Here is a 72,089-nt window from a genome sequence, read left to right as displayed (position 1 = left end):
TAGTCCCAACAATTCAGAATTATTGGAGATACTCTTTATCGCCGTGGGGCGGACTCTGTTTTTCAACGTTGCTTAACTCACGAGGAAGCTGAAAGGGTTCTAAATGATTGCCACTCTGGAGCGTGTGGCGGTCATATGTCTGGGTATGCCACAGCCCAAAAGATATTGCGCGCTGGCTACTTCTGGCCATCCTTATTTAAAGATTGTATTACGGCGGTCCGAAAATGCCACAACTGCCAGATTTTTTATCGTAAGATGCGTGCTCCACCTGCTCCTCTCCACCCTATAATTGCCGTTGGTCCTTTTGCCAAATGGGGTATCGATTTTATTACATGTAACCCTCACTCGGCCGGGGGGCATGCGTATATCATCCTTGCAGTAGATTATTTTACTAAGTGGGCCGAGGCGATGCCTACATTCGAGGCAGACGACAAAACAGCTGCAATTTTCGTGTTCAATCATATAATTGCTAGGTTTTGTGTCTCGCAAGCGATAATCACTGATCATGGGCATCATTTTCGAAACATTATGATGACCGAACTTACAAGCCAGCTTGGTTTACGTCACGATAGTTCAACCCCTTATTATCCACAAGTGAATGGTCTGGTTGAGTCCATCAACAAAGTTTTAGTTATCATGATCTGACGAATCATTGGGATTCATCGGTCGAATTGGCACAACATGCTGTTTTCAGCGCTTTGGGCGTACCGAACTTCAGTAAAAACATCAACAGGGTTCACTCCTTTCCAACCAGTTTATGGTTTGGAAGCCGTGTTACCAATTGAATGCGAATTCCCGTCACTGCAAATGGCCATCGAGTTACTTCCAGCCACTTCCGAAGAGGAAAAGTGTTTGTTATACTTGGCTCAATTAGATGAGAATCGACGTGATGCTGCATTGGCGATCGAGACTCACGCAAAATGGATAAAAGCTCAGTATGATCGAAATGTGACCCCACGAAATTTTTCGGAAGGAGATCTAGTCTTAGTTTATGATCAAGCTAATGATAAATTAGGCGTTGGAAAATTCGTTCCTATGTGGCATGGTCCCTATGTTGTCAAGCGAAAGCTAGCCAAAGGGGATTATGAATTGGTAGACTTTGATGGGGACTCTTTGGGTAAACCCAGAAATGGCCTTTACTTGAAGAGGTATTATGCTTAAAAGAATGGGTATGGAGATATTTTTTAGTTAGGATAGTTTTTTCTTTCTAGCTGGTGTGTTTTAGTTTAAACAATGTGCTTAGCTTAGAGAGTGTTTTTCGTCATTATTCCTGCTTATCTTGGTTTTACTCTTGATATTGCAGATGTCGATGCCTCTCCAAACATACATTGGTTTTGCTGATGGTGCTTGTCGTAATACACGGAACGTCTCTTCCGCAGCTTGGGTTATCTATTCGCCCTCTGACGAGTTGGTATCTATGCATGGGGTAAACCTCAGTCAAACAACGAACAACATTGCTGAGTATAGTGCAGTGATTGAGTTATTGTCTGAATCTATTTCATTTGGGATTCGGCGTTTGATAGTGAGGTTAGATTCTGAAATCGTTGTATTACAGCTTAATAGAGTGTATGCCATTAGAAATCCAGTGTTATTAAGATTATTTTTGAGAGTGAGTCTCTTGGAACGTGAATTTGATTATATTGAATATCAGCATATTCCAAGGTCTTTAAATACATTAGCAGATGCAATTGCTTCTCGAATGTTAAACAAACATTTGCAATAATCATACATGTGAATTTAAAATCATTCCATAACATGATTTACAGGATAAGCCGATAATAGTGATATATATATATATAGGAGTGTGTAAAAAAATACATCGTCCTCGATCATAGGTTGAAAAACACCTTATGATCGGCAAAAATGATAAGTACAAAAAACAAAAATGTCACATGTGCCCACAATAGGCGATCATCCTATCACTGGTGATGATCTCTATTAAGAAACCACTGCACGGGCCACCTTGCAAAGGAGCCTCCTAAAAGGTCTCGGGACTCCAATCACATAGCGCTGAAGTCGACGAGGAATGTCGTCTATAGTAGTCTCAGGAATATCTCCTGTCAAGCGCTCGAGATGACCCTCCAACTCGGCCAAAACCTCTGCTGATTCATCCTGTGGGGCTGGCATGGGTGCAACTGGTTGCCCCCTCTCGAAAGGCCGGAGAGCGGCTGGTCACTGTGGACCCACATCTGCATTTGAAATTTTTACTATCAGTTTTGAGACGATGGAAAAATAAAAAAAAAATTAAAATAGGAAAAAGTTGAAAAGGATTTTACCTGACTCGTCCCACTGCTCTCCTGGTGGAAGAGCCATGTCTGGGTCACCACGAAAATCTATCCCAGCATAAGGGAAGTCCTGAATGGAAAAGACCTGGTTTTCCAACCATTGGAAATACTCAGGTTTGAACCAAGCAACCTCTGTCCTCTCGTCCAGGTGACGGGCCATGACTGCGACCCATCGCATCAGTTTGGGCTCTCGAGGAAGCCCAGCTCCAATAGTAAGGTGCTGTGGGATCAGCATAGGAACCCTCTCCAGGCCAAAACTCATGACCAAAGACCCATAACGAAAGGTCTTTAGTCGTCCGTTCTTGGCCCTGGTCAGTTGGCCTTTCACATTAGCCAACACGGCATCGCACCAGTTGAGGATGGTGCCTCGAAAGCAATCAACTGCCATACGCATCTGGGATCCGGTGGCAATATGTAATGCGGTAGCTCCGCAAAGTCTGGTGATAGTAAACGCAATCACCATGAGTTCAGGAAGGGATATGGTCTTTATGTCTATCCCTTTCTCTCTAGCTAGGCTGTTACAGTACTCTAGCCGAAGGCTATCGACAGACTGGCCACCTGGCCTAGTCCCGTGCAGAGTCAATTCTTCGCCTCTCTTAGGCAAACCAGTCAAGAAATATATGTCCGCCGGCTCGATTTCGAGCTGGTGATCACCAATGAAGAAGCACTGGTCCTGTATGCTCCATCTGTCAACCAGCCACTGTAAGAAATCCACCTGAGCCCTCATGCCAGGAATGGCCCAGAATTTGTACAGTCCACACGCCCTCAAAGCATCAAGTGAAGGCTGATGATTCCATGCGGCAGCATCCACGTCCTCATGCTCTCATTCACGCCAATCTAGCATGATGTACCCTCTGCATTAAGTATAAAGATTAATTAAATTGCTAAAAAATATTTTGATTGGTCCATTTTTGAGAATCTTTGGGTTCAAAACCCTTCGGCGGGGTACGCACCCTCCGGGTTAGACACAGTGCGTGGGACCGCACTTTGTCTACATGTAAGGTGCGGACCCCGAGCATTTTCCCAATGGAGAAAAAGTCGGGGTCCGCGGGTCCGCAATGGTAAACCTGCGAGCCCCCGCGCGCGGGTTTTGCCCCTAAAAACCCTCCCAAAAAATAAAATGAAGGACTAAAAAAAAAACTAAACGGTTGAAAATGAAGAGTAGGATGATGTGGATTACCTGGAGAAGATGGCGCTCGATTCTGACGGTTGGATTTTCTGCAATCTTCACGGGAAGTTTTCTAAGCAAAAGCACTATTTTCTCACCCAAACTCAAACGGTAAAAATGAATCGACAAAGGCCCTTTTTATAAGTTTTTTGAGTAAATAAATTGCAAATTTGTTTATGTTTCACTTTGAAAAGGTATTTTGCGATGTTTTTATCCATTTCAAACAGGTATGAGTAATGTTTGTGTTTTTGTGCAGAATAAAGGATTATTCAGGCGAAATCTACCATTTTTCGACAGAAAAACATGTAGAGTCATCTTTAAGCTCTTTTCTGACTCCTAAAACATGAAAAGATTGCCGAGTGTTTCTTTTAAACTCGTTAAAATGGAATTAAAAGACGGTCCCCTTACAGCTCTTTTCCAACCGTAAAAATATGAAAAGATTGTCGGATTTTTGTCATTTCAAATTTGATACTGGTTATAAAACGACGTGTCATTGATCACTTTTTTACTTTTTCGAGTCAAAGGCGCTAATGATGAAAAGTACTCCTTGGTTGTAAAAGATCAAGCGGTTCTCTCAAGTATTATTTTATACTTTTTCGAGCTTGAGAGACACAAATTTACGAAAAAGGTCAACCCTGGAGTCTTCTTAAGTTTTTTCAGACACTCTAAAATTGAAAAAAAGCCGAGTTTCTCCTATACTAGACTCGTTAAAATTTCACAGTAAAGGACTTGTTCAATTACAAACAAGAACGAACCACTCCTTCTTAGGGTTCGAATTTAAACTAAGTTGGACTCATCCGAAGGATGATTTTATAATCAAGCAAGTGTTATCTTCCTCAAGCTTGTCAAAAATAAAGAGGTACTTGCCAGAAATGGTGGGGGAAAAGAGAGGAAAATGAGCCTGTTTGTCATACTTTGTAACCACTCTTGAACACGACACTTTTATTCACCTGGGTTGGGAAATCCTTTGCCTAACAGTTGATCAAACCACATTGAAAGTCTTCAGCCAGTTTCTGGGTATTAACTTTGGGTCAATTGTCACCAAACCATTTGTTGTGTCATTATGTGTTCAAGAGGTCACTGCCAATAAGCCATTCATCTGCAAAATATCTGTCATCCATCTTGACCATCCCTGAGTCAGTTCTTGCAACTAAATTTCTTCAACTTGATCTATGATTTCGTGTTGTGGGCTTGCCTACGACGGATCACTTTCTATCGACATCAACCCATTATCTAGAAAGGTGATCTAGGAATCGTCAGTACCTTGAGATCTGCATGCATCAATGGCAGGTTTCTCGCCTTTGACGACAGTTTACATTATTGACTTTCGATCAAAGGATTCCGTGACATGCTCGACATCGACACATTTATTCGCATCTCATGGATTGTACTGGGTACTTTGAGAGCCATTGACATCACTGGTGGTTTCTCTCACACTTGTTAACGGTTTACATCATTGACTGGTAATCAAGTGGTTTCTACCATGTTCAACATCAACACATTCATTCGCATGGATATAATCGTACTGTTTCGGGAAGTAGAAATGAAGACCCTGGATCTAGTTTCCACAATCCAGGCTGCGAGGAATTTTGTATTCATTATATAATGGACTATTCATAAACAGATGGCTACGTCCATACTGTGTCCACATGAGTCTATACTTGTGATGTTTTACAAGATCATTCCTGTATCAGAGCAGTAGTTAGTTTTTCTAGTCAATTTTGATCTGAACATGGGAATGCCTACCTCAGCGATGATATGATATCAGATATATATTTTTCATTGAATGTTTTTACAGGTTCCAACCGGGTTCTCCACAAGATGATCCTTGAAATGATAAAGTACTTCACTCTTCCTAAATGATAAGAAATCCTCATCTACTACAGACTTCGCACTTTATGGGGCAATCTGTTACACAAAAATATCATCATCATGATTATTTGCAGTCAGTATGGGTCTATCATTACTTATACTATCTTCCTAAGCAAGTCTCAGACCTCAGCTCTTCAAATCAAGTTTTGGAAATGAGAGAAAGACATTAAAAATCAATGTAACTCTCGTTCCGCACTTTCTCTCATGGTCACCTGCGGTCCCGCACCTTCTGTGTATAAAAGTTGCGTACCTACCCGCTCTGTCCCTAATGGTGTAGGTGCGGACCCCTGTGAAAGTCAAAAGGCGCAAGTTTTTTCTTAAAAAACTCACTTTGGGTTAATTCTAGAGGTTTCTAGAAGGAATTTTGACGTGGATTGTTCGCTCTGAGGTGGTTCATGCATCCCAAAAGAGAAGGAGCTAATCCCTTGAGGAGAGGAGTTATCCCTTTGAAGGAGGGCTTTATCCCTTTGAAGGAGGACCTAGTAACCTGCCTCCATTGCACTATAAATACAGGCATTGGGCTGGTTGCTAAGGAGGTTAGAAGCTGAACATTTTTTAGGGCAAATGCTGGTGAAATCAAGACTTCCTAGTTAAGCCTAAAGAGGAGAGATCACATACCTTTTTGGTTTCATTGGGGAGTGAGTGAAACTTGTCAAAGTAGAGGAGACTTCTTGCTGGACCCTGGGAGGAGCTTGTACAACGTCAAGGCAAAGGTTGTAAGGTTCTTCTTCTTTTGAATTAATACAATCAAACTCATTTTTCTCAACAAGTATCTTATGTTATTTGTTTCATGGACTCCTTGACTTTCATGTTAAATATGTTTTATGCAATTGGCTTTTCAGGTGCTATTTAATTCGTTTGCCTTGTTTGTGTTTGCAGATCTGCGAAAAGGAGCTCATTTGGATCGAAGGAGCGAGGGCATCCACAAGCTAGCGTTGGACCTAAGGTAGGCCCTAAAAACACTTGTTTGCTATTGTTTATTAAAGCATATTTAGAGAAAGATAGTGTCTGGTTGGTTTGCTTGTCATTAGGTCTTCTTTTAGATTCTAGGAAGGTCTATCTTGTCCGTAAGATCGACTTATTCCGTGTGACACTCCTACTCCTCCAAGTTCATCTCAAACGTAAGTGAATCTAGATAGGTACTATGGAATGGTTTCATTTTTCTACATTCGAATGCTCTTGAGTTTATCTCTCAATGCCAATTTCCTGCCATCACTTCTGCTCTAGAATAGATATGTGATAGTTTTCCACATTGCAAAAGGAGTCTTGTTTTCATGCAATTTCGAAACCACATGATCCCTGACAACCTCCAGAATAATCCTCCTAGCTTTTGTTGTGTCTTTCTTCCACTGAGAAAGTGCTTGTGCATTTGATGCTGCTAGTTTTTGAATATTTGTTTGTGTTTTCCCATACTCCATTTTCATCCATGACGACTTCCATTCTATCTTTCCAACCACAGAAATTCGATGTTCCCTCCAAATTATGCATACTCAAGCCACAATCCATTGAAAAACATTTTTCTTGCACTGAAGAACATCTGCACAAAAAAACATGCAAATCGAATTTTTTCTGAGAGAATATCTAGGACAAGGTTTCTATGTAGTCTTCTTTGGCTCAGATCCCATGTAGAACTTTCAAGAAATTTCTACTACTAATTAAATTTAATTAAAATCAAGAGACACAAATTTATTCTACTATTCCATGGAAATAAAAACACATGATAGAAACGCATGTAATAACATGCAACCATTAAATCACAAGAAACACAATTATTTCACGTGGGAACCCAACTGGGAAAAACCCCTCCACTTATTTTCATTAATTTAGATGAGAATATGAATCAATTACAATGTCTTGCTTCAATCTCAAAGCACACCCTGCATTGCAATTCTGATCTCCTTCTCACTGACTTGCTCTGACCAAATCTTAGCCAAAATAGGCCTCAACATTCCTCCTATTTCCTTGTGCAATCCTTGAGGAAATTAACCCCTAAAAAATAGGAGAATTCCATATTTCCTTGCGCAAATCCTAAAGAAATTGATCACCTGATGTGATGCAAATCTTGTACACTCAACTAGTACATAATTGAGAATTAAAATGTGTCTTTTCCTCCACTCAACTTAGGAAATTTGAATTCTATGCATGAATAGGACTATTTGATCTAGGTGGATGTTGGTGGCCACCTGCCTATCCCACTTGGACCCCCACAACTGTCTCTTTCAGTTTTTCAGTTTCCTTAATTGTAGCATAGTTTACTATTTTTAGCAGTTTTTTGGGTCCTAAACTTCTGGAGCTGTTTAGAGGCCCTAAATGACCTCTTTTTGGGAAAATTGGGAGCAACATGGGTCCATGGATTGATGTTGCTCATCCCAAATTTGTAGTCCTCAGATAGATCTTTCTAACAAGGTATTTTTCTCTTCAAACGAAGATCGTATGCCAAAGTTACGACCCTGGGAAGTTGATGTACCAAGTTACCCAAACAGGGCCCACAATTTTGGCGCTTCATCTCCTAGGGTTAGGTTTTTGGATGTTTAGGGTTTTCCATTGTTTCTCAATAATAAATAGGCCTTTGTGCCTCATTGTAACACAGTTCAGAGGCATGTAGCCGCCACATCTCTCCTCAGAGATAAGCTACCATCGCCCGAGCCAGTTTATTTCCATTTCTGTTTGTAAGCATATTTCAGTATTTTACATTAATGAAATGAAGTATTATTTCTACTGCATATCTTTATTTATGGTTATCTCTGTAATTTGTTACATTCCCATTTAAGTCCAGATCAGTGGTATCAAAGCGGTCTGCTCTTTCTCTGTTTTTCTTTCTATGTCCCCAATGAGGTTGGGATATAAGGAGTTAGGGCTTGAACTGGTCGAACCTTTGCAAGACCAACCTCGCAAATCCCGATGGCTTCCCATGGCAAATGAAAAGAAAGACAAGGGTTTAGGAGATCCTATCAAAATATTCCTCGAAGAAGCTCTTGAGCGACAGAGGAACACGATGATGGAAAACTTTGCCCAGATCCTTTAGCGGCTACCTAGGGGCAATGCATTTGCTTCCAATAGCTACTCTGGAAACACCACATCGTTTCTGGTACAAGTTAACTTTGAAATCCCCATATTCAAGGGTCAGATAGATGCAGATGTTGTAGATAAATGGTAAATCTGCTAGATGGTTATTTTTTTGTTCATGATTTTTCCAGTCAGGAAAAGATCACTTTTTCACTTCTCAAAGCAGCCCCCCACATGAAGGACTGGTGGGAAACCTACTGCGAGCAGAAGGATGAAAGTATACACTCACTATTTTTAGTTTCTTCCACTTGGAATTCATTCTGGGATGCTATCAAGAAGAAGTACTACCATGTCAAGAACTATGAGGACAATACATAAAGTGGGCCACGTTGCAGCAAGGAAGGGACCAGATGTGTTGGAGTTCACAAATATTTTTCATACCCTTAGCATAAAGTTGGGTATAAAGGGTTCTGAGCTACATTTGGTACTCAAATACCACAGCTACCTACATAGGTACATCGAGGATGAGATGGAGTTCCTGAACATCTCCTTGCTTGGCACGACATACCGATATGATGTCAAGATCGAGAGAAGTTTAAACAGAAGAAGCGAGACTTTGGATCTACAAATCCAAAGAACAAAGGGCAAAGCCAAGGCAGGATGACCCAAGACAACCCATCGAAGCCACAAGAAAAGAACAACACCACGAAGTTAAAGAAGGACACAGGAAATTCGTGTGAGTTCCACAAGAGTCCCACTCATAACACAAGTGAGCGTCGGACCAAGTAGTCACTGGTGGCCAAGCTGAAGGCTTCAGAATTAGATGCATGTTCCAACCCTGACTCAGAAATCGACAAGGGGAATGACAAATGGAAGAAAATCATTGATGCAGAGCCCAACACTAATGTTTCCACCACTAAGGTATAGAAGAATGAGCCCGAAGATCCAAAGGAGGGGAAGCGTCTTTTCCACTCATAGATGTGGTTAAAGGGTTCGCTGCTGCAATTCATCGTTGACAGTGGGAGCCAAAAGAACCTCATTTCAGCAAAGGTCATGGAGCAGCTAGGAATACCAACCATACCACACCCGCAACAATACAACGTCAGATGGCTTCACCAAGGACAAGATCTTCGAGTTCGCCAGCAATGTCGCCTTCCCTACAACATCAAGCCCTTCACAGATGAGGTATTGTGTAATGTTGCACCACTTGATGTTTGTGATGTATTATTAGGCCAACCATACCTGCAGAAGTGACATGCTGTGTATGAATCAAGGCCTCGCACTTTTATTATTTCTTTGTGTAACACATTATACAGGATACCAGAGGTAGCCCCACCTACTTCCATTTCTTTGATCTCTGCTAAGAACGGTAGTAAGATCATCTCCTAGACTACGAAATCTATTTTCTATTTGATTCGCCCTCAAAGTAAGGGGAAGATCTTAACGACATCCATGGCCCCCGAGAAGGTTTCCTCCATGCTGTAGAAACAGGTGGATACGGTCATGAAATAAGACAGGTACATCTTTTCCTCACCCACAGGGGTACCATTGCACTATCAGGTCAAGCATTCGTTTGACTTGACTTCTAGAGCACCTCTACCCAACAGGCTGATCTATCACCACTCCATTTTGAAAAATTCTGTGTACAAGCAGTGATATGATCAGCATCAGGTACCACAAAGTTTCAAGTGGGCGACAAAGTTTGGTTGCATCTACAGAAAGAATGCTTTACAGGAGCCCATCAGAAGCTCAGACCACTCCGATATGGTCCTTACACCATTACCAAGGCTGTGGGAAACAATGCTTTGGAGCACAACATTCCCCCATTCCTTTGCTTGCACCGATTTTTCGATGTGGACCGCCCTCGACCATGCTTCCCACCATTACTGGACACATCAGATATTGCAGAACAACTCACTAGGGACCCAGTTTAGCAGAAGTTTCCTCATCTCATGGAGAAACTCAACGTAATGGGGACCATTTCTTCCTAAGGGGGGAGGAATGATCCAGGTGGATGTTGGTGGACACCCACCCATCCCACTTGGACCCCCACAATTGTCCCTTTCAAATTTTCAGTTTCTTTAATTGTAGCACAATTTACTATTTTTAGAAGTTGTTTGGCTTCTGAACTTCTGTAGTCGTTTTGAGGCCCTAAACAATGTTTTTTGGGGAAACTGGGAACAACATGGGTTGATGAATTGATGTTTCTCATCCCAAAGTTGTAGTCGTCGGATAGATCTTTCTAACAAGGTATTGTGCACGTAAAACGAAGATCGTATGCCAAAGTTACGACCCTGAGAAGGTGATGTACCAATTTACCCAAACGAGGCCCACATGTTTAGCACTTCATCTCCTAAGGTTAGGTTTTTGGATGTTTAGTGTTTTCCATTGTTTCTCAATAATAAATAAGCCTTTGAGGCTCATTGTAGGATAGTTTAGAGGCATGTAGCCACCACATCTCTCCTCAGATATAAGCTACCATCGCCAGAGCTAGTTTATTTCCATTTCTGTTTGTAAGCATATTTCAGTATTTTACATTAATGAAATGAAGTATTATTTCTACTGCATCTCTGTATTTATGGTTACCTCCATAATTTGTTGTGTTCCTATTTAAATCCAAATCACTATTTTTATTAAATTTATCAGTTAACTGAGAGATCAATGAGCTAACAATAGTTATTACTACTCCACTAAACTCCTACTAACTCTACTAATGAATAGAGCTCAAATAACTAAGTTTAACTAACAATAACTCCACTAGATTGCTATATTTTAGCAATCAACACATGCACAACTCTACATCTAGCCTACAAACTTGAGTTTACTAATTTAACTAGGAGACAAGGCTATGTCACTCTAGCTAACTACAATCCAAGTCATCCTACTGATGTGGAAAATCAAATTTCTCCATTTGACTCAGGCACAAGTGTTGGCTTAGGGGGTCTTGACCCAGGTTCAGAGTTAGTTGCACCAATAAACAAAACCCTACACTACTGGCCCTTTCAGCAATAACTTGCGCAACACAAGTTATAGTCTCACCCGAAGTAGTATGGGGGGATGCTGGAACCAAGTTTCCGCATCCAGATATCGTTGTGATGTATTTTAGTGCCCTAGATATGCCTTTGTGTAGATCTATAAGCCCTTAGGGCTCAGTGCAGCAACTCTATTAAAACAACCTTCAAACCTTCGTGAAGGTCCACAACCGGTCTTGGTAGACCCTTAACAGTCTATTCATCCACTTCCATGCACTAGAAATCAAACCTAGATTAGAGCTCGCACAAATCTACTTAAGTATTTAATAATTATAATAGAACTTATCACAATCTTCGCTAACTTACATAAACATGCTTATGTACATTTTTTAATAGTTATTCAATAGGATCTCATACATTTAGATGAATATTTCATAACACATTATTCATTAGCAGCATATATCACAAGCATAAATAAACATAGATGAATAGATATACACAAAATTTCTTTCGTAAATTTCTTTATTGATCTTCAGTTTGGATTTACAGACTCAAAAATTCCCTGCGCACTCAACTGTAAGAGTCTATGCACTCAGTTGCGAACTCTGCCTAGGCCTTTGTGCACTTAGTTGCAGAGCCTTTCTCTCCTATCTAACCCAATTATTTGTGCTAAGACTTCCAAGACTTCATTCGTTCTTCTCCAGGACATCTCTTAGACTCTCTAAGACACACCTACCAACTCAACTTTTACATAAACAAGGGGCTAAAAACCATTTGATTCGTAATCATCTACGTGCTCTGCATCCACAAATCACAGAGAATTTATATCATTTACAAAAAATACATCAAAAGTTGGGGTTTTAAACCCAAAACTGACGCAAGGGACCCCATCCCAATATTCCACCTACACAAAGATCGTGACATGCCCTTGAGTCACTCGACTAGCACTGCAATCTTGCCGCGAAGATCCCCCAGCTCTACCTAAGCTACTGCAACCTCGGAAGCTCTCTACATAGCTGCCTGCTTGACCTCTTCGACTAATTTTTCTGTAGTTGGTCCCTTTGTGGCGAACCTCATTGTTTGTTGCATTTTCTACAATCCCTTAAGCTTATCTTTGATGGTTGTCAAGATCTGATAAGCTTCTTCCAACCAAGGCTCCAGCTTGGCCTTAAGCAAGGCCTCCATCTTTTGTGCTTCTTCTATTTGTGTGAGGAGCTTCTTACCCTCCTGCAACTTGGCTAGGCGTTGCATTGGTGTAATGGAGCACGCCGTTGCCCTAACTTCATCATACTGCTTATGCAACTCCTTGACCTCAATATTCAGTGTGTGCAAGTTTGGATCATCCTACAGATTGGTGACCAACTCCATGGCCTGCTCAAATACTATTGTTCAATTTGCAACTGTGGCATCCAGAGTGGTTAGTCCTTCCTTGATTGTGGCTCCGTGCTGCTCCCGGACCTTTGACAGAGTCGATGGATTATCTTCAATTGTAGCTCGGTGATATTCATGTTAAGTTCAAATTGAACTCGATTAACTTCTGCCTTTGCTTCGCGCACACTAGTGGCTAACTTCTTGATCTTCGCCTCTAGCTATGCATCTTCAGGAATATGAAGCTCTGGTACTGTTTTTCATGTCTCTGTGAACGCTGACTCCAATCATTAACTGTGTGCCTTGAGTGTCTCCCTTTTCTGTAGAATCTGCATCTTCTCAGTGAAAAACTACTGATTATTAACCTTGATCTCGCTAACAACGCTAAGTGCTCGCTGTTCTCGAATGCGAAGCTCTTCCACGACTCCTTGTAATAGCGCATGCAATGAATCGAATTTCATCGCGGGAAGGTTCAAGCCCATATTTGGGACCCTATCAATGAGGGTGCTCTGTTCCTCCATGTCAGCGTGGACTAAACCTATAGGCAAGGGGAAGACTCGCACATCCATCGACGACCACAAAATTATCTCCATGCTCGTAGTTTGACCCTGCACCGAATTTCCTGCTACGCCGCTCACTTTCCTAACATCTACTTGGATTTTGGTTGCCTGGATCTACAACTTGCAAAGATCCTTCTATACTCCTCCCAATGTTTGTATGTACTACTATTTCAAATGCTGCAATACTTCTGTGGTGACATCCCTGAATTTATCACTGATCTAATCTAGATCACTTTCTGTGAGCGCCAAGGGGTCAACCTATGTTTTCTAAGCCTTCTGCTTCTTCCTCGATCCAACTTTCTATTCCAAATCTCACCTTTTCACAATTAAGGGGGTGCGCTGGCCTTCCTCGCCTCTGCCACCTTGCCCTGTAAGCTCTTAGTTTTCAATTTCTAGCAAAGGTGACTTATCACCTTTCTGGGTCTCGTACTGCCCCTACTGTGCCTTCTCCTTATCAGTGTGTTCCTTCTTGACCCGAGCCTTCTCTGCAACATCCTTCTTTTTCTACGCAGCCTGCTTAGCTGCCTCCTTCTGTTTCTTTGTGGCTGCACTCTCTGCACCTGTGCTTGGCCCAACAGCTATATTTGAACAGGTGCACCACTTGGCAGGCCAGTACACCACTACCTCCTACACATCAAGTATGGAAAATCATGCCACTTTTGTGAGGGATCCTTCCTCGCCTAGATATATGCTCGATGAAATTCATCCTTGAAGGTTTCATAGGCAGAGAACTACATGTACAAGGTTGGGGACAACCTTGGGCGCTGGTTAACTTCCATGTAGAGACTTGCTTCCATTAGGACCCAAAAAATCTTAGTCCCTGTGATTCACGTAGGTTCCTTCATAGCCCACAAGGAGGTGAACTATGCTGCCTCCACTAATCCTTCTTCCAATGGAGGAAACTGGCTATCCTCCAATAGTTTCCATTCAACCAATACAATTGACAAAAGTAACCAAGCATAATAGGATGACTTGGTTTCATCCTGGGCCTCACGATGTTCCGCGAGGGACTCCTGGCATAAGTACCTAGACCATTTGAACAAGACGCCCTTCGTATATTGAGCAACTAGGGACACTACCGGTGCCAGAACTTCATCCACGTGGCACTTCTTCATTACCTTCCCGACCAATATCTGTGAGGCCAATTGAACTGCAGGGTTTGAGTTAGACAAAATGGAATACTCACATGACTTTTTCAAAAGTTAAAACTCTTTCTTCATTCGCTCAACAAGCTCCTTCATGTGGCAGGTGTGTAATTCTATGGATAAGAATGTCTGTAATGGGTATTGGCCCTCCTAGCCATAAACACTCATCATGCACCAGAGTGAGCAGATGGCGTATGAAAATCATGTTAATGGGGGTGTGGTGGTAATGGGGCATCCAAAGCAAGTTGAGCAACCTAGATTTCTCAACACCGTGGACACATTCCTCCGTTTCTAGTGCTATCACACCCGTATCTTCATAATACACATGCTTCATGTGTTTATCCATTTGTTGACATGGAAAATGTGCACAATGCCAACAAGGGGAGCTAACTCAATCGTAAGCCCCAATTAGACTTGCTTTCGTTTGGAATGGCTAGCTCCGATGGGTTTTAAGGGACCCCATAAACTGTTTGAACATGTCGAAAGATTGCTTCCAGGAGGAAGACTTCAATTAAATCAACAAAAATAAAACAACTAACCTCTATGTATTAAATCCTATCTATACTACTTCTAACTACTCTAATCTAGTCCTAACTATCCTAATCTATCCTACAGAAGCATAACACAAAGGTTTAAACATCATATATATGTTTGGTAGGAGCATGATAAAGAATATTAATCATCATGTATAGATTCAACTCCAAATGAATCAATCACTGAATTCACAGTTGGACAAGGTTGTATTAAAGCTAAATTGCAATCCAATCACTCATATAGGAATCCACATTCTTTTATGAAATTAAACTTGCAACTGATGTTTAACTTAGTTTCAAATCATAGACCATTCACAATTTAACCATGAAACTGAATCACATTCAATTTAACAAGACTAATAGTGAACTGTAAGTCATCAATATGCATAAATACAAATCACGTTTACATTCATGACAGCAATAACACTCTGATCCAAAACATATAAAAGAACAATTAAAAGATTTTGAAACTAAAGGCTTCTTCTTCCCCAAAACAGTCCTCCTTATTCACAATAAAGCAAAACCATTCTTCTCGAAAATCAAAAGCCCCTTCTCCTCTTCGGAAGTAATACTTATGAAAATGCCCCATGACTCTAGGTCTACCCTGCCTCTTCATCTTCCCACTGTTTCAGATATGAAAATCGAGTACACAGAGGTAGGCTTGTCAGCATGACCACTGGCATGTAGAAAGCATAACGGCCAGATCGATTCCTTTCCTAAGGAAGAGAACAGATGTTGGTGAAAAGGGTGACTGTTTGTTGCCTTCCCATAATGAAGACCAAAACAACTCTGCTTACAGAATGTACAAGCAACACGTGGGGTTTCGACCCAGAATGCTTGCAGCCAGACTCTTAAACGTAGTGCTTTTGCATACATGGCCCTTCGAATCCCCTCCTGCATCCTTTGCTTCTCACCGGTAAGGATAGCTATCATTAGCTTGATGATTGTGAACAATAGAAAAAAATGCTCAATCAAACATAACATTGCCTTCATTCATTTTATAAAACTACGAAACAAGTGTGAAAAGGATTTCTGCCTGATACATAGTCAACATACAATTTCCTGCTCAACCCATAGGCTTGGCACAGTTTTTGAGGGCTTCCTTTCATCGCAATTGGGTATTGGCCCCTTCTCGGGTCACAGGACCCATGCCTTCCACTGCCCCGATGTGCAATTGCACTATCGAGACTCCACAAGCCCGCTTTTTTTCAATGAAAACTCGATCCTTTGTAATTTCAGAAAATTTGGAAAACATACGAAAACACAGGAAATCCTACCTTGATCGATCAAACCAGACCTCAAATGTTATATGTTGGAGTCTATAAATATTGTAGGGTCTGACCTATCGCATAAAGCAATATGCATAAGTCTGGGGCTCCGCCGATCGCGATATGCGATAAGGATTTGGAATCGGAAATATATAAATTATATTTGATAGCTCGGAGGGTCCACTATATCGTTGCATGTGTTATGTATAAGTTCTAAGCTCCGCCGATACATGATATGCGATTGGGGTTGGACCCAACAATGTATTCAATGTGGTTCATAGTGCCGACGGGTCCGGAGGCTAGGGGCGCGCCATATATACATAAACCTTAGACTTAGGCCGATTGCGATATGTGACGGGATTTCAGACCCGACAATATATATATTGTGGTTCATAACGTCGTCGGGTCCGGGGCCTTATGGCATGCATTACGCACCTAGGATGAATGCGATAAGTGAAAGAGGGAGGATATACGTATTTTGTGAAGGGTTTCCTTTGTAAAGGGATTATAACGGGAGAATGATGCGATGAAGGGTTTTGGAAGCTAGGCAAACCTCGATGAGCATATGAATGAAAGGCTTACCAAGGTTATATGTGAGGGTTTTGTTGAGGGGCTTTCACCATTTGTGAATGGAAGATTTGGCTCTTCATAGATTTAAAATCACTGGGATGAAAGCGATCATTCGGAGAGATGATAGATCATACTTATAGGGGGCCCATTCAAAATTTGCTATCAGAGCATGTTTTAATAGGGTGGTAGTTGTGGCCACAACACCGTAGCTAAGTGTGGGAACATAGTGTGATCTGCTAGGTCCTACTTGTCCATATTTAATAACGAGTCTCACGTGAGCTAAGTTCCTTCAAAAGGCACCTGCTCAAGGAATAAGGGTGTAGAGTTGTTGAATTTTTCTAAGTCTAGGTCTTTGGTGATGTTTGCCTTCCCCTTTTGTGGAGGGATATACCTAGGGAGATTTGTGATGGGCTCCACTCCTTCCGTATTAATGTCTTCTGTTCCTTGGCCTTCTTCTGCCTCCAGGTCTACAACCTTTTCTTTTCCTTTTGCCAACTGCTTGTCTTTCTTCTGGGCTGGTGTTGTAGTATGCTTCCTAGGTGAAGCACGTATTTGTACCAGCTTCTTATGCTTTTCCCGTGGTTGGTTTTCTCTCACCATGGATTGTTTTGGCCTTGGTGACCTTAGCGTTGTGGGCACTGCAAGCGTAGCTTCAGCACTAGATATTTTAGGTCCTGGGTCGTTAGATACGGGTGGTTCCACACTCAAAGCCTTAGCAAGGTTGGTGGCAGTCATCCTTTCCATAAAAAACTCACAAGCTTCAAGAGACATGTCTGTGTGGGTGAATAATTCCTCCCAGAATGCTCGGATCATTGGCAGACAACAAATTTCAGAAAAATCTCTAAGGGTGCAAAGTGTTCTCTGTTGGACCGTCACACATAATTTATAGGGGTTTTTGAATTCAAATCTGACTGTTCCCCCCAAATTTCAACCATTAATGTTGTTTTAGCGGCATATCTTCAAATATTTTGGCCTTAAATGCTGCCATCCCTCCTCTTAACCGTATTCTAGCTATCCAGTCATGAACATTGACTCAAATGGTCATATTTCTTCTGTGTTGCTTGAAACCTCCCTCCATAGCGTAGCTTCTAGTGCATAGCTTCATATGTTGCAACTTCACCATTTTCCACACAACCTACCTTTTGCGTAGTCCTCCAAACCTGGAAGTGTAGTTTATAGTCCCATGCTCCCTTTCAACTACTTGGAGCACTAAGACTGTCCTGCCACCATATAGTCATTACGCAGGATCCCCTGTATACAGGTTCAATTGGAGTCCATTCACCCTTTTGAGAAAAGGTTCCCCATTCAACTTTGTGAGTTGAACTGTGTCTCCATCTGTAATTTCTTTGATAATATATGGCTCTAGCCAATGCATCTAAAATTTTCCCTGAAACATAGTGAATTTATATCGTATAACAAAACCAGATCATTTACCTTGAACGTGCGAAGCTTGATGTGTTGATCGTGCCATGCTTTTTCACTTTCCTTCTGTACTTGTTGATGAAATCCAACCAAAAATATATCCTCATCAAGCTCCATCAGCTGCACAAGCCATTTCTCCAAGACCTCGCGATCCACCATATTCGTCAGTGCCGCTATGCGCAGACTAGGTACAATATATTCCATCGACATTACAGATTCTATGTCATATACTAATTGAAAATGGGTTTTCCCTATTATATTTTTAGTAGTCTGGTAAGCCCATAACACTACAAGTACGTGCACATCCCAGTCATTCTACTGCGTGTTGCAAATGTTCATTAGCATGTTCTCCAAAATATTATTAAAGGCATAAACTGTTCCATTAGCCTATGGATTATACAGAGTGCTCTTCTGATGGTAGACCTAGAACTCCTCAGTCATCGCACTGATTGTCTCATTTAGAAAGTGCATACCGCAATCACTCATCAACACCTTCAGACAACCAAATCTGATTAAGACATACTCAAACAAAAACTTCACTACTGTAGCCCCTGTACAATCCTTAACTGGTTGTGCCTCTGCCCATCTAGTTAGATATTCCATCGTGGCGATGATATAGCGCACACCAGTTTTCTTCGCAGGGGGTTGAATGGGCCCAAAAAAATAAATCTCCCATTTTTCAAATGGTTGCAAAGATACCTTAGGATTCAATGGAAACTTGTCCCTCTGCGATGGCCTACCGATTATTTGACATGCATCACATGCCCTACAATACGCTTTGGAATCTTTGGGGGTCCTAACCTAGGTTCGAAGTTAGTTGCGTCAGCCAACAAAACCCTACACTACTAGCCCTTTTGGCAACAACTTGCGTAGCGTAGGCTGCAATCTCACCCGAGGTAGTATGGGGGGATGCTGGAACCAATTTTCTGCATCTAGACATCAATGTGATGTATTTTAGCGCCCTAGATCTACCTTTGTGCATATCTATAAGCCATTAGGGCTCGATGCAATAGATCTATTAAAACAGGCTTCAGACCTTCATGAAGGTCCACGATGATCATGGTGGACCCTTAACAGTCTATTCATCCACTTCCATGCACCAAAAATAAAACCCAGATTAGAGCTCATGTAGATCTACTTAAGTATTTAATAAGCATAACAGAACTTACGAAAATCTTCGTGAACTTACATAAACATGGTTGCATACATTTTTTAACAGTTATTCAATATGATCATGTACATTTAGATCAATATTTCATTACACATTATTCATTAGCAGCATATATCGCAAGCATAAATAAATAGAGATAAATAGATATACACAAGATTTCTTTGGTAACTTTCTTTATTGATCTTCAGTTCAGATTTACAGACTCAAAACTTCCCTGCGCACTCAGTTTCGGACTCTACCTAAGCCTTTGTGCACTCAACTGCAGAGCCTTTATCTCCTATTTAACCCACTTCTATGTGGTAAGACTTCCAAGACTTCATTTTTTCTTCTCCATGGACATGCCTTAGACTCTCTAAGACACACCTATTTATAGCCTTTTACATACAATTCCATGGTCCGCGGACCATGGGTGGATCTCAAGACCGACTCAAATTTTACATAAACAAGGGGTTAAAACCCCTTTGGTTCCTAATCATCTACGTGCTCTGCATCCAAAAATCGCAAAGAATTTACATCATTTACAGAAAATACATCAAAACTTGGGTTTTTAACCCCAAAACTGACCTAGGGGACTGTTTCTGTGAAAACTAGTGTCTTGTCGAATGACTAGCCCTCTAGGTTTGGTAGCTACCGTAGAAACAATAGTTTAAAGTAATTCAACGATTTCTTCTATGTGTAATGGATAAGAGAAAGATAATGGAACCAACCTAGAACTTCTGCTCAATCCCTTGCTTGATCTCTCTCTCCTTTGACAGAGCTTAGAACTCCTCCTCATACTTAACCCGCTTGGAGAGTACTTGCACAAGTACAACAGCAAAGAACCGTCAAAGCATCGTGATCTATTACAACATAAACATTACAGAATCAGATATATAATGAACAAATGATAGCATTCTCAAATGATAACATTCACAATTGCACAATCATATGGAAGAAAACTTGAATAACTTTATTAAATAGAAGGGAGAATTACAACTCAGTTGTCTAATCCAGCATCAATCCCTCTTCACCTCATGAAATAACAAGATCACACCAATAATACAATACTCTTTCCTCAATTACAAACTATCATCACTTCCTTGCAATTCACAATATTCTAGCCTCTAGATCTCTTAGATGAGGGATCCATTTATAGATGTGTGCAAGGGTGTGAGTCATCACTGGGGTTTTGATTAGTGTCATTCCACTTGTTACAATTGGTTCCACTTGGAGATTTCTTGGATCTCTTACTCATCCCTGGGTGAATTCAGAGAGGCAAGTGGCATAGGAGAAGTTTCTAGAAGATTCCATGAGCAACCACCTAGCAAACTGTCTCGAAAATTTGTCCATCCTTGCCCATCGCACCCTATAGAAGGCCCAAACAGTATGCATCTCACCCTAGTAGTGTGACACTCATTATGCATCGCACTTTGCCAGTGGAGCAGTCAGTATGGTTCAGTTTAGGCCATTTCTGGATGGTTTCTCAGGTGGAACTTTTGGGGAATGATCTAATCAGATGACAATATTATTTTAGGGTATGAAAGAACTCTTTTAGGGGTTGATGAGCCCTAGTTTATTGACATAAAAGCTTGGGGTTGAAGTGCCAAAATATGTCTATAACAGTTGCCCCCTAAAGCATGAAGTCGTAAATATTGATGTCATGTGAAATGCTTTATCATGAGGATCCGAGGTCTCGAACCGGAAGGTGACCTACACAAGTTACAATACAATACATCATCATAATATAATTTTCATGATCTAGCTGAGGGAGGCATTCCCATGCTCAGCTTTATAAATTCATTTCATGTACATAGATCAGATAGTCTTCTGAAGATGTAGATTGGTGATTCTTCAGATGTAGAGTCATCATCCATGGTTTGGATAACCATCTGTGCAGTGTCTTTGTACATTTTATGTTTTTATATCCCTGAATATATCACAACCCAGATGGATGAAACTAGATCCATGGTCTTCAAACTCGTTCAATCTTCGCTCGATGTACAAGTCAATCCATGTGAAGAGATGTTCTGAAGTCGAACATGGAAAGACATCGCCTGATTACCAGCCAAAAATGTGAGTTGTTAACAGATGCAAGAGGAATCAATGATAATGATAATGACCCTCAAGGTACTACAGTACAATTCACGTGGTGTGAATATATGATCTGATGTTGACCATGACTCAAAATCTTTTGGTCGAAGGCCATTGATGTCAACCTGTGGCTGGAAGTGAGAAACTTGTCATTAGTGTATGTAAGCTTCAAAGTACTGAAAGGGGTGTTTCTAAGTCAACTTCTTAGATAATGAGTTGATGTCGACAAGAAGTGACTCATCATAGGAGGGCCTTAATGTATCCCACATCTACAACATGAAACAAAGCAAATGATTTCTGGAGGTGAAAATGAACTAATGACACAAGGTTCAGGAATAGCGGTCATGAAAAAATGAAGGTTGGAGGTATTGCAGTGGATGAGGCATTAACCCCAAAATATGGATGGTGTGAAAGACCAATGGTGAGATGACCGGTGAATGGAATAACCTAACCCAACTCAATCACGGAGATGAAGTGAAAGTGTCATGTTCAAGAGTGACCTACTACCATAAAGTTTTCAAGTTTTTTCCCTTTTCCCCAGTCATTGCTGACCAATACCTCTTTATTTTTGTTAAGCTTGAGGAGGATAACATATGCTTGTTCTATAATTTTCCCTTCGGGCAAACTTGTCGCTATGTTTTAACGAGCCTAGCGACAATAAAACTTGGTCTTGTCTAGAATGGACAAGTTTGTCGCTATTGTTTTAACGAGTTTAACGAAAAGGATAATTCGGTTCTTTTCATGTTTATAGAGTTTGAAAAGGGACGAAAAGAAAACTCCAAAAGTTCTTTTTCGTAAAATAATCCCTTAGGTCTGAAAAAGGATAAAATAATACAAAAGGGATGACTTTTCAGATCACTTTAACGAGCCGAAAAAGACAAGTGCTCAAATTTTTCATAAGATAATCCCTCAGGTCTTAAAAAGTATAAAATAATATGGGAGGGATGACATTTCCAATCACTTTAATGAGCTGGAAAGGCCAGCACTCGACAATATTTTCATATTTAACGAGTCTGAAAATGGTTTAAAGGAGACTCGATTTTGAGGAATGAGTGGTGTCTACGGTAGCAACTGGTTCTGGTGAATTTGGAACTTTTCAAAACATGGTGAATTCTGTGAAGAGGCTGGCTAATAAGACCACTCATCACAACTGTTCCTCAAAAAGGGTAAAACAACCAAGTGAGAGTGTATGATCGGCCAAAGTAATGGAGGTGATGGGAGGTACACAACCAAGGCTCAAAAGGCTGATTAGAATGGTAGTCACAAAGGTTATTTAGTTGAAGGTGGGTTCATTTTTTGACAAGCTTGAACCATGGGGGAACTATGCTTGGATTCAGTTTCATGTTTTTACAAGCTTGAAATGAACAAAACTAGAAATTGAAAATGAAACGAAAAAACTAAAACTTGAAAATGAAATTGAAAAATGGGTTCATTTTTTGACAAGCTTGAACCATGGGGGAACTATGCTTGAAAAAAGGAGTTGCATGCCCCCAACATGACGAAAGAGAGAGTCTCTTGTAACCAAATGGAAGTCACTACAGTGAAGTAGGATGGCTTCATCTAGAATAGACAAAGGTGAATGGTTTGATAGACCGGTGTGACAGACCAATCACATAACCTACAAGGAAACTTATTTTTACAACTAGGTGCATGCCCCCTAAACTTCGTTACATGTCATGAAATCAATGCCCCATTTAGCAAATGGCCCAACAACGACGACTAGATGCAGTGGTGGTGGGCTCCAGTATTGTAGCAATAATGCTACAACTCCTGGAGCTTCCTATCTCTAATTTTATCAACCCGGTAGTTCGTACAAACTTGGAAGCGACGGTGCTGTATGCACAAGTACTAGCTCTTGTTGTAGCTGTCACTTGGTCAGCTAGCACAAGTCCGCTAGGGCTCAAGCCAACTTCTATAGGCTCACAGAAGAAGCTTTATGAATGATGGATGAAAGCTAACTCAAAGGAGACTAATCTATTTGCAGAAAGAAACTGAAAGCCAACAAAGCATGAAAACCCTAGTAAACCCTAATTTGACTAGCTAGGCCCTTACAATGCAAAACTGTGAATGAAACTACTACCAATAATGCCATTACTTGCAGTGAGCTGAAATACATGCATCTAAGCTACTTGCATCTGAAAAGACATGTTTTTGTATTTTTTCATTAAGTGGTTGGATTTATTGTGATGATGCTTTTGATTAGGGTTTGGTTGTGCAGGAGCGGTTTGAATGGAAGGAAAGCATGGGCAAGGTCAGGATGGCTAGGGGAGGTCCCAGAGGGTCTCTAGCATCAGTGCTCAGAAGTCTACCACGTTCGGATGCTCAGCAATAGAGTTTGCAGGCTTCTACAGGAAGTCTGCAGGGGATCCTACAGGAAACTCAGGGATTCTATAGGAAGTCTGTGCAATTCTACAGGATGTTCGACCGTGGGAGTTTTGGGAGATGGTGAAGTGTTGGAGTGGTGTGGGAGGATAGGTGAGATGGAGATGGAACTGGTGATGGCTCAGGAGTAGGGAAGTCAGATGGAGGAAGAGTGCATGCAGTGGGTTGATGGCTGGAAGGATGGGATCAACGAAAGGTTAAGTAAATGGAGCTATGTGAGTAATGGGAGAGCTGGAAGGTAAACGAGCTGAGCAGAGGTCGGTTGAGTGGCTTCAGGTGTGGTTGAAAAGATGAGGAAGGTAATGGGATGGTGTGGAGCAGTGTAGATGAAACAAATTGTCTATGAATGTCACCAAAAACGAGAACTCTTTAACCTATTTTAACTGTGCTATTTTGAACCAATGAACAGCAGTGCAATTTGTGAAAGAAACTCGTGCATGGAAGTGGAATGGAGGAGTGAAGATCAAAACCAAAGTGCATGGATGGATCTACGACTAAAGTAACTGTTGCAGCTTGCATGGACGTGAGAAGAACTGCGTTTCTTTTTGGTGGTTGTTATGGACTGCACCCCAATCTCTAAGCAGAGATGGCAGTGATCTCTAACAACCTTTTTCTGGAGCTCCAATGAATTATAACTATCCTCTGCTAACCTAAGCAACTGGAATCAAATTCACCATAAACTAATCCTATTCAATCTCATAACAAAACTAAATCAGCAGACTGTAAATTCGAATTGCATGTCAAAGTAAAGAAACGAAGTGCTGGAACGAAAGGCAAATAACATTACAACACCGAGGAGATCTATTGCTCTCAGGTTGGGCCCTAACCTGAGAGCTATAGCTCCCTTAGAAACTCAGAATGAGATCAAAATCTGCCTGCCTTTATTCATAACCAAAAATATGATGTCATGCCAAAACTGGCTTACAAAAAGAACCAACACCGAGCTGTAGCTCGTACTTCGAAATTACAAGAGTAATGCAAAAGTTCAAAAAGCTCCTATCCAAGGCTACGGCCTCAGTATTTATGCAAAATGATAATCCAACAGGTTTCCTTGATTTGTGGAGCTCGGCTGTCCAACTGAAGGTTAAACTGTTGATCCTGTAGAACAGTTGTAACTGCTATTCCTGTAGAACGGTTGGCTGCCTCTAAGCTCGGTGGGGAGATTGGTTGGAGCTAGGAGCTATGGTGGGAATCACGGGGAAGTTCCCCAAGACTGTGGACATCCTCTCCTAAAAACCAGCAGTGCCACCTTACTGTCTCCTTGTCTCCTTTCTCGTGGTCTTTGCTCCCTTTTAATGCCAAAAACCTGAAATCATCATGTATTAGTCACGTAGATAGAATGCCTACCCTTCTTCCTACAAACAACACGAATAAACCAAGAAATGAATGCATAAGAAATAAAAAATGAATGGTTTGAGCAAAGCAAGTAGGCCAAATGAGCCCAAATTGTACAAAAAATTGGGGCTCATCATCACCCCCCAGCTAAACTATTTGCTCATCCTTGAGCAACTTAGTCCAAATCTTCATCCTTCATTGCTTTCACTGCTCCCCTTGCATCCCAAGGCTCTGTGGTAGTGTCTTCTCTGTGGATATGAAACCCTGCTTTCCTGTTCACCTCTTCCCATTGTTGACTGTCATCTTCCTCTGTATTGCCTTCAGTCAATCCTAGCAGTAGTGGTGGGCTGAGTTTAAGGCCAATCCAGCTGGCCTGGAGGCTTTGCATGGATTTCTTGTAAAGGTCAACCCTTGCCAAAGCTTCCCTCATCCGAATGGGGGTATGGTACTCTCTGATTTTCAAGCTGTGTGCCAGGGTATTCCATCTGCGTGCACATGCTTGGGCAGCACTTTCTCCCAACAACCTTTCCATGTCTTCAAAGTGAGCTATGGCTTGGGCCTATTGGTCCATAAATCTCAAGGAAGCTGTGGGATCCGTAGCCAACTGTTGGTGGGCTAAGATGAGTGCCACCGGATCCTCTAGTTCTGGTCGAATGAACAGTGGCTCGCTCACTTCTCGGTTCATGACCGATTTTGCTTCAGCTGCTCTTTGGTCCTCATGGTTTAACCATGAGGCGAACGCCATCAATTGCATATCACCCAAGGCAATATTGGGATCCCAGGAGACTTCATTAGGCAAAGCCAAATTGTGGAGGTAAAACTCTGCTAATTTGGCTTTGTCCTCTGACGAACTAGTACTGCACAATTCAGAAAATTGTTGTGGGTTTTGGATATGTGAAATACCTCTTTGTGCCAAGGTGTTTATTTGGAACTGCAGCCACTGATCTTTTAAGAACAATCCATAGGATTTTGCAGGTGGTCTGCACTGAATTGCCTCCATGGCCCAACCGGCCATGCAGGCCAATTGTGCTTCCTTTTGTTGCAGCTGTTCTTTTAGGGCTTGCACTTCAATTTTTGTTTGATGTTCTGCTTCCTGTAGAAGTGTCATTGGCTCTTCAAGACTGGTGGTCAGCTCCTTTTTGCTTTGTTGTTCATTTGTGATGTCCTTGGAGGATGTTCCTGCCCCTGCCCTTAGTTCTTGTAGCTGCAATCTCAGCTTCTGATTTTCTTCCTGTAGAAGCACACGTTGGCAATTAGCCACATGTTTAGCCATGGTGAATTCACTCCTGACCTCCTTGAGTTGCTCTTGTAAAGGGCCTATGTCCGCCACACCCTTTGATTTGGCGATCTGCATCCATGTGTGGGAACGGACTCTTTCTTCCTCTAGTGCAAAAAAATAGAGGCACAGTAAATTTCTACGGTATGATTTTACCCGCATCTAAAAAGGCGTAGTATGAATTTAGATTAGGCGAAGGGCTAGGTTCTGGTATATGTTCCCTTTCTATCTCTTCAGGCGGTTCTACCGCACCCTCCCTTGGTGGTGATGAGAGTCCTTCTCCTTCCCTCTTTTCTGTTTCCTGTAGCCGGGCCAGAGTATCCTGTAGAACATTTTCAGCTTCCTATAGCCGAGTTTTTTCGGTCAATAGGTCTAACCTTTCTTGCCACGTATTTTTCTTTGGACTCCCCTTCTCGTAGGTGACTGTGATCCTGGAGGGTGAATTTTCCTTGGGAGAAGCAAGTGTATCTTCGATGACGATCGGGCTGCTGGATTGAGGCTATGGCTTGCCCGTCTTTATCCTAACACTTCTTCGAGCTTTAAAGTATAGAGGGGTCTCCCTCTTCCTCTTTTCTTTTGGCTTAGGTGGCGTGCTGAGGCCAGCTAATACAGCTGCTGCCTCCCATGCTAGAATATCCACCTTCTTCTCTTTGGGTTTCGCCTTTTCGGGGCTTCCTGTAGAAGCCTGTTTCTGCAATTTCGAGCTTCCTGTAGAAGCCTTTGTCTCTGTTTTCGGGCTTCCTGTAGAAGCCTGTTTCTTAATGATTTTCGGGCTTCCTGTAGAAGCCTGTTTCTGCTTTCCTACAGACACAGGTGTCTCCACCTTTGCTTGCTTAACTGCCTGAGTTTTGCTTTTTTCTTTGGTTGTAGGTGCTGTTGAGGTACTTGGGCAGACGTGGACCACCTCAGCTTTGTCCATTCTGCTCTTCATCCTCTTTTCTCTTGCTGGCAAGATAGGTGTGCCACCTTTTTATTTGTCCTCCTTTTCCTCATGCTTCTTCCTGTGTTCTTTCTTCTGTACTGTGGTCGGGGTCTTCTGGCCTTCTTCTCTCTGTCCCTCGGCCACTGCTTCTTGTTCCTCACCGCTGGAGGAACCCGTTTCTTCGATCAACATTTTAATGTCCCCATCTTTTGTCAAATTCCAGAAGGATTCCCATGAGAGGGGAACCTTATATGAATGCAGCGCATCCTCCACAAGAAGCTTGATCAACCCATGGTGGGCTATCTGATCTGGTATGCCCTCTTTTAGCTTTGTGGCACACTCCATTAGAGACTGCAATAGAAAATAAGGGATGCTCAGTTTTTGTTCTACAGGAATATCAATCCGGTGCCTCAATTCAGTGAGCAGCCGAAAGTGATATGCATACACGATGCTAAAACGGCCTTCACAAGTGATATATTTCATGATTTGCAAACTGACTTCATTCCATGGTGGCAACAGGCTCGTTCTTCGCACCCCATTTTTGTCCTCCGAGAATTCTTCCTCAGGTGGGAAGAATTCTTTCTTTGCCTGCTGGCTCAGCTTTCTTTCTTCCTTATCCCACGGTAAACCCATAGGAAGTTCTGTGATCCGACTGATATGTTGCGGGGTGAGCTTGAGGCTTAGGCCTCTGAAGTTCACTATGGCCAGTGTCTGGGATTTCGGCTTCAGAGCCTGCAAGAATTCTTCGGCCACTTCATCATCGTAACCTTGCAGCTTATCACAAAAAGACATCCATTGTGCTCATGTGAAGAGCTCTACCACTGCCTGGTTTTCCCTTAATTTGGTTGAATCAGTGGGTTCCCGTCTTATAAACCCACCTGGCATGATGAACACGGTTGTTTTAACTAAAGGTGGCAAATGCGAAAGAGATTTGGTCTATTGAGACAGAGCATGCACATAATCCACAAAATTCAACACAGTCTACTTATACTGACATCCTGTAGAACGACAGTATAGGCATAGCAAACAACAATTTCACCGATATCTTTATGACCAGACTGTGGACGAGGATCTTGCCACTCTTACTAACCAATTGCATGAAGAGTTCAGGGTTACCTCTTTAATTGGCCACCTTTTTTCGTGAGGCACCCGCTTCCCTGTAGAAGATTGCATTCCTGTAGAGACTGCGTTCCTGTAGAGACTGTGTTCCTGTAGAACTATGTTCCTGTAGGAGCAGTGCGCAAATTTCGGGGAGGACTGTAGTTGGCCTGCGCTCGAGGTGTGCTTCACCGGCGTTCTGGTAGCCAAAATCTCGGCGTATCAAAGTGCAGAGGAGATCAGAATAGCCACTCGAGTTTGAAGTGGTGGTTGATAAATGCATGCGCATAATCTAGCCGATTAGATTTTGAATCGGCGCAATCCGTGGCGCGGGGGGTGAGCTGCCCCCGCCAGACCATTGGGCGACGTCATCCATCATTCGCCTGCGTATTCACTTTCTGCCGCATCCATTCCCACAGATTTTCCGCCGCCTTTTTCTGTTAAACTTATTTCTTCCGACGGGAGTGTTCTCATGTGCGTGCTGTTCATTCTCTCTGTCGTGGCCGCCACCCAAACATCCAATTATACCATGACTAGCCGACGTGGCCAGTCGACTGGCCATACGGCCGCTCAACCATTCACTTTTACACTGTGCAAACAATTCAAAGTAAAATTCATGCGATTTGATGGAAGGAAGGGTCTAGACACTTACCTGCGTGGCTGCACATGATTTTTCCAGTTTTTGGACGATGGTGAGTGGATCTACCTGCTGCATGCGAACTTACACGGACCCGGAGGCTCGTGGTCACAGGCTGCCGACGATGGAGTGGATGCTTTGGTTGCATGCGCCCGCGTTTCATTGCATATGGCGGTGCTGTGAATGGTATCCACTCTAGCAGGTTTAACTGTTACAGGATCCCCGCGGGGTGTCTCATAACAGTTCTTCCTCCTTGGGTGCATGCTGCACGATGGAGGATCTGGCCTTTCGATCACGTTCCCGGAGCTTCTGATGCCTGTGGTATGAGATCTCAGCACTTGTCTAACTTTGAAAATGGCTTTTCCCGCGAGAACTCATCGATCTGCTTTTTTGGTGCAGGGAACTTGGTTGCATGTCGACAAGGATGGTGGAGCAAGGTAACAGCAATGTGCAAGGGTGCCAACAGAGGCTTGCATGCGTCCAAACCGATCCATAGTCACTAGATCTCCTTTTAAGATGAATTATGGGCCGTCCCAAACTTCTACAGGAAGTTTCCTGTAGAACACAGAGCTTCGAAAGTTCGGGCTTCCTGTAGAAAGTCTGCACTTTCCTGTAGAAAATCCACGTGTTCCTGTAGAAAGACTGCATCTTCCTGTAGAAAGACTGCATCTTCCTGTAGAGGACTCAAACCATGATAAAATTGCACATACCTTGAAAAAACATGGGTACCCTTGGAGGAGGTGCTGGTGAGGTCTCTTGACAGCATGATAAGGACCCTTGGCTTTGAGTTGAAGGGCTTCCTCTCCTCCATAGAACATCTGCAACCTGCATGCAATTTTACCATATTTTTCTTATTGTTTTTTCTTTTTTTTTTCCTTTTTTTTGAAAGATAACAGGGGCGCCTCAAAGAGGTTTTCACCCGTGCCATCTGCCCTGAGCGCCTCAGAGAGGTTTTCACTCAAGGATCTTTTTCAAACCTTTTCTCTTTTTTTTTTTGAAAGACAATAGGGGTGCCTCAATGAGGTTCTCACCCCTACCACCTGCCTTGGGCGCCTCAGGGAGGTTTTCACCCAAGGATCTTTATTATTTTTTTCTTTTTTTTTTTTTTTTTTTTTTATATATATCCCTCAGGGTATGTCAAAAGCAGAGGCAGAACCCTTCTCTAGGACCAATACAGATTTCTCCATAGTTTTGATGAACTCTTGTCTTGAGAGAGGTCTCCTGTAGATCTTCAATCGATGCCCATTGACAAGCATGGGAATGGCTTCCTCATCAATGGTTCGAATGAGGACAGATCCATTGTCATGGCATTTTTCCACTGCATATGGTCGTAGCCATCTGGTTCTCAGCTTCCCCTTGAAATCTTTGTATATGGAGTCATACAACAAAGCCCAATCTCCCGGCTGAAATTGCTTGTCATGGAGATGTTGGTCATGCCACACCTTTCTCTAAAGTTGAACCACTTCTGAGTGAAGGAGGGCCTGCATTTGGTGCTCATCCAGGCCATTCAGCTGCAGTAGCCTTTCTTGTTGTGCATGGCTAAGATCTAGGTCCAGCTGAGCTGCCATCCTCAAAGTGTTGTATTCAAACTCAATGGACAGCAAAGCTTTCTTCCCATAGACCAGCTCATACGGTGTGAAGCCGGTGGTGGTCTTCCAAGTGGTGTTGTAAGCCCATGTGGCTTCAACCAGGCGATCTGCCCAGTCCTTTCTGCTGCTGCTCACCACCTTAGTCAAGATCCCTTCTAATGCTCTATTGGTGACTTCCACCTGCCCATTTGCTTGAGGGTGATAAGGGGTGGAAGTCCTATGCTTGATCTTGTGATGAGCTAGTAGATCTTCAACCAGGTTGGAGGTGAACTGGCTCCCTTGATCGGTGACCAGCTCCCTTGGATAGCCAAACTTATAGAAGATGTTTTCTCTTAGGAACTCGGCCACCTTTTCTTCTATTGCTGCTTTGATTGCTTTGGTCTCTGCCCACTTTGTCAAATAGTCAGTACACACAATGATGTAAGACCTTTGCCTCGAAGAGGGGTTGATTGGGCCCACAAAGTCCATGCCCCACTTCTCAAATGGCTCAAGAGTCACTTGAGGTTGGAGAGGCATTTCATCCCTTTGGGTCGGTTTTCCCATTCTTTGGCATTGGTCACACTGACTGACATATCTTCTGACATCTTGATGAAGTGTGGGCCAATAGTAGCCTGCCTGCAGGATTTTGAAGGCAGTTCTCTTTGCTACAAAATGTCCTCCACAAGGCCCATCATGACAAGTGAGGAGGATATCAAAGACTCCCTCCTCCCTTACACAACGCCTTAAGCTCTGATCGGGGCCAAGCTTGAACAGATTGCCCCCGATCCAAGTAAATGAGGCACTTTTTCTGATGATTCTGCTCTTCTCTCTGGAAGATAGGTGCAGAGGGAACTGTGCTGAAACAAGATAGTTTGCTATCTCAGCAAACCATGGAGAGAGTACTGAAATAGCAAACAGATGTTCATCGGGCATCTGGTCATCCACTGTTCCATCCTCATCTGCAGACAAATCCAATCTAGATAAAAAGTCAGCAACAACATTTTCTCTACCTGGTTTGTCAACAATGGTCAAATCAAACTGCTGCAATAAAAGTAACCATCTAATAATACGAGCATTCACATCTGGTTTATTCATTAAATATCTAATTGCAGCATGGTTAGTATGTACAAAGGTCTGGTAACCAGTAATATAATGTCGGAACTTGTTCAGTGCATGGACCACAGCCAAGAATTCTTTCTCGGTTACAGTGTAATTCAGCTCAGCTTTGGACAAGTTTTTGCTAACAAAGTAAATGGCATATGGAAGTTTTTGCTCAACTTGTCCTAAAGCTGCACCTATGGCTTTGTTCGAGGCATCAGTGTGGATGTGGAAAGGTAGGGCCCAGTTTGGACCTCTCAGGATTGGGGCTGACACCAACTTGTCCTTCAATTCATTTAAAGCTCTCTGACAATCGTCAGTCCATTTAAACTCCACATCTTTTGCCAACATGCCAAACAATGGTGAGGCTAGCTTGCTGAAATCTTTAATGAATCTCCGGTAGTATCCTGCTAATCCCAAGAAACTCCAGACATCCCTTACCTTTTGAGGAGGTGGAACCCTCTTGATGAGAGCAATTTTGTTAGGATCCACCTGCAACCCTTGGCAAGAAATGGTATGGCCTAGCACGGTCCCTTCAGTCATTAGGAATTCACATTTTTCAGGACTAAGGGACAAGTTCATCTCGGTGCATTTGGTTAGGACTTTTTCCAGGTTGGACAATGCTTCCTGGAAGTTGGCCCCATACGGAGTAAAGTCATCCATATAGATTTCTACTGCATCATGGACCAGCTCCGAGAAGATGCTCAAGACAGCTCTCTGGAAGGTAGCAGGAGCATTGCATAGCCCAAAGGGAAGGACTCGGTAGGCAAAGGTACCCCAAGGACAAGTGAAGGTGGTCTTATCTTGGTCTTCCGGGCTGATTTGGATTTGGTTGTACCCGCTAAACCCATCCAGGAAAGAGAAGAACTTCTTTCCTGCCAGTCCATCCAACACTTGATCTATGAAAGGTAGAGGGAAATGGTCCTTCTTGGTAGCTTTGTTCAGTTCTCGGTAGTCCACACAGATTCTCCATTTCCCATTTTTCTTGGGAACCAACACTAGAGGGGACACCCATTCACTATCTGAGATGGGGTAGATGAACCCGGCATCCAACAGTTTTTGCAATTCTTCCTTGACAATGTCCTTAAGGGCTGGATTCATTCTCCTCTGAGGTTGCCTAACCGGTTTACAATCCTCTTTGATGTATATATGATGGGTACAGACCGAAGGATGGACCCCTTTCATTTCCTTATAGCTCCAAGCAAAAGCATCTAGGTGGTTGGCCAACAGACTACACAGCTCCTTTTCCTGGGAAGGAGATAGGGAGGAGTTGATCTTCAATGCTTTCTCAGGGCCGAACTCCACATTCTTGACTCTGGGAGTAACAGGGTTGGTTGTACAAAGATCCACTAAGGTGCTAGCTTGGGCATCCTCCACCAATTTCTCTAAGGGTAGTGCACTGGAAGGTGGATTCTGGATCAAGGTCTCGATCAAGTCATCCTCGGTTGGGGGGTCTCTTCTAGTGGTATCTAAGGTGCACAAAGGTGCTGAGTACACCTCGTCTTCCTCTCCTTCTTCCAACCAGAGTGGTAAGTCATGCTCTAAGGAGGGTTGGGCAGGAGGGTATAGGACTAGCTGCTTGGACATGGGACCATTTCTGATGGTCATGTTTCCTGCACGACAACTTATGTAAGCATCTGCAGTAGCTAACCAAGGCCTTCCCAAAATGAGAGGATATCCAGTAAGCTTGGCCTTTGGTTGCAGAACCAGGAAGTCTGCAGGGTATTCCCAAGAGTCAATAGAGACCAAGACATCCTCCACAATCCCTTCGGGAGTCACGGTGGAGCGATCTGCTAATTGCAGTACTGTCGAGGTCTTCCTCAAGGAACCCTGAAGATTAAGTTTAAGCATGGTATCCCTGGTCATCACATTAATGGCAGCCCCCAGATCAATCAAGGTGTGAGGTATAATGGTGCCATTGATGTGAACATCTACTACAGGACTTCCAGGATCTAGGTACTTTGGGCAGATGACTTGTCCTAACATAAGGTCAGACAGTTGTCCTATGACATTGATAGTTGAAGCATCTTTCTTCCGTCTGCCTGGGTGTTTGAAACACTTCTCCTTAACCAGTTTGTTGTATATTGGCACATCCTTGATGGCTTGGAGAAGTGGTATTTTTACACACAACTGCTTGAGCTCACCCAGAAGCTCATCCTCCTCTGGGTTGGGTTGTGTGGTGGCTGTTAGTCTCTCAGGAAAGGGTGGAATAGCCTTTGGTTCACTTTCCTGTTTATCTCCCTCATCCTCTGGGGGAGGAGGCTGGCGATCTGGTAGAGTCTTTCCAAATCGAAGATTGATCTCCTGGATCTCCACAGCATAGGTAGGGCATGAGGTTTCCCCAGTGTATACCTGTTGGGCCTGTCTATTGTTGGGGTTCGGGTTCGGTTGAGCAGGCATTTGAGGTTGCCTTGGAGGAGCAGGAGGTAATGGCTGAGGTTGAACTGGTGGTGGAGGCAAGATGGCAGGAGGAGTGTTGTATTGGGGCCTCCACCCCGACTGAGGTGCATTCCATTGAGGCTGTGGCTGGGCATGTGAGTGATATGAATGAGAAGTAGGTTGAGTGGGGTACTGAGGTGGATAAGACCATGGAGGAGGCATGGACCATGAAGGATGAGCAGGGGGGCCCGAGGAAGGCATAGGAGTCGATTGGTTGGGGCTATAATAAGCTTGAGATGCCCCTTGCATCCCCTGCTGATAAGGTCTAGATCCTTGTGGCCTCCTTTGGTTGAGGTAATAGAGAGGTTCAGTGGGAGCTTCTGTCCCTTGGTACATGGCTTTAAACCCAGGTAGGCTTGGACACTGATTTGTGGGATGGTCCTCCTCACAAACGAAACACACTTCAACCGAATGCAATGGACATTCGTTCTTAGGGTGCCTCCTTGTGCACCTAGGGCAGAAGACAACCAAGGCTCTCTCAGCTTCTTCTTTCTTTTGCTGAATCCTGAATGTGTCAAGCTGCATGGCAATGGTCTGTCTCACCTCACTCTTAAGATCTTCTAATTGATTTGCAAGCTCATGTTTGGAGAAAGGGACACTAGTTGAGAGGTGGTTTCCTCTACCTCGTTTCCGAGCTGCCCTGGAGTGGTTTCTAAACACAGTCTTGATGTCCTCATAAGGCAGTTGGTAAATGTCCCCCCCAGCTAACATGTGAAGGGTATCTAAGAGGTCTTCAGGGACTCCTCGGAGCAGGACCAACTTGAGGGATTCAGGGTCAAGTGTGCACCTGGCCCGCTTATAGCTTAGTTGGAACCTCTCCTCATAATCCTCTAAGGACTCATCATTTCCCATGGTCATCCGGAAGATTTCCCCCTTTGTTTCCTTGAACCTACAGTAATCCTGGTACTTGGTATTGAAAGCTTGCTGCATCTGAGCCCAAGTGGTGATACTATTCCCAGGTAAGCCCATGAACCAGCGTAATGCTGCATCCTTAAGAGTGGAAGGGAAAAGTTTCAGCTTTTGCTCATCTTCAGTATAGTCATAGGTTCTACAAAGGACAGCAAACTCAAACAGGAAGGTATCCGGATCCTCAGTAGTCAGCCCATGGAAGTGAGGTAAGGCGGAGGGGCTAATGTTCTTCATTTTCATCTCTCCATTGGTCTCTCGGATGGGGAAGGCACCTTCTATTCTCTCATCTTCTCTTCTATTGTCAGCCATAGCTTCAGATGGAGTGGTCTCTAACTCTTCTTCTACTATAGGATCTTTGTATATCTCAGGATGTTCACCTATAGGTTCTTCTAGGTCACTGTCACCAAAGAAGAGAGAAGGGTGACTCAGTGATGTGGTGGGGGTGTTTGGTAGGAATTTGCCTGATCTATCTCGGTTCCTACGAGGCATGAAATGGAAAAGACTTTCTTTTTCTTTTGATTGTTTTTGCTTTTTTCTTTTTGGTACCTGCAAAACTGAAACAGATTGATCTACAACTAACTATGAAAGATGCAGAATTAAACTGAAAGCAGGAAAGAACTAATCTACTTTGCTCAAATGAAATTGCAAGAATGGAAATGCTAGTCTACGCTTGCAAAAAGGAAATGCTAATCTATGAAAGCAGGAAATGTCTATGCTACTTTTGCAGAATGGAAATGATGTAAACTACTTAGCAGAAGGCAAGAGTAAGAAAGTAGAAGAAAAGAAACAATCACTAATACTCTGACGCTTCCCCGGCAACGGCGCCAAAAAGATGGTGGGCTCCAGTATTGTAGCAATAATGCTACAACTCCTGGAGCTTCCTATCTCTAATTTTATCAACCCGGTAGTTCGTACAAACTTGGAAGCGACGGTGCTGTATGCACAAGTACTAGCTCTTGTCGCAGCTGTCACTTGGTCAGCTAGCACAAGTCCGCTAGGGCTCAAGCCAACTTCTATAGGCTCACAGAAGAAGCTTTATGAATGATGGACGAAAGCTAACTCAAAGGAGACTAATCTATTTGCAGAAAGAAACTGAAAGCCAACAAAGCATGAAAACCCTAGTAAACCCTAATTTGACTAGCTAGGCCCTTACAATGCAAAACTGTGAATGAAACTACTACCAATAATGCCATTACTTGCAGTGAGCTGAAATACATGCATCTAAGCTACTTGCATCTGAAAAGACATGTTTTTGTATTTTTTCATTAAGTGGTTGGATTTATTGTGATGATGCTTTTGATTAGGGTTTGGTTGTGCAGGAGCGGTTTGAATGGAAGGAAAGCATGGGCAAGGTCAGGATGGCTAGGGGAGGTCCCAGAGGGTCTCTAGCATCAGTCCTCAGAAGTCTACCATGTTCGGATGCTCAACAACCGAGTTTGCAGGCTTCTACAGGAAGTCTGCAGGGGATCCTACAGGAAACTCAGGGATTCTACAGGAAGTTTGTGCAATTCTACAGGATGTTCGACCGTGGGAGTTTTGGGAGATGGTGAAGTGTTGGAGTGGTGTGGGAGGATAGGTGAGATGGAGATGGAACTGGTAATGGCTCAGGAGCAGGGAAGTCAAATGGAGGAAGAGTGCATGCAGTGGGTTGATGGCTGGAAGGATGGGATCAACGAAAGGTTAAGTAAATGGAGCTATGTGAGTAATGGGAGAGCTGGAAGGTAAATGAGCTGAGCAGAGGTCGGTTGAGTGGCTTCAGGTGTGGTTGAAAAGACGAGGAAGGTAATGGGATGGTGTGGAGCAGTGTAGATGAAACAAATTGTCTATGAATGTCACCAAAAATGAGAACTCTTTAACCTATGTTAACTGTGCTATTTTGAACCAATGAACAGCAGTGCAATTTGTGAAAGAAACTCGTGCATGGAAGTGGAATGGAGGAGTGAAGATCAAAACCAAAGTGCATGGATGGATCTACGACTAAAGTAACTGTTGCAGCTTGCATGGACGTGAGAAGAACTGCGTTTTTTTTTGGTGGTTGTTATGGACTACACCCCAATCTCTAAGCAGAGATGGCAGTGATCTCTAACAACCTTTTTCTGGAGCTCCAATGAATTATAACTATCCTCTGCTAACCTAAGCAACTGGAAGCAAATTCACCATAAACTAATCCTATTCAATCTCATAACAAAACTAAATCAGCAGACTGTAAATTCGAATTGCATGTCAAAGTAAAGAAACGAAGTGCTGGAACGAAAGGCAAATAACATTACAACACCGAGGAGATCTATTGCTCTCAGGTTGGGCCCTAACCTGAGAGCTATAGCTCCCTTAGAAACTCAGAATGAGATCAAAATCTGCCTGCCTTTATTCATAACCAAAAATCTGATGTCATGCCAAAACTGGCTTACAAAAAGAACCAACACCGAGCTGTAGCTCGTACTTCGAAATTACAAGAGTAATGCAAAAGTTCAAAAAGCTCCTATCCAAGGCTACGGCCTCAGTATTTATGCAAAATGATAATCCAACAGGTTTCCTTGATTTGTGGAGCTCGGCTGTCCAACTGAAGGTTAAACTGCTGATCCTGTAGAACAGTTGTAACTGCTGTTCCTGTAGAACGGTTGGCTGCACCTAAGCTCGGTGGGGAGATTGGTTGGAGCTCGGAGCTATGGTGGGAATCACGAGGAAGGTCCCCAAGACTGTGGACATCCTCTCCTAAAAACCAGCAGTGCCACCTTACTGTCTCCTTGTCTCCTTTCTCGTGGTCTTTGCTCCCTTTTAATTCCAAAAACCTGAAATCATCATGTATTAGTCATGTAGATAGAATGCCTACCCTTCTTCCTACAAACAACATGAATAAACCAAGAAATGAATGCATAAGCAATAAAAAATGAATGGTTTGAGCAAAGCAAGTAGGCCAAATGAGCCCAAATTGTACCAAAAATTGGGGCTCATCAAGTGGTGTGGGTGGTAATCTGGTTTTGCGATCAAAATTTGACAAGTATGGCAACTTCTGACTGAAATTATGCAATATTTGAATATGGTGGGCCAGAAGTAAGCAGCTCGTAAGATCTTTTGTACAGTAGCGTAACTAGATAGATGCCACCCATAAGCACCTAAATGAAAATCATTCAAAACTTTTTCAACCTCCTCATGTGTGAGACACCTTCATTGAACTGTATCGACACCACGACGATAAATTGTATCACCAACGATCAGATAGTCTTTGGCTTGGTATCGAGTACGCTGCTGTTAAGAGTGAGAGGTGTTAAGCCTAAAATTTTGGGTTGGACATAGACCAGTATATCCCTGTACCATGGATCACTTGATGATATCAAAAAAAGAGTCTCATCCACGATTGATGCTTGGGATGTTAAATTGTTGGATGATGAGGGAAGGTCACAAAGTAACTCTACAAAGACGAGAGATTTCTTTGATTTGGATTTGGTGAATTCCAGATGAAACTCCTGCAAAATGGCTATCCATTTGGAATATTTTCCTCCCAGTGATTGACTCGACAGAATGTAGGTCAGAGGGTTGCAATCTAACACAATGGTAGTTTTGCGAAAGAGAACATAGTGTCAAAATCTCTGTATCGATTTAACAGTTGCTAAAACCAACTTTTCAACATAAGAGTACTTGATTTCTGTATCATTAAGATTGCGACTTAAATAATATATAGGATGTTCTATTCCATTATCTTTTTGCACTAAAACCATGGCAATGGTTGTATCTGCAATGGCGAGATACAGGTTGAAGTCTTTTTGATTGTCAGGAGTGTACATTAATGATGCTTTTATCAGGGAATCTTTTAAAGCATCAAAGGAAGCTTGCACAACCTGATCCCAGTGGAAGGTTTCAAGCTATAAAAAGGGTCTCTTTCACCTCTAATTACCTCACATTAGTTGTCAATCCAGGAACGTTTTGTTATTTCAAAGAGTGTCTCAGTCTGAGGCTATCATTTGCCAGAGTAATGCTAGTAGTACAGTGTTCAAAAATACAAGACTAAACGGATGCTTGTTTACAGCAAACTACTTCAAAAGATTAAACTACACATTCAGAAAACTAAGCAATTTATCAGTCAAGGGTTCAGTAACAGTAACTCATCCCTTTGTAAACTGATGGAACTAAGGTAAATCAGAGAACAGATCGTGGATTTGGGAGCCAAGAAGTAAATGTCAGTGCTCACTACAGCCCTGGATTGTTCTTCACACCAAAATAACAAAGGATAGGAAATGGAACGGCAGATAAGAAATGGAACAGTGAAATAAGAAATAGAACAATAAATCTGAAATAGAACAGCAACTAAGTCTAGCAAGCAGTAACACCTTAGTCTACAAGATCAAATGCATGAATCGTGACCTACAGGAATCAAATGGCAATCCTTCACTCTTAAGGACAAACGGAACAACACTGATTAACGATTAATTATAGAACAGTACTTCAAAACCATATATGCACATAGCACACCTTAATAGTAACCTGATCTTGGTAAACCAGTTATCGCTCTCAGTTATAAAAGATTATGACTGTATTTCAGAATGGAACTGCAATATCTATAGATCCAACAATCGCTAAGATGAATTCCGTAATATCAATGAATAAGTGCATAGCACAGAGGCTCTGTAATTGAACAACAACAATATTCTGTAAAGACTGGCAGTATTATATCAACACTTAGAAGAACAGTGATACGTTGCGGAGTCAATGCAACAGTTCTATCTCAGTAAAGTAAACATAACAGAGCATGTGATGTAAACTAACAAAACACATCAGATTACCAAATAACGCTGATAAGCAAACCACGCATAAACCAAACGTAATAGTACGGGAGCAAGTGTCCTCCAGGGCCGGGCCCTTAGCCTCCAAGGGTACACCGCTTGAAGTTATTCTAGACTCAGGGATGAAATAGCAACCGAGGTTGTATTAATGCATAAAATGGAATTATAGTAGATTAGTTCTCAATGAGACTCGATGATCAAAGTTTCAATCTTCAGAGAAATTACATAAAACATAAGGATTCGACCCCTCGAGCTAACAATGCTGCCCCTTTTAAAATGATGAAGGCAGAGATGTCTAGGTGCAAAAATAGTTAAAGCAGCGATCCCTCAGGATCAAAGGATCCTAAGGGATTCGCCAAACCGTTAGTTCTCTGTTATCTCTTTTCGTTCTTGCGTTGAGCCGACATATCCACTTCCTTTCTAGGGCTGATTCGCTTTGATCTGTTTTGCCTTGTTTGCATACGGTTCCCCATCAAAGGGACAACGGTTAACCCGACCTTGTTCTTTCCTTCACCACGACAGTCTTTTGTTTTCCCTTCTTTCTTCATAAGAAAATGACAATTGTCAATGTTTCCGCTTTGCACATTAATCTCACAGGTTTTATTACAATTCCCTATCATTTTCCTAGTTCATGATGCAAAAGGTTTGTAAGCTCTAATGAAAAGATGCTGAAATAATTACCAAAAACATACCTTATTTAGTACTCCACACACCCCCCTACTTACCCTTTTTCATGCCCTCATGAAAACATTGTAGTCGATATGTAAGGCAGTGAGAGAGTAGGCTGGAGATGGAATCTCATGTGGAGGTCTATAACCATGATGCATAACTAGGTGTTCAAAGAAATGGCATGTCTGACCCTTAGGCATCTCATACAGGGCTTGGTACCCAGGTGTAGGGTGCCAAATAATTGGACTCCGGAACCTATATCCTAACCAGGATGGCCCTGCCCTCAAAATGACTTCGCCATAGAGGTGCAAGCAGTCGGCGACTAACTTAAAATTTTCATACTTAAATGGCTCCGTGAGTTGTTCATATTAGAGATTTGATATCGAAATTTAGCCGCATCAATGGCAAGGTCTTTAATAGTGAAAAAGTATTCTATTCCTTGCTGATTGATTGTTGTGTGAATGGGTCCTAATGCTTCAATTACACCTGGAGTCTTCATGAGGTTCCTATGTTCTCTCCACAACTGTACTGGATTCCTAGGCTCAGCTCTTACCCACAAATCTAATCCGTTTTCTTGCCTTTGGAAAGCATTATGGGCTTTAAGCCATTTAATTTGATTAACCCCAAATGAAATAAATGCCTGCAATTGGATATCCCCAACAAAAGGCCCAGGGTTCAGCTCGGTCTCCTGGTCTAATACAAGGTTATGTAAATAAAACTCACACAGTAGTCTTTGAACTTTTACCCCGTAGTGCTTACAGCAGTTTATGAAATCATCGAGGGTATTAATTTGTATGGGAGCACCCACTTTAACAGCCTTTATTTTCAATTACAAATATCGTTCCATTAAAAACAAGGCATAATTCTTAGCAGGGGCTCTACATGCTAGGACGTCATTGTAAAAAGAACATAAGGTATCCATCTGCTTGATAACTATATCTAACCTACGAGTTACCTTCACGACTTTTTCTTCTTCCCTTCGCCACCCTTCAAAGGCCTGGCTTTTGGATAGATTGGCATTCCTAAGCTATTGTTGTAGCTCTTCATACCTTTCCCGAGGGACCGTTTGCTCTATGATCTTTTCTGTTGCTTGCTGAGCTTGCGTCAAACCCTCCCATAGGGTTTTCGTTCTCGGATCTCTTTCCCATGCGGCGGTGGAGACCGGGAGTTTTACCTGAATTTTCCTATTGCGTTGTCTTACGTTCATGACCCTTATCACTCCCGAGGTTGGTGCCTCTGTCTGAATTTCCTTATCACAGTTCAATCTATCATCCATTTCTATCTTAATGTGGATATCAGTCAAATGTTGTTCCTTTTTAATTTGAACAGCAGTCAGCTTCTCAACAACACTTGGAATAGCATCCCGTTTTTCGACAGGGTTTTGAACAACAGGGTGGACTCTGGTCCTCTGATCCTTTATCTTGAGGGTTTTTTCTGGATCGATTGCATGTTTCCTCCTCGAAGTCCTTTGTACCCTTTTCCTTTCTTTCAGAATCTTGATTTGCTGTCGAAGGTGAACTATTACATTTAGTAGTCACTGCTGTTCTTTCCGTAATTTCTTAATTTCCTCAATTTCCTTAGAAGGAACAGCAGACTGTTCACTGTGGCTTGGACTATGATCAATTCCCTGATTTTGTTTCTGGGGTGCTTATTTGTTACTCTGCTTTGGCTGCTCCGGGGCAAGAACCCTAGCTGGTTTTGTTATTTCTTGGGTGACTTCCTTTTCTGCCCCCCCTGCCTCCGGAGTTTCTTCTCATGTCATCTGGCTCATGTTTTCATCATGAACGGGTTGACTCTCCTCTTCTACTTCCCCTTCTTGCAATAGTCCTAGAGTAGAATTTTCAATTTCTTGAAAGTCCTGCTCTTCAGTTTGACTATGCACCTCAGCAAAGGCTACAGATGGTGATCCTGTGGCCTAAAGGGAACTAGTAGGTTGTCTAGAAATAACTTTTCTGGGTCCTACTGAAGGTTGAGATTCTGCTTTCTTGAAGATTTCGTTTATGAAGGTTGATCGGCCAAGGGTCACTGGCCCCTTAGATTTTTCTGGCTTGGGTAGAGGTTTGGAATTCTTTTCTGGCTTTTTCTTCTTAGTCATGCACACAAATCAACTGCTAGATTCTACCCAATCAAAACAGCAGCAAATATGTAGGAAAGCGGGCAGGGGAGCAGGGTTGTTACATGCTCCACATGTAGGTTCTTACCTCCCGTTTTTAAAACCCAATTCTTCCCTAACAAGTTCTTACACTACTCTGAAAAAAACAAATGGCTACATTCTTTCCCCGGCAACGGCGCCAAAATGTCAAGCTATAAAAAGGGTCTCTTTCATGTCTAATTACCTCACATTAGTTGTCAATCCATGAACGTTTTGTTATTTCAAAGAGTGTCTCAGTCCGAGGCTATCATTTGCCACAGTAATGCTAGTAGTACAGTGTTCAGAAATACAAGAGTAAATGGATGCTTGTTTACAGCAAACTACTTCAAAAGATTAAACTACACATTCAGAAAACTAAGCAATTTATCAGTCAAGGGTTCAGTAGCAGTAACTCATCCCTTTTTAAACTAATGGAACTAAGGTAAATCAGAGAACAGATCATGGATCTGGGAGCCAGGCAGTAAATGTCAGTGCTCACTACAGCCCTAGATCGTTCTTCACACCAAAATAACAAAGGACAGGAAATGGAACGACAGATAAGAAATGGAATAGCGAAATAAGAAATAGAATAGAAAATCTGAAATAGAATAGCAAACAGGAAATTGTAACAGCAACTAAGTCTAGCAAGCAGTAACACCTTAGTCTACAAGATCAAATGCATGAATCGTGACCTACGGGAATCAAATGGAAATCCTTCACTCTTAAGGATGAATGGAGCAACACTGATTAATGATGAATTATAGAACAGTACTTCAAAACCATATATGCACACGGCACACCTTAATAGTAACCTGATCTTGGTAAACCAGTTATCACTCTCAGTTATAAAAGATTACGACTGTATTTTAGAATGGAACAACAATATCTATAGATCCAACAATCACAAAGAACATAATCGCTAATATGAATTCCATAATATCAATGAATAAGTGCACAACACAGAGGCTCTGTAATTGAACAGCAACAATATTCTGTAAAGACTGACAGTATTATATCAACACTTAGAAGAACAGTGATACGTTGCAGAGTCAATGCAATGGTTCTGTCTCAGTAAAGTAAACATAACAGAGCATGTGATGTAAACTAACAAAACACATTAGATTACCAAATAACACTGATAAGAAAACCATGCATAAACCAAGCGTAATAGTACAGGAGCAAGTGTCCTCCAGGGCTGGGCCCTTAGCCTCCAAGGGTACACCGCTTGAAGTTATTCCAGACTCAGGGATGAAATAGCAACCGAGTTTGTATTAATGCATAAAATGGAATTACAGTAGATCAGTTCTCAATGAGACTCTATAATCAAAGTTTCAATCTTCAGAGAAATTACATAAAACATAAGGATTCAACTCCTAGAGCTAACAGTGCTACCCCTTTTATAATGATGAAGGCGGAGATGTCTAGGTGCAAAAATAGTTAAAGTAGCGATCCCTCAGGATCAAAGGATCCTAAGGGATTTTCCGAACCGTTAGTTCTCTGTTATCCCTTTTCCTTCTTGCGCCGAGCCGACATCTCCACTTCCTTTCCAGGGCTGATTCGCTTTGATCTGTTTTGCCTTGTTTGCATACGGTTCCCCGTCAAAGGGACAGTGGTTAACCTGGCCTTGTTCTTTCCTTCAGCACAACAGTATTTTGTTTTCCCTTATTTCTGCATAAGAAAATGACAATTGTCAATGTTTCTGCTTTGCAAATTAATCTCACAAGTTTTATTACAATTCCTTATCATTTTCCTAGTTCATGTTGCAAAAGGTTTGTAAGTTCTAATGAAAATATACTAAAATAATTACCAAAAACATACCTTCTTTAGTACTCCACAGAAGGGTACTCCATTTTTCAAAAGACATGTATAACCTTTAGCAAGTTTAGCATAATGTGGAATGAACCTCCTCAGAATGTTAGCCTTCCCTTGGAGTCTTTGAATCTGAAGCAAATTTGAAGGTGGAGGCATGTCAAGGATTTCCTGAACCTTAAATGGGTCGAGTCGAATTCCATCCTTAGAAACTACAAAACCAAGCAATCGGCCAGAACCAACACAAAACACACACGTGTGTGGATTGAGTCATATCCTGTAGTGTCGGCAATGTAGAAATATGGATCTCAAATGTTGCGGATGGTTAGTCCATTTTCACGATTGAGCAGGTAGATCATTGAGATATGGTTGAATGATGTGTTTGATGTTATGGAAGGCATAATTCATTTCCCTCTGAAAAGTTTCCCCTACATTCTTCAAACCGAAAGGTAATTTACGATATGAAAATGTGCTCCATGGACATATAAATGCATTTTTTGACTGGTCCTATGGGCAGATATTGATTTGATTGTATCCAGAAAATCCATCCATGAATGAAAAGATTTCACATTTGGCACATTCATCAATAATCTGGTCGATAAAGGGTGTAGGATAGTTGTCCTTTGGACATGCTTGATTTACATCCCTATAATCAACACCTCTAATCGTTCCTCATTTTTTCATCACAGGAACAATATTCGATACCCAATCAGTGAGAGGAACAGGGTAAATGAAGCTAGCACACAAAAGTTTTTCAACTTCTACTTTAATGGCGGCGACTTTCTTTGGATGGATAGGTCAAAGTTATTGTCATACTGGTCTAACATCTGGATACATCTTGATTTCATGTTCAACAATTCTCGAGTCGATCCCTGGAATTTCTTCATATGACCATGTAAAGACATCTCTGAATTCACAAAAGAGAGCACAGTAAATCTCTAGTTATGATGGAGAAAAAAATTTGCCAATGTGAATATTCTCTACAACATTAGGTTGGGTCAAATATTAATGGCGATAGTTTCTTCAACGTTGGACAAATTTTGCTTGGAATCTACTGTATTTATAGTATTTACTAAAAAATAAAAAATTGAAGGATGATTGAGGTCGTTTGAATAATCTTCATTGTCATCTTGAAGGTGGGAACAATGGTGGTAATCTTCCCATAGCGTCTCTCTTATCATCATTGATTGGATTATTCCTTTTTCGGTAGAATGTATACGAGACCAAGGATCGAAAGAGGTACCATATTCTAAAGAACTATCTACCCAAACACTCGTCGAGTGCTGATTCGGGTTTGCCACCCAAGCCCAAAAAATTGATTGCTACAAAGATTTGATGGGGCTTGGTGGAAATGCTTCGCGATGATCCTCACTATCAAAATGGTTTGAACTCTTCTTAAACTCAGATGATGTAGAAGAGATCATTTGATAGGTTTCCATTGTGGCCACTTCCGAGAAACTAGATGGAGGCGGGAGGGAAAAATTTTCCATTAAAAGAAGGATCTTTCAGGAGACCTACTCTGACATTTTGAAGTGATTGTGAACTTCCATGGATCAATGGAATGCTTCCAGTAGCTTGTGAATTGTTAGGTAAAAAGGTTGTTCAATGATTGTATTTCCACCTTGGAAGGGAAATGCAATCTTTCTAAAATATGTAGACACAATGACAGCCATAGCATAAATCTGGGGTCTTCCCAGCAAGATATTGTAATCAAGGTTTCCATCAATGACCTCAACTTCAATATCTACTATCCCCCCCCCAGTTCAATTTGCAAGTTACTTAAATTCCCATACGGAGTGTATGTTCTTCCATTGAACTCTTTTAATGTTGTTGATGATCGTGACAAGGGTGGTGAACCAAGAGTTTTCCAGCAACTCATTGACATAATAGAGGTAGATGCCCCCTCATTAATGATGGTTCGATGAACATTTTTATTGAGGGATTTTACCCGTATAAGAAAACCGATTTGGGTTGGTAACTGAGGTGTATATCCTTTATGATTAAAGGCCACCAGAGTGGAATCCACTGGATCAATCCCACCTATTGGTGATAACAAAGCCTGCTTTTGGGAGGGACAATTTTGCAATACCTCAAGTGTCGACATAGTGGATGGAGATTGAGCCAAATCCTCTACTATATTATAATTCTGAGCAGCTCGAGCACAAGGATTAAATGTAGATTTATGTACGACTCCCTTTGGTGGCTTTATAGTTAATTCAGGAATAATGGGTGGAACAACTTCTGGCGAAGTCGTTATCGAACCACTAGGTTGATCTGTAGCCTGGTTGTCTGACAAGAATGGATTCCCATAATATTTATTCCTTGTCGATATCAAAGCATCATTTTTCTTGTTTGAGATGGATAGCATAAGCACTTGGGATGTGGAAGCATGATCGATAGCAACCAGATTAGTTTCTAGGTCTGGAAACAGATCAATCAACACCGCTGAGGTATTCGAAGCCTTCAAAAGTTTTGAAATCTCATATCGATGTGGACAATTTCTCGTATAATGCTCCTCGTTATATATCAAACGTGGAAAACGAGGAGGTTGCTTTGGCCCATTAGGGTTCTCTGATGATTTTTCAGGAGTTGAATTTTCTTGTTTCTTCTTATTATTTTTCCCTTTCTTCTTGCCCCTTGGTTGTTTTAGATTTTTGCCCTTGTTAGATGACACGACATTAATCTCCGAGGCAAGAGGTTTGTCATTTGTATTCTGACTAGAAACAACAAGAGCTTTACCATATGGACCTCTTGCGGTTTGCATGCTTGAGGCACCGATCACACCGTCACCGACATGAGAGTCCCTATTTGATTTAGGAGGACGTGGAACGGAAAATTCTAGTCTAGGAGCGTCAAGAATTTTGTCGTAGAGTGTGCCAGACTGAGTATAGATCAAGTCTAAATATTGGGCACGAGCAATGACTTGCTCTTCAATGACAACTCCTCCTTTCGCCACATCCTCAATGATAGATGGCAATAAGGACTTAATAAACCACTCAGCTAAAAGCTGATCAGGAACATACGTCTTTACCATTCGATGACGATGCCACCACTCATGAATATGATCAGATATGTGAGTGGTTGTGGTATGTTTAAAATTGGTAAGGAGTTCTGTTCTTGTTTCGTACCTAATGGGTAACTAAAAGTGGGTTAGAAAAGTAGTGGCAAGGATGCTAAAGTTATCAAACAAGGCTCTAGGCAATTCAATATACCATTTCACTGCTGGACCAGTGAGCGTTCTTTGAAAAAGGTGAAGCCTAATTGAATCATCATTCAGGGTGTTAGATTAGCACCACAAATGAAAAGTCCTTATGTGATTTGATGGATCTTCACCTAGATTTCCATTGAATTTAGGAATATTGGAGGGAATTTTATGAGGAATCGCTGGCCACCAAGGGGTGTATACAATTGCATCATTCGTCAGCCAGTTCAAATGTGGTAATTTTAGAGTTGCTACAAAAGGCAACTGCTGATTCAGGTTAGGTGAAGCATACCCAGGATAAGATGGAATCACCTGAGCATTAGGTCTTTGCATACCAACAAAATGTATCTGATGCTGGTAACTTTGAAAAGGTTGCTGGACATAACCAGTATAGTGTGGTTGTTGATAATTGTTTTAAAAATGCAGCTATCCATTACCTACAAAGCCTTGTTGCTCAGGTCCTTGGTAGGCTTGATATTGACCAAATCTAGTTTGAGCTTGTAAACCAAGCCCAAACTGAGGTTGGGTTTGCTGGAATTGTGGTTGTTGGTATTGTACCAGCCATGGTTGTTGGACCATTTGCTATTGCCCAATATTGGATGATTGACCAAGATGTGGATTGACAATACCCGTTTGTGCCTGAGTTGTTCCAGATAAGGAAGCACTAACCTGAGGTTGCGACTGAGCCATAGAGACAAGTGGCTGTTGTATCGCAACCTGAGAAACTTTAGGTTGAGACACAACAAGTTGTGCTTGTGCTTGCGACATAGTCATAATAGCAGGTGTAGTGGGAATATTCAACACAGGTTGGATCGGTTGCATTGTATAGACAACCCTTGGTTGTTGTGGCAGTATTGGTACCCAACTGCTGGATGTAATTCCAGTTTGACCTAAATATTTTTGGAAACTCCCATATGGTTGTTCCCCAGGAGGGAACAATGAAAAGGCATACTGCCCTCCGCATGGAAGTAGTCCAGTGTTTAAAGGATATATCAGTCTTTGAAGACTGGTCTGCCCAAGTTGATACTGGCATGCGGGATCAAATTGCTAAGTTTCAACATAAGAAATACCATATGAGACTCCAGATTAATAAATAGGAGCAGACAATGTTGCCAAAGAAGCCCTTGAGTGGACTCCAACTAGTGATTGATACCTAGCCAAAATAGATGGTATACCAACAAACATTATAGGAATGGCAGCAAGAAGTTCTGCCATAGCTGCATCAGATGACACATTCCTAGCTGTTGATGGTTGCTTAGACATGTTTAGTCTATCCAAAATAATTCCTAGTGATTCGACGGGAACTTACGATGAAGGATGATTAAAAGAACCAAACTCATGAGCAGAAGGACACAAATGAATCCCAGTTGCAAAATGTAACGGGGTACTAGATGGGGGATCCTCTACTATCTCCTCTATAGCAATCAAACCAGGTGAAATAGGTAGACTGTCAAGTCCGTAAAATATTTCTGGAGCCGAAGAAGGTATAGCTTTTACAGTGACAGATACTGGAGGGGTGACACCTTTTGAATTCTGAAACTCAACTTCCAGATGTTCAGGTAAGTGAACTTCAGTCTCAAAGGGAGGTTCTTGAACAACTACTAGTTCGAATGTAGCCTTGGTTTGAACTGAGATGGGTTCTGGATCAACTCTAGATGGAGTTGTTTCAGGTATAGAAGTGTCTACCATTACACTAGGATCAGTTCTAATGTCCTCTTGTAACTGTAGAACTTCTTCTCTAAAGGCAGATGTACCAGAAATGATTGGAGTAACTGTATTCTCTGACGATGTTGAAACATAAGTTTCAAATAAACAGAGAAATTGGACTCAGTTAAACAAGACTGTTTTGCCCGGATTGGCTTCGCTTCTGGAGTCAAAGACGGTTGACTCGCTAGTCTCCGCGAACGACGGGGCTTTGATTGACTTTCTTCCACGATTGTGGATTACTTGATCAACTCAAAATTAAGGGGAAAATGACGTTATTACGAATTCAATTAATTTTAATGACGCTTTGACACAACTTGGCTTTTTCAGTTTTTAAGAGTCAAGAAAAAGCTAAAGATGACTCTAGTCTCCTTCAATTTTTAATGAGCCTGAAGTGACAAGTGCTCAGATGGAGCTTTTCTTCTAAAGAGTCAAAAAGGAATGAAAGTGACTACTCTGGAGAATCTAGATAGAGGGATTACCAAACCAATCACAAAACTACAATATACACCTTGGTGATAAGTTAAAGAGAAATTACAAAGGACTTATGTACGACAGTCAATCTTCCCGAATGTTGTGTTTAGTGCATTGCGATCAATAAGGCGGCAGACTCAGCTTCCTATGGATAAAGGATATAAGCCTATTGTGGTCTCCCAATATATACACGATGGTATGGGGAGCACAAGTCTATGCTAGCACTTGTCATATCAAGGAGGAGGAATCACCCAATCTTCAATGAAAACGATAGTTACTAGTTTTTACAACGCTGGAACACGTCTCTAGCCTAGACCTCTAGATATGTTGTGTTAAGTTCCAAAGCATTGTTAGGTTCATCAAAATTTATTTTAGATTTGATCTTGTTAAGAGTTTTCCTTTCAATGGTTCACCGCGTGCTGTTAATTTGAAATTCCTAAAATGCAATCTACAATGATAAACAATCTTTGTTTATTTTGAGCAATGAAAATCCTAGCTACTAGGGAAAGAAGATTACAATTCTTTCAAACAAAGAGCAAAGATCACACGCTAGTGCATTTTCCTAAATCATTTTTCACACACAAACTAAAAAATGCTAAATGCAAATGCATGTGAAAAATGCCAAAAAGGAAAACTAAATGCAGCAAAGATCTGAAATGTTCCTTTCAAAATGACTTTTTCAAAAATTTCTTCTTCAAAAGAGAAAGGAATAATAAATGAAAATTTTGAATTTTGAATAAAGAATGCTTTTGACACTTCAAATATAAACAAATCAAACCAAATACATGATTAAAACTTCAATCGACTATCTGGGGAAGGCATAATTCAAGACACTTCTCTTTTTGACACAAAACGAAAATACGACACTTTTTGTACCAAAGCGACAGATCGATTTAAGAAAATTTTCGACAAAGGACTGTAAATGATGAAAAAATACATAAAAAAACATTCACTAATCCTAATCTTATAGAGGCTGGTCTATGTGATGCAAGTAGTCTTCAGTAAGGAGGCATTGTTCATAAGTAGAAAAACAACTAAAAAAAACTGAAAACAAGGTCAAAAACCCCCAATTTCTAGAATGGAAACAGGGCTCAGTCAGTCATCGCAACTGGGCTTCACAGAAACAGGGATGCATCAAACTTTACACACTTGGGAGGTGTGATGCATACTGGGTTACAGTGACAGACAGTGCGATGGTCCAGGGAGCGCAACTGAAGTGGGTTTTGGCTCAGATGTGCAGCTGTTTTGAATGAGTTATGCTGAACTTTGAAGAACAGTAAAGAGCAAAGTATGAAGGAATGTCTTGAGAGGTTACTGAGCTACCAAAAGAGCATCTATATGTGCTTGTAAGTCAAATGTTTAATTCATAAACTAAACTAGAGATTAACAGAAGCAACATTCATCTATTATGCAATTGCAAAGCAAGAGCAGTTTGAAGGCTACCTGACTGACTTCAGGCTCTATCTATAGTTTATAAAACAAACAAACATCTATTCGCTCCCCAGTGGAGTCACCAATTTGTTTCTGGGAAAACTAGTGTTTTTTTAACTATCACTTTTAAGCACCTTAACTTTCACAAGTGTCACTTTCACTTTTGTCACTGCCAATTTTTCGTTGTTTCACTTTAACACGTGTCACTTTTTCTTTCTTTTTTATTTCTCATGTGTCACTTTCACTTTTTCTATCTTTTTCAAGTGTTGTTTTCATGTTTCTTAAAGTCTCATGTGTCACTTTTATTTATTTGTACTTTGCATTTGTTGAAACTTAGCGTAACACTAGAGGTGGTTCTAGTACATTCTTCTACATTAGATGATCATATATATCATAAGAATATTTTCTAGGCACTCTCTCGCAACTTAGCACACTTTATAGTTGTAGTCAAATTGTGTCATAAATTGTATTGTAAGTGTTGCAAAGCTATGTTTCAGTTGTCACATTTAAAAATAAGTGTCACTTTATTGTCATTTCAAGGTATGCATGTTGATTTTGAGTACTTTTCACTTTCTCATTGTAGTTTCCACTTATTTCGAAAAGTATATCTCAAGTGTCGCAATTGGAGCTTAGTGTCGTTTTGTTGTCGTTTCATTGGATGCATGTTGATTTTGGGTGTTAAGTGCTTAATTAACATGTGGTTGATCAATTTTAAGTGTGTGATCATGATCAAGCCTTGTTACATGTTCTGGTTTCATATTTTGTTTCATTGATCCCACACTTAGTCAATTTTTGAAGTGTTCCTCTCTTTGCCACTTGCTTGACCAACCACTCATCATCCTGCCTTCTTAAACTACACATTTCACAATATCACTCCTAGTTAAACATCCTTGCCTCCTCAAACTACATGCAACATAATCACTGTCTCCAAGGACTATGCATTGCATAATCCCAGTGCTTAGTCCCTGCCTCTTGCATCTACAAATTGTGCAATCACCTACCTAGGTTCCTCTAGAACTATGCATTGCGTAATCACAGTGAACACGAATGCCTCATTACATCACTAGCTCCATCAAATATGCAAATTTTCCTTCCACTCTCTTAGCCAATACATATTGCATAGTCAGAATGACTAGACCTTCATCATTGCCTCCTGGAACCACGCACTGTGCAATCCCTGGGCCTCCTTCTTAGTCCTGCACTCTGTGTGGGCTTTCTCAACATGTTGCATAAGGAACAAGATATACTAGGATATTTCAGGACTATTGTCATCTTTTCATGAATAAATTCCATTTGTAGGTACTGTTATCTTGACATGTTATGAAGCCAGCTCAAGAAAAGATAGAAAAGATAGATCAACGCCTTATAATTCAGCCTCTTCGAGGGGGAAACCTCCTTTACATTACATAAATGAACAATTCTTGGATGATTCAAACGACAAAACCTCCTTTCTATATATAGGAGTCTAAGTAGTCACAATATAATCCAGCCGACTTAACAATAATAATATAAAGCCACAAAAATAACAATAGAGGGATTCTATGGGACACAATAATAACAATATGGGGGCAATAGGGGCACAACAATATTAATAAGGGGTATAACTACAATAGTAATGGGGTAATCACTAGTATTATAGGGACCCAACATGCCCCTCTCCTTCAAAAAAAGTGTTGTCCTCAACGCTTGCGTAGTTCTGGATACTTCTGCATAAAATTCTCATCCTCCCATGTGGAATCTTCAACGGATAAGTTCTTCCACTTGATAAGATACTCTGAAATTGATCGATTTCGTAGTTGTCGAGTTCTTGTTTCTGTGACTGCTTCCGGTTCTAATATAATTTTTCCTTCCTCATCAAGTTCTGGCAATATTGTTTGAACTGGGAGCTTGTCGCCTATAACCTTCTTTAAACATGAAACATGGAAAACTGGGCGCAATTGAGAAGCTGCAGGAAGCTCCAATTTGTATGCCATAGTACCAATCTTTTGCAACACCTTGTACGGACCATAATACTTTGGTGATAATTTATTATCCTTCTTAGCTTGCTTGATGGACATTTGCTTATATGGTTGTAGCCGTAGGAATACCCAATCACCTACATCAAAACTTCTTTCGTTGCGATGTTGATATGCCTTTTGTTTCATTCTATTCTATGCCAACACGAGGTTATCCTTTAAGAGTTGGAGGACTTGTTGTTGATGTTCGATGTGATGTTCCACTGCCTGAACCTTAGAATTTTCTCTTAAATATGATGTGATGGATGGTGGTTGATACCCATAAAGTGCCATAAATGGGGTCATTTTTGTTGATGTATGGAAGGAAGTGTTATACCACATTCAGCCAGAGGCAATCATTTGACCCATTGTGTCTGTTTATCAGATACAAAGCAACGAAGATATCCTTCCAAACATTTGTTTACTATCTCAGTTTGCCCATCAGATTGAGGATGATAAGATGAGCTATGAGCTAACTGAGTACCAAGACAAGAAAATAATTTTGTCCAAAAATTGCTAGTGAAAATGGGATCTCTGTCACTTACAATAATCTTTGGGTTTCCATGTAGCTTTTGAATTGTTTCCATAAATGCAATAGAAATTGTACTGGCTTTAAATGGATGTGATAATGCACAAAAGTGTGCATACTTGATAAGTCTGTCAACTACCACCATGATGACACTCTTTCCCTTAGACTTGGGTAAACCTGTGATAAAATCCATTGAAACCTCCTCCCAACATTGGCTTGGAATGGATAAAGGTTGTAATAGACCCATTGTCTTAATTGTTTCAACTTTATTTTGTTGGCAAACCAAACATTCCACCACAAACTTTTGAATATCTGATTTAAGGCCATCCCAAAAAAATTCCTTCTTAACCCTGTGGTAAGTTTTTAAAAATCCTGAGTGCCCTCCTAAGGGAGAAGTGTGCAATTCCATAAGAATCTTTTGTTTTAGCTGGGAATTCTTACAGAAGTATAAGCGATCTTTGTACCATAACGAATCATTTTTCCAGCTAAATGTATCAGACATACTGGAATCTTGTTGTAACTTTCGAATAAGTACCCACACTTCTTCGTCATTCTTCCATTCCTCCCTTGCTTCATTTATCCAATCTGGTTGGATAATAGAAATGGCGCTCAACAATGCTTCCACATCCTCATCCTTTCTTGAGAGTGCATCTGCCACCACATTTTTCTTCCCTTTTTTGTAGATGATTTCAAAGTCATAACCCAACATCTTTGTGACCCACTTTTGTTGCTCTTTAGAGGATAATCTTTGTTCTAAAAAGTATTTAAGGCTATCATGATGCGTTTTTACCTTGAAGTGTCTTCCCATTAGGTAGGGCCACCATTTCTTAAGTGCATCGAGTATTGCCAACATTTCCTTCTCATAAATAGCTTTGCTTAAAAACTTTCCCTTGATTGGACGACTTTCAAAAGCAATGGGTCTTTCGTCTTGCATTAGAACAGCACCAATTCCATTTCCTGAAGCATCAAATTCCACAATAAAGGTTTTTATGAAGTCCAGTGTAGCTAAGACCGGTGCTTGGCACATTGCCTCTTTAAGATGTTCAAATACCTTTGTTGCTTCCGGAGTCCATGAACATGCATCTTTCTTCAATAATGTTGCTAGAGGTGCTGCTATTCTCCCATAATTCTTAACAAACTTGCGATAATACCCTCTCAACCCGAGAAATCCTCACAGATGCTTTATGGATGTGGGGATTTTCCATTCCTTAATGGCTTTAATTTTGCTAGGGTCTACCTTAACTCCTTCATGAGATACAATATGACCCAGATATTCCACCTCCCGGACACCAAAGAAACATTTGGATCTTTTTGCATATAATTGTTTCTCCTCCAATAGTTGTAGCACCCTGTCAACATGTTCAACATGATCCTTCCAAGACTTGCTGTAGATTAGCATATCATCAAAAAATACTAACACAAATTTTCTAAGGAATGGTTTGAAAATTGAATTCATCAAACCTTGAAATGTTGAAGGTGCATTGGTAAGGCCAAAAGGCATGACCAAAAATTCATAATGACCCTCATGAGTTCCAAATGTTGTTTTCAGAATTTCTTCAGTCTTCATTCTAATTTGATGATATCCTGAACGAAGATCCAACTTGGTGAAGTAAATTGATCCATGCAATTCATCTAGTAATTCATCAATGACAGGAATGGGGAACTTATCTTTAATAGTGAGCTTGTTGAGCTCCCTATAATCCGGATACATGCGCCATGATCCATCCTTCTTGTGCACCAATACTACTGGAGCAGAGAAAGAACTTTGACTCGGTTGAATTATACCAACCTCTAGCATTTTTGCAACCATACGTTCAATTTCACTCTTTTGGACATAGGGATATCTGTACGGCCTGATGTTTGGAGGAACACTTTCTGGAATCAGATGAATAGTATGATCATGATTACGCATAGGTGGGAGACCTTTGGGAGTCTCAAATACCTTGGAATGATTGTCCAGGACTTTTTGGAGATCTGGAGAAATAGATGATTCCTATGTGGAAACATCTAGCGAACATAATTGTGCAATTACACCTCTTTGCTCCTTTTTTAGAAGCTTTGTCATACCACTAGAGCTGATTATCTTTCCTGGTTTCCTTGCAATACCCCTTAATTCAACTTCCTTTCCTTTCGTAGAAAATTTGATGAAAATTTCTTGAAAATTAAAAGCTATTGTACCCAAGGATTGTAGCCATTGGACTCCTAGTACAACATCAGCACCTCCCATTGGAATGGAAAGCATATGGCTAGTCAATACATATTCCCCCACGGATAGCTTGATATTATGGCACTTTCCAGAGAAATTTATTGTCCTCCATTTGCAATCATCACTTGAAACTCTGGTGCTGGATATAGGAAGCAATTCAATTCTTTTGCTACCTTACAATGAATAAAATTGTGGGTGCTTCCTGAATCAATCAACACTATTACCTTTTTCTTCTTGATTTGTCCTTCTATCTTGATGGTTTGAGGAGTGGTAATTCCCACCAATGCATTACAATATATGGTTAGATTTATTTGTTCTTCATCTAGGCTTTGTTCCTAGAGTATATCCTCTTCTTTTGACCTTTCTTGCTCCTTTTCTTCTTCCTCTTCACAATCTATGTAGAATAATTTCTTCTCAGCACACTTAAGACCTTCAGTGTATTTGCTATCACAACTATAACAAAGCCCTTTTGCTCTTTTTTCTTCCAATTGTTTTGGTGTCAACCTTATAGTTTGTGGAAGACTAGGGGCAAAAACACTTCCGTCTTTATAGTTGTGAGTGGTATGCTTCCTAGTTGCCATAATTTTGCTTTCCATTTTTCTTGCTAACCTGAATGCCTTCTCTAATGAATCAAGTTCCCAAAGGCGAACATCATGTTGGATATTATCCTTTAAAGACCCTATGAACACATCAATCCTATGCTCCTCTGGAATATATTTTACCCTTATGTTCAATTTTTGGAACTCCTCAATGTGCTCCATTATTGAACCCTTTTGTTTGAAACTTATCAATTGGCTAAAAAAAGTGTTGCTTTTTGTATCCTCATAATGTGCTATCAATTCTTCCGTAAAAATTGCCCAAGTGATAAATTTTTTACGAGAGCAAAGCCATTGATACCATACAAACTGATTTGGTTCCAAATATAAAATTGCCACACGTACCTTTTGTGTGTTTTGCACATTATTGAGATCGAAGAATTGCTCCATCTGTAATATCCATGTGGTGGGATCCTTGCCATCAAACTTCCTCATATTGATTTTTGGAATATGGTGAGTCTTCGATCCAACATTAGAGTCTATGGAATCATGATTAACATTTCTTTTGTTCTCATCATGAGTTTCCTTTAGTACCCTTTCAACCTTAGTGACCATTTCTTGTAGCAACTTATTCATATTTATCTTCAATTCGTCCATGTCTGTCTTTAGATCTATCTTCAAATCATCCATCTTAGCCTCTACGCCTTTCTTTAAACCATCCATCATAGCTTCTACATCTTTCTTTAAACCATCCATCTTAGATTCTATTCCTTTTTGTGCAAGTGACAATTGTTGCACTTGGTCTCGTAATTTTGATATATCATGTTGCCTTTCTTCCTCTTCTTCATGGGTCATGCTAGAGCTTTCAAGTTGCCTACTAGGTGTTTTCATTTTCTTCCTTGGGGCATCAACTACCAATAATAATGCTTTACTATGCCCTTTGAATTCCTTCAAACTAATTTTTCAAACCAATCTTATGCAAAAATTTAAAAAACTACACACATTTTTTTCACTTTGTAGGAGCTCGATATTGCCTCTGATGTATCTATGTACTTTCCAATCATCTAGTTTTGAATTTGTGACCTGAAATATCCCTTTGTGTCCTCTTTCTAATGCCATAAGTCTGACCCAAATTGGATTCTCCAAGGAAGAGTTATGGGAAATCTCCCACAGTGACTTGATTATATACAAGTTCAGTAGAGCGAACTTGTACGACGTGCCACTAGTCACTATTTCGACCTTTGGATCTGAAAAATGCATAAAAAAACTACAGTCCGTCATCTTTCTGTACCTTCTTACGAAATTTCAATCTGATCCCCAGAGAGAAAGTTATGATGATTTTCCCTAGGTCACCTGTTTGGAATGTAATTCGGGAGTCTTCAAAAGGACCAACTTCCTCAGATCACATCTCCGCAAATATAGCGCTAAAAGATCTGAAATTCGGAATCGAGGTTCAGCAAAATTTCTTCTCAAATGGGTTTTTTTTCAACTTCTGAAACGTCACAAAAAAAAGTTATAGCGAAAATGCCACGGAGACCTGTTTGGAGCAGCTAAACCCTGGAATCCAAAGCTCTGATACCAAATGTTATGAAGCCAGCTCAAGAAAAGATAGAAAAGATAGATCAACGCCTTAGAATTCAGCCTCTTCAAGGGGGAAACCTCCTTTACATTACATAAATGAACAATTCTTGGATGATTCAAATGACAAAACCTCCTTTCTATATATAGGAGTCTAAGGAGTCACAATATAATCCAGCCGACCTAACAATAATAATATAAAGCCACAAAAATAACAATAGATGGATTCTATGGGGCACAGTAATAACAATATGGGGGCAATAGGGGCACAACAATATTAATAAGGGGTATAACTACAATAGTAATGGGGTAATCACTAGTATTATAGGGACCCAACACGACATGAATGGATGATGCTCAATAAGGAAGCCAAGAAAGCACTTGTGAAGAAGAAGAAAATGAGGAACCATCATGAAGGACATGAAGGAATTCTTGACCATGATGGATCGATAGAAACTCATTCTAACTTGGAAGGTTCTAACACTCATCTAAGACCCTTGGAGGGTGAATATGAAAAACAAGAAAAGATCCATCATGAAGAAGTCAAATCATAACAACAAAGAGGAGAGCATGACATTGACACGTCACAATGAAGTTCCATGTCATCATTGCCAAGTCATGATTTCTCCAAGTGTTACTATAAGAGTTTTATGTATCATTGTATCTTTACACATCATTTGTGGAATTGTATTTTCAAAAATAAGAAAATGTAAAATGTGTGAAATACCAAGGTTTCCACATGGAATGTGAAAAGTCAGTAGAAAGTTATAGAGTCATTAGAAGTTCAAAGGTCATATAGGAATTTGAAAAGTCATAGTAGAAGCTCAAGGGTCATGAGGGAGGTCAAGAGTCACATGGGAGGTGAAGATTTACCTCAATTGTTATAAATACACCCTCATAGGTCAAGAGAAGGGGGAATTTGGAATTTTTACTTTGGCTTCTCTAGCTTGGCATAGGAGAGAAGATCTCTCTTTGGAGGAGCAAGTGGCGACTTAAATGTTCCACTATTGGAGCCAATGTGGCAAAATTGTAATTGTACATCTTGGGAATTTCACTTAATATATGAAGCTCTTTGAGCTGACACACTTTCATGCATATGTCATGAATGATTGTAATATTATTCTTTCATTGTTTGTGGTGTATGTTTATGTTAACACATTCTAATGAAAATGAACTATTTCATTGGCTTTGGTATAGATCTTATTGAATGTGCATTTTTACTTGATTTTGTTATCATTTTTATCTTTTGAACTAATTTACAGGTTAATCAACGATTCTTTCATGCTCTCATCTATCTATTTTAGGAATATAATACTATTACTTTTCTTCTAGAGGCTTACTCTCTCTTTTCCTTTAGCTGAAAGTACCATATATACATTGCAGTTGTATGTCTCACAGTGTCAACTTACTTGTTTGTTTCAAAGATTATTTGTATAATATCTTATGATGACAATTGTAGCCAAGAAAAATTTCTAAGATTATGGCAACCAAACTTATTTTCTGGTTGGGGCTCCTACTTAAAATGGTGTGAGGTCTAATTGGGACTTCATACTAGGGAGACCCCCATGGTTGAAAGATTTCCAACACCATAAAAAATAACACACACACACACACACATGATTATGGAGCAAGAGAATGAATGAATATGAACCTTATACAAGAATGAACAACTCAACTATCAACCCTAAGTATGGTTTGATAACTAAATACAAATTCTGAAAGTATAAGTACATTAACTAAACTTAGATTTCATATCTTTAGTCAAAGCCAAAGATTATAAGAGGCATTAAACAAATGTTATGACAAATATAACTAAAAAATATGACTATATTCAAAAACAAATCCCCAGTAAAATCCAAAAGTAGATCAATAGGAAAGAAAGACATATAACGTTGTGTAAACGAGTTCTGGAAACCCAGGAACCAAAATTAAGAATAGAATGTCCAATATATACATATACATATATATATATATATATATATATATATATATATATATATATATATATATATATATAGAGAGAGAGAGAGAGAGAGAGAGAGAGATATATATATATATATATATATATATATATATATATATATATATATATATATATATCTGTGTGTCTGTGTAGTTCTCAATTAATGAAAGAAGAGCCCTTGAAGAAAGAAAAGAACTATAGAACAATGTCAAATTCTTGAGAATAAAATTTGAAGAAGAAGGGTTTCAAAAATTACTAGCGCACAATGGCTTAAATTTGGAAGTCACTCCTCCTTGACCAATTGGAGATGAATAACTCCTTAATTGAGGCAGAAATGAGCCAATTCCTTCAAGTTGTTGTTCATTAGAGAAATTACCCTGTGAAAACCTTAAACATATAAATAATTCTATTTACAAATTCTTGTAGAAAAATAATTCGTTTAAATTGATAGCAAAAGTGAATAAAATAAATACATCTTTCCAGATGATGAATACCTATAACTGGAAGTAATAAATTTGTTAGAATGATCTCCAAACGACTAAGAGAAGCTTGTTGCAGTGACAAAGGAGTCAAGGCATTCAAACATACTTTAAAATGACAGCAAATGAAGCTATTCATGCACCATAGAGATCTAAAAACTAAGAAAAACCCTAAAATAGAGCTAAGTTGTAGAGCGATAGAGCCCTAGCAGTGATAGAACATACGACTATTCAAACAATGAAAAGGTTGGATGAAGTGATCGTCATTGTTTCATAAACCAAACCATAAACCATTTCCACCATTGATTGGATACAAACTCTTAAAAACCATTGATTTGGTAGGTTAGAAGGACCTTCATGGAAGTATCATAATCGAACACATATACACATAGAATAATCTAGAGAGTAAGTAGGCATATCACATCATAGATCATGGTAAAATTTGTTTGAGGAAGTAAGACTAAGTTATACCACATTGGAATTGTGGATAAGAAACATAGGGTATGTATATAGTTCTATCAAGTGAAAAATACAACGAAAAGGAACCACATATGTATGTTGCATGCATTATATTTGATGTAGTTAAAACCTCTTGGTGAGCCGAGATGATAGTGTGGTAATATAAAGTTAGCATAAACACTAAGGACTATATGTTGTTAGTCCTATAAATTATTACACACATATAGGATTCAAGTATGAAAGTAGAAATTGTAAGAAATATACTTCGTTAAGGAACTTAGACCTTCTTATCACATACATTGACAAGGAGTAAAAGAGAATTGATGTTTGAGTTTAAAAGTGTTAGGCTATGATAAAATATAAAGAAAGGAACAATTTTGGATAAGAGATAGTAATATTATCTATTGGATTAAAATGTTTTTAAGAATAAAGATATTTTAAAATAGAGAAGTTTTATGTTCTTAATAAAAAAAATCAATAACATAACTAATATAATGTTAGGAGGGTTGCTAGTAATAATACAAAAAGAAGTCTATATATAGTAGAAAATATAATGAGAGAGGTGAACATAAGTTAAAGTGTTATATGAAGTATCTAACATTAGTAATTTATTTTATAAAAAAATGGGGTTGTAGTTGAGGTAGATTACAAGTGGTATCAGAGCCGTAGGTTACAACATTAGGCCTTTTATGGACTCTAAACTAAAAAAATATTGATGTCACGATGAGATTGTTCAAACGATTGTTAAAATTTTTAAGTATGGATGAAGAATAAAAAGGAAAAAAATTCATAGGATCACCTATGTTAGCGTCAGTCTTTCCAGCCTTCCTCCAGTGATCAAATATGCTCTTACAAAATGGTCTCAGAGTGTCAAGGTCAAATTTTGTCATTTCAAAGAGTCTTCAAGCAAAATTTGGTCACTAGGCATTAGGTCTAGGGTTTGCTTTCACTCCTTCTAAAGTTGTCCAAATGTTGGTCCATGTCATCATTCAGCTGAGCCTATCATCATTCACAGGGTTGTCCTCATCATGTCATGTTCCATTGGGTCATTTTACACCTTGTTCATGCTTCAGTTGAGCCTAGGTAAGGTCATTTCCCTCTCCTAGGGTTTTGAAGGCAATTTCTCTTGGACAGTCAAATAATCAGCAAAACTTATATCCTGATGTTCATGCACCTTCCCCTATCCTTAAAATACCTTATCAAACACTTCCCATCACTGAGATTCCCCAAATTCCTCATTTTTGCACAAACCCTAGTTTCTTGCCACAACTTGGCAATTTTCTAGGCTAGGCCTGTGTTTTTCCCTTTTGGACCCCTTCCCCTCGCTCGATCTCTAATATTCCACTTTCCCCTACTTCCTAACATCCCTCCCTACTTCCAAAAATTTCCCCAAGAATTTAGAAGCCCCTTATCTCCTTCATTTCGCTTCATTTCGACAAAATCCCTTGTTCCACACATCGGGATAAGTTTCACTCAAATAATTTTTCAGAGCAATAAAAGATGAATTTTGGAAAAATGAGAGAGGTTTTTATTCAAAACATGCCAAAGAAGAAAAACCTCCTTCACTTTTTACACAGGTGTCATGGTTTTAGAGAAATGTCAAAAATATCATTGCCTCAGGAGAATTGAATGCAACTCTGAAGTGACCTTAGGAAAATCAAGTTTCCTCCTAGCGTGGTTGGCCAAATGACTTTCTTGATGAGTAAAATGATAATTAGACACAAATTTATTTCCAATGAGCTATCATCAGCTCAATTTGGAGTTGAGGAAGGCATTCAAAAGTTGACTGCAACAGCACTTTGCCTTGAGGCAGCCTCATTTGGCACATTTTGACCAGTCTTGGGAGATTTGATTTTTGACAAGGCAAATGAACTCGAAAATGAAAAATTCCACTTGGATTGGAAAGTAGACTCAGAGACCTTTCCAACATGTTATATTGCGCCCAATTGGGATTCCAGAAAGTGCCCCAAAAGCAGGTGGAAAGGCGCGCTACGCATAGGGCTTAGGCGCGCTACGCATCAGGGTTTTTTGGCACAATTTGTTTTTTGGCTGAACTCGAGCGCGCCGCGCGATACCCTTAAAATTGGGAGGTCCAAATAATGAAAGGTTTGCATTTTTGGATTTTTCATGATGAAATACACCTGCTCGACCACTACCAAGGCATTTCATCAAGGTTTGGGTCCCCAAAAGGTAAAAAAACATGCAAAAAATGACCTCACTGCCCCTTTTTGGACACACAGGTAGCAACCTTGGGAGAATGCACTTTTGGAGGGGAAAATGGACATCAAATTGGAAAATTCTACTTGGGTTGGAAATTTGACATCCAAGGCTTTCCAACAAGCCAACCTGAGCTCAATTTGGATGCCGGGAAGTGCCCCAAAAGTAGGTGGAAAGGCGCGCTACGCATCAGGATTTTTTGTACAGTTTTCACCTTCCAGCTCAGGAATTCGGCCAGTTTTGACTTGTGATGGGATTTTTCGCCCTCCTTGATGTAATTAATGGAACTTTATGTTGAATTGACACTTATTTACTTAATCTAGATGATTCATTCATAAAATAACAAAAATTTAATGAATGTATTGGTTTCCTAGCTTATAGAAGCAAGTTGTTTTGACTGCCTAGATTGTAGTACTTTGTTTAGAATTGGTTGAAACAGCTCCTAGGATGATGAGCTCGACCCCTAGAGGCAAGGGAATGTGTTAGCTTGCCTATATTATGTATTTTCTCAATCATTTTCAGAGGTTGGAGAGGTTGGACTCTTGGGGAAGAGGCTTTGAGACTTTATTGTACATTTTACTTCAGCATTTTGGCAAAGGGAAGACCAGGGATTTCTAGCACTATTTGGAATTCTTGTGGCTTTATGTCTTGATGGTGTGCTTCTTTCAGTACTTGTAACTTTGTTATGTGTATCATTTTCCCTCTCTCATCTTCTGCAATTGAACAAATGAAGTGTTAAGGTAGAATCCATAAATTTGCTATGCTCTGCCTTTAAATTTGTTTAATTTTCCATGTTTTCTTCAGTTTAAGGAAAATAATTGAGACTTCCTTGCTCTCCTTAGCTCCTCACCTGTCTGATATATTCACCTCATCACTTTAAAAGCATCAAAACAATTGCCTACCTTGCTCCAATCAGACCTCTGTAGAAACTGTGTCTCATCCCCGCACCCAAAATTGCTTTTCCCTTTGATTCAACAAAAATCCCAAAAAATCACCTTTAAACCTCTGCACTTAATATCTAGCCTAAGATCAGTATTCCTTATTGGTCATCTCAGCCCCTTTGAAAACCTTTTGCCGAGATAGACCCGGAGAGAGCCCTCTCCTGTCCTCGTAGGGCTAGCTACGAGGCTGAGCGTGGTATGATGTTGCCTCGAGTTTTTCCTTCCTCAGCCTGAGGTAGATTTGAGCGCTAAAAACCTAGAGGTGGTGAAGAACCTATTACTAAATTAGGAATGATGGGTGCAGGAACTAGTGATGCAAAAAAACAAGAATATGAGTTGTTGCAAGTAGTGTGTAGCTTGAAGGAAGACCTAGATAACATAAAGGAAAATAAAGAAAGGTTATCCAAAGCTAAAGAATAACATGAGGATATTAATGGTTATCTGTTGAGGAAATCAAAAGAAGAAAAAGGTAAGAAGTAAAAAACAGAGACTCATAAAAAAAGAGCTAGGAATGGGACAACATATACAACAAATTCTATAACTTCTAGTGGAAGTGAGTCTCGGGAATTTTATGAGAAAGGAGAATAAAAATCTGAAATTAGTACCTCCACATCTAGGAAAAATAGGATTACATCATAGAAGCAAGGATAATTTAAGAAGATTAGGCCTCCTAATTTTGGTGGCGAATATCAAGAAGAAGCAAAGGCATGGCTCCTTAATATGTCTAAATGCTTTGAAGTATACAACTATTTGAATAATTTGAAAGAAAGATTGGAAACTTACCAGTTGGATGGTAAGGAAAATTTATGGTGGGATGAGAGAAAAGCTATTAAAAGAATCAGAAGCAAGAATCTGACTTGGAAACTATTTAATAAAAAATTCAAAAAGAAATATCTAACTGAAATGTATTTTGATGAAAAAGCTAGAGTTTCATGAGTTAAGATTGGGACAATCTACCATGGATGAATTTGTTAACAAGTTTATGAGTTTGCTGAGGTGTGTACCATACTTGAAGGAGGATAATTCCAAAATACAAATATTTGTTAGCCATTTACATTTATCATAGAGAGAAATACATGAGTTTGATAACCTAAAAACTATGTACATAACTATAAGAAAATAAGAATTGTGTTTTGCTCAAAATCAGAAGAAAAGTGAAAACTCAAAAGGTTGGATGACTAAAAAGCATGAAAATTTCAACACTAAGAAGAAACGGTTCAAGAAACCCTTTTTTCCAAATATTACCAAAAGTAACTAGGGAGGGAATTATAGTATAAGTGTGAATCAATTAAATAACTTTGGACAAAAAAGTGGACAAGGAGTTGGAACAGGGAATAAAAACTTTACAGAAGTAACTTGACAACCAATTAAATGCAAGGGTTGAAGTAAAAATAACTTATGGAGAGACTATCCACAAAATCCAACAAACAAAAAGGGTATATTGACTAACTTGGAGGAAGCTTCAATTGTTAATGACATTGAATGAAATGTCCCAAGAATCAGTGCAACACTAGACGAAAGATGGGCATGCAATCAATCTACAATGGTAGAAGTTCAAGGTAAACTTTCGGAATAGAATGTTTTAGTATTAATAGACGATGGATCTTACCTTAAGTTACATTTCCCCTACTACAATTGAAAATTGTAAACATAGGAGGGAGAAAAAAATCAAGCCTTGGTTAGTACAACTAGCCATAGGAACAAAAGAGAAGTAATTGAAATCAACAAAAATGTTTATTGAACTTGAATGGAATGGAATTTCATCTCAATATAATTTTTTTACCTCTAGGTTCATATGCCGTGTTAATTGGATGGACTGGTTAGAGTCTCATAAAGTAATTTTGAATTTCTTAGAGAAATCCTTTACCAGCGTTAATGATGATGGAGAAGACTACAAGGTTAAAGGAGTGGTAAGAGCTATTTCAGTGGGGAAAAATTCTTCGTTACTGTTAGAAAATTATATATTACGGAGCAATGGAACACATAAAATATTGGAGAATTATAAACACAGAAAACGCATAAAACAAGAGAGAGACAGATATACATGGTTCACCCAGTTTGGGCTACGTCCATGGAGAAACAACCAGTCCTTCTTTTATTATATTATCCAACAAACTGAAGAGATACAACCTACAACAGATCTACTGTAACTCCCTCTTTGCTCTCAATCTCCTCTCTTTTCCTCACTCAGAATATAGATCTGATATACATAGACGCAATAAAATTCCCTCATATATAGTGAGGGGTTGCCTTCTAGGGAAAAAAACCCTAAAATAAACAAAACTTCTACCATTAGATCATATGCTTAATGAACGACCCAGATTGACTAGAAATTACTAGACTTTTACAAGGCAATTTTACATCTGTTTTTAGCTTTGGGGGCGCTACCCTCAAACCCCTTCCAGGGGACTGCTGGGCCCCAAACCCCCCAGCCGGGGGGGATCGGCCCCCCAAAACCCCGCGGTGGGGAGGGGGGGGGGGGACAAGTCCCCCCCGAACCCCACCCCCCATGTGGAGGGGTGTACAATCTTCCTTTTGTATACATCCGGCTAAGACCTTTGAATAAAGAAGATAATCAGGCTCCACACCCAACACATACAACTGAAGAAATGTGCTCACAAAGGATATCAAATGTTTTCTATTTAGATTGAAGACTTAGTTGAAAACAAACAAAAACCATCTTTAGAAGACTACCCTATTTTATAGCAATACAAAGATGTTTTTCCCAAGGAGATACCAGGACTGCCTCCAAGGAGAAATACAGATATCATGATTGTTCTCATTCCTAGAGCTATTTTCGTGTCCAAATCCCCATATAGGATGATTATCCTTGAATTAATGGAGTTAAATATTCAATTTCAAGAGTTGTTGGACAAAACGTACATAAGGTTTACTGTGACTCCTTGGGGTGTGCTAGTTTTATTTGTCAAAAAGAAGGATGGGATAGTGAGACTTTGTATTGACTATAGGAAGATGAACAAAATGACCATAAAAAAAATACCCTTTTCCCATAATTGATGACTTGTTTGATCAAGTCCAAGAAGCATCAATCTTTTTAAAAATTAATCCAAGGTTGGGATATCATCAAATAAGGATTAAGGATAAAGACATACACATAAACAACATTTAGAACAAGATATGGACACTATGAAAATAATTTAGAATGATAATTAATGAAGCTATTCACACACCATAAAGATCTAAAAAATAAGAAAAACCCTAAAAGAGAGCTAAGTTGCAAAGTAGTTGTTACAGATCCATTTGGGCACATCACTCCCATCATCCATATCAGTGTTTTAGGGCTCATCAAACCATAATTATAGTTTCTACATGACCTAAACAAGTCACCCTTTTCAATGTCTCATTCCTAGATAATTTCATGACATGAAGACATCCTGAAATGACCTCTAGAGGGACCAACACAGGTAGGCCCATGTAAGGGTGCGCTGCAGAGCAGTTGAGTCCATGCTAGGGTGCTCTGTAGAGCACTTAGGCCTCCTTTCACCTGCGTTGGGTGAGATTGAGTGAAATTCACATAGGGTTTGAGGAATATTCTTATCTTTTGGAGTCATTTAGAAGGTTCCCTCACTTATCAACTTCTATGAGCTCGAAAATGGATGAGGAATGTGTTAAGATGCATCCTATCCTCTCATCCCTTCCTCCATGGAGCTAATTCTAAGTATGGAAGGCCATTCAATACCACCATTTATGAAAAAACCTCCTTCATCTCCCTATAAATTGACCACTCATCTAAGTGATCAGGGGCTAGACTATGTTGAATTGTAAGGAGATAATGTTGCTATGAGAATTGGCTTTGAAGCAAGTATTGTAATGCTCCAAGTTTGTCATGCTTTTGATGTGATGTGGATGGGATCCAAGCTAGAAGAATGACTTTGAATCAAACACGATGGCTGTAATTCCTTATTCTATTCAATAAAGTATTTGAACCTTTTCCCATGTTAGTGTCGGTATCTTCATCCAACCATCAGTGATCAAAATTCTCTTGTTACATTGCATGTTTGGTGTCTCATTCGATCAGCTGCATTCCATTAGGGTCATGGATCATCTGATGGTAGTGGTATATTACAAATGTTTCCTCATGATCTTTACTTGCAGGCCCATTTTCATACATTTAGGTCATTTGCAGTCATTTTTTGTCTTTACACCTGCAAAAGTCATTTTTAAGGTTTTAGGTCTCATTAGGTCTATGGTTTTGTCAATAAGGTCTTGTAAAAGCTCAAAAATGGTCAACAGGCACATGAGGAGGTCAAATAAGGTCCCAACAACAAAAATTTCAATAATCACATGCTCAGTGATTGATTTTTCCTCAAAACCCTGTTTTGAGGAAAAACAGAGTTTTTTATGTTTTATGTACAAAATTTCATGTAATTTCATTTTCTCTATATATAATAGTTCTAAGATGCAACCCTGATCACCTTGCCAAGTTCCTGCATTCCAGCTCCTTCAAAAGAGTCAAAATTTCAAAGCATTTAGTCCATCAAAGGCAAAAAGCAAGTCAAACTGCCAAAACAGAGTTTAAAAAAAGCAAGTCAAACTGCCAAAACAGAGTTTAAAAAAAGCAAGTGAAATCCAAACATTACAAAGTGGGTTTTCATAAGTGAAAAATTAAAATCATTTGTATATAAAGTCTTTTTCATGTCAAAGAGATCATTTGTGTCCAAAGAGTGAATGAGAACAAGTGATAAATCATGTTTTTGAGCCAAAGGAGTGAGTTTGCTGCAAATAGTGAGAATTTTTGAGGCGCGATGCACTTGGGTCAAGGCGCGGCGCACCTGGCCAGTGTGGTGCACACAGCGCAGGATTTATACTAAATTTCTAACTGGTGCAATGTACCAGAGAGGCACGGCACACCTGTTAGTGGGCACGGTGCACTTGCCTCCAAAGCCCGAAATCATTCAAATTGCCTCCTTCAAACTCCAAACTTGCAAATTCTTCATTCCACAAGTAATTCAACACCTCCATATTGCCAATGTAAGGGTTTTCACCAGTGTTTATGGTGTTTCAATAGGAGAAAAACAAAACCCTATTTCCTTGCATAGCTGTATTGAGAAAACTGCCTAGGGTTTACAAAATTGCAGTTTTTGCTATTTTCTCCCCATTATCATTTTTCTCTCATTACACTTCACTCATATCATTTTCCCTCTCCTATTCATTCACACTCATCTATTCCCTTATCCCTAAAACCAAAAACCCTAATCCCTAATCCCACTACTTCCAAACCCCAATTGATATCCCAAAACCCTAAACATTAATCCCCAAACCCTTCCATTCCCAAAACCCTACAAGCAGCATCCCAACCCCTCATTCACTGTTCCCCATCATCAAATCCCTGTTATTTAGCAGCAATTACCTATTGTCACTATAAAATATCTTCATACTCATCTAAGAAACATCAAGCATTGGAAAACATGGAGTCAGATTCATCTTATGACAGAAATGAGGAAACAGTAAGTGACTCCTCCAAAGAAATTCATGCACCAAGGAGACCTCACAAGAGTGGAAAACATATCCGGGAGGAGCCTACTACACTTACTGAGTTGTTGGCTTGCCCTCTTGTTGTGGTTTGCTTCCAACATCAATCTTGCTACCAATTTTGTGAGATGGTGGAAAGATTCAAATACCACCATGAACTGGCCAGACTTTTTGTGCTCCATCTTCACAATGGCCAGGTCAATTTGGCAGGTGTGACATTCACTTTGACACCTGAGACTATAGCTCAAGCAACCGGTATTCCAAATGTAGGTGAACAGTGGAACAAGGGATAGCTAGTGGACAAAGATCATTATGAGCCTTATATCAAGGCTACTTTTCAGAGGCATATCAGTATGGTCTTCCCTTTCAGGCACTTACAGGACACATATGCTCCCCTTACGAAGCTCATAATCAAATATTTCAGTTGTGAAGGAAAATTTTCTCGCTTATACACCTATCATATCATATTGTTGATACATTTTACTAGGGTGAGGATGATGAACGTCCCTATTTCATATGTCAGAATTTTGAGAAAATGACCACATTGGTGCAAAGGAAACATCCTCATCAACAGTGTCACAACATCTATCACTTTTTTTTAATCAAGATTGTGGTTTTGCATCAGCTTACTTTACTGAATGTTTCATGGGAGGATTTCATTTCACATGAGGTCTTTACAAGTCCTCAAGTGCCCCCATCAGTTTTTCATGAGGCAGGAGAGCCTTCACATTAGCAAGAGGTGCATGAGACTCAAGCCACTAGTGTGCCAGTGCTTATCACTTACCAAAAGGGCACAAGGAGATTGTTTTTAGCAGCAAAACGAGTACTATCTTGATCCGAATGGAAAATGGCATCAACCCATGTTACTCATCCACCCATATTATTCATTGACCCATGGAATTTACCCATGGTATTGTAAATGGCATCCACCTGTGGTATTGTAAAATCCACCCATGGTATTCATTCACCCATGGAATTTACCCATGGTATTGTAAATGGCATCCACCCTTGGTATTGTAAGTGACATCCACCCATGGTATTCATTAACCCATGGTAAGTGCCCGTGGTATTGTGAAATCCACCCATGGTATTCATTCAACCATGGAATTGACCCATGGTATTGTAACTGAAAAATACTATAAGTAACAAGTCACATTTTGTAAAAGGACAGATTGTCAGCCACAATGTAGCCTTTACAGTTTAGAGGCATGTAGCCACACATCTCTTCTCAGAGATAAGCTACCATTGCCCTAATTGGTTTATTTCCACTTGGGTTTTAATAAAAAGTTTCTTTGTGGTTTTGTTTATTGGGCATTCTCCTTATTTTTCTTCAGGAAATTCAAGTTTTCAGATCTTGGGGTCCTTTCCCACAAGATCCAATGCAAGTTTTTCAGATCTTGGGGGTCTCTACCCCAAGATCCATTTCAATCTTTTAGATCTTGGGGACCTCCTCCCAAGATCCAGATCATATCTCCACCCGGGGTGGAAGGGGTCTCATTTCATTCAACAACAAAGCAGGTACAGGACAAGGGTAAGTAGCCATTACATGATGAGGGTCCTTCAGAAGTTCAAGAGGTAGATTTCATTCTCGTTTAGGATGATGACAATGATTTGGGCTCCCAAAGCTCAAAACTAAAGGAGATCATTCAAGAACAGCAAGCCGACATTCATGACTTGTCTCTCAACCTTGAAAGAGCCAAGTGGATAATCAATTCTCTTGAGAAAAGGAAAAAATAGTTAGAGGATCAACAAACCATCATGGAGCTCCAAAACATAAGAGAAAACTAACAAATTGTCAAGATGAGGAAAATCAAGTTGACACCACTTGAGCAAGAAATTGAAGCTGATCGTGAATCTTGGCTTGAGAGGGAAAACATGCACTTGGAAAAGATGCTAGAGAAGCCCAAAAAAGAGAAAAAGATGTTGAGGCACATGGCCTATCACTATTTGGCAAGAAACAAAGTTTGCAAAGTGAGAATTAGGACTTTGAAGGCCAAGTTGAGGAAAGCTTTGAGGAAAAGGAAAGAGCAATACAAGCTCAAGATTTTGGCTGAGGCTTCCTTAGCCCAACATAGCACTTGATACAGGACACTCAGTCTAAATTTCAAGAAATTTGGGATACTTTTTGTCAATTTTGAATTTTTGGAGCAAAACATAGATTTTTCTGCCTAGTGCGTCGTGCCACCATGCGCACGCTTTTGCTAGGGACCTCCTTTGGAGGAAAACTAAAAATTTTTGGATTCCTTAGGAAAAAATATGAATTCCCACCAATGGCCTAGAAATTTTGTCAAGTTTGAGCTTCCAAAAGGGTCAAAAAGACCTCAAAATGCCCTTTCTGCCCCTTTTTGGCCACACAGGAAGTAGTGTTGGGAGAACTCACTTTTGAAGGGGCAAATGGACACCAAATTTTGTAACCTGTTTT

The sequence above is a fragment of the Pinus tabuliformis genome, chromosome X, assembly GCF_031772625.1.
Source record: "Pinus tabuliformis cultivar Carrire ecotype Pingquan chromosome X, CPIR1, whole genome shotgun sequence".
Lineage (NCBI taxonomy): Eukaryota > Viridiplantae > Streptophyta > Pinopsida > Pinales > Pinaceae > Pinus > Pinus tabuliformis.
Note: the sequence above shows the minus strand (reverse complement) of the source record.